Here is a 60,948-nt window from a genome sequence, read left to right on the forward strand (position 1 = left end):
CCTGAGTGTTACTATTTTTTTATGAAGTGACTTGGATGAGGGTAGATGGAGATAAGGGTGGCCAACTACCCTGCAGCTATCTATTAGAAACTGGATAGGCAGCTTCTCCTTCGAAATCATGCTCTAGAGAAGGGGTGGCACAGAAGTGTTTGGTCCTATCAGGACCTTTGGGAGGAGACATGGTGCAGGCTGCAAGGAGAATGAGCTGCTGTTGGTCTGCAGGTTCTAGGGATGGTTGGTTTCCTGGAGCCACAGGGGTGAAGGAGCCTGTGTCTACTGAATTCTAGTAGGACATTGGCTGTCAGGTCTCCTCTGAATTGATCACTTCACTGAGCTCAGTCATGTACTAAGCATTGAGGATACTTATATAATAAAGATACAGCTCCTTATTGGAGGAATGAACAATGGAGAAAAACAATTATAGCAGCCAACACTTAATTAAACTTTTGCTTGTGTTCTAGTCACTAAGTTAAAGTTAGGGCTTTACACGTCTCACTGCATGCCTTAAAATTCCCCATGATGCAGAGGGATTTAGAGAGGTTAACTAATTTGCTTGTGTCCTCTAGCTAATAAGGGCTGAGTCAGAACTTAAATCTGGGCAGGCTGACTCCAGAGGGCATATCTTTAACCATTCTTTGGACAGGATAAAGACTGACGCTGTGTGGAGTCCAGTACTGAGAAAGAATACCTAACCCAGCCTGGAGGGTTCAAGAGGTGGCATCTTTAAGAGTAGAGACTGCCACTTGCACCTTTAGATTTTCTAGCACATCCACAGGTATATAGAATGTTAGAGCCAGAAAAATCTTTAAAGATCTGCTAGTCTCACAGCCTAATTCTATAGGAAAGATTTTGACAGGAGAAATGATTTGTCCGTTTCTTCAAGAAATCCTAATTTGAGGATTAGAAATCTAATGCTTTTTTTCTTTTTCTTTTAAAATTTTTATTTAAATTCTAGTTTGTTAACCTACAGTGCAATATTGGTTTCAGGTGTAGAATTCAGTGATTCATCACTTACATATAATACCCAGTGTTCATCACAAGTGCCCTCTTTTGTACCCATCACCCATTTAGCCCATCCCGCCCCCCAACCTCCCTCCATCAAACCTCAGTTTGTTCTCTATAGTTAAGAGTCTCTTATGGTTTGTTTCTCTTTTTTTCCCCCTTCCCATATGTTCATGTTTTGTTTCTTAAATTCCACATATGACTGAAATGATACGGTGTTTGTCTTTCTCTGAGTGACTTATTTTGCTTAGCATAATACATGTTAGCTCTATCCACATCATTGCAAATGGCAAGACTTCATTCCTTTTTATGGCTGACTAATATTCATATATATATATATATGTGTACATATATATATATACACACACACACATACATACGTACTTACATACAGACATACACATACACACCCCATGTCTTCTTTATCCATTCATCAGTTGATGGATGCATGGACATTTGGACTCTTTCCATAATTTGGCTATTGTTGATAATGCTACTACAAACATTGAGGTGCATGTACCCCATCAAATCTGTATTTTTGTATCCTTTGGGTTACCTAGTAGTGCAATTACTGAATCATAGGGTAATTCTGTTCTTAACTTTTTGAGGAACCTCCATACTGTTTTCCAGAGTGGCTGCATCAGTTTGCATTTCCACCAACAGTGTTAAGGGGGCTCCCCTTACTTTCTCCACATCCTTGCCAATACTTGTTTCTTTTGTTGTTAATTTTAGCCATTCTGATAGGTGTGAGGATTTCTTCTTTGGAAAATGTCTATTCATGTCTTCTGCCCAGTTCTTCACTGGATCATTTGGTTTTTTAGGTATGGAGTTTGATAAGGTCTTTATATATTTTGGATACTAACCCTTTATCAGATATGTCATTTGCAAATATCTTCTTCCATTCTGTAGGCTGCCTTTTATTTTTGTTGATTGTTTTCTTCACTTTGCAGAAGTTTTTTATCTTGATGAGGTCCCAATAGTTCATTTTACTTTTGTTTCCCTTGCCTTCAGAGACGTGTCTAGTGAGAAGCTGCTCCAGCTGAGGTCAAAGAGGTTGCTGCCTGAGTTCTCCTGTAGTCTTTTGATGGTTTCCTGTCTCACATTTAGGTCTGTCATCCATTTTGAATGGTGTAAGAAAGTGGTCCAGTTTCATTCTTTTCCATGTTGCTATCCAGTTTTCCCAACATTTTATTTGTTGAAGAGACTGTCTTTTTTTTCATTGGATATTCTTTCCTACTCTGTTGAAGATTAGTTGGCCATATAGTTGTGTATCCAGTTCTGGGTTTTCTATTCTGTTCCATTGATCCATGTGTCTGTTTTTTTGCCAGACAATATGGTACTGGCACAAAAACAGGAGGCTAGGTTTTGATTAAGAACACTGGCTCTGATTGTCCATGTCACCTGTTTGTGATGAAAAATGAGACTTGGGATAATTGAAACAGTTGCTCACCAACCTACTATTTGTACTTCATACAAACAGAAGACTTGATAAGGTATATTAATAAGGATGTATTTGGAGGAATCAGGCAGATGTTTGGAGCATTTCCTGTATAAAGCAAATATTCGCAGATTTGTCTCTTGTGGCTGTGAGAGTGAAGATGTTAGGTTCAAACCCAATGCCTTCTGTATTGTTCTTGCTGGATTCCCACAGGAAGGTATCCCTGACAGGCACCAGCTTGCCCACCAACACCCAATAGCCCTCCTTTCCTTCTGATAGAACCCCAATTTGTACAGGAGGTTGCTGGAATTCCCTTTTTCTCAGGCAAGGTGTACATGATCCCAGCTCCAGGGAATGAATTGGGGATTGTTCTAAGTGTGGACATGGGACCCAGTTCTGTGCATAAGACATAAGGAGGATCTGCAGGGGAGGGCTTCCTTTCCCAAATAAAAAGGAATTTCCCAAGGAGAAATCCTTTCTGTTCCTTCCCCCTTTTGCTTTCTTCTTTTCCTCTGACCAATAACATGGATATGAGGCCTAGAAATGGAATGAAGATAAAACAATTTGCCAAAAATAGTGGAGCGGAAAAGCAGAATGAACTTGGGTCTAGGATCACTTCATGTCCTGACCTGCCAACCTCAGACTTCTTTTATACGATAAAGTCCTAGTTGTTAAGCTAATGCTAGATTTTCAGTTTTGCAGGTTTTTTTTTTTTTTACAGTTGAATGCACTCTTAATTGATACCATGTCTTTTTATTAAGAGAAGTCATATCCTAAAGTACACCTGTCCTTCAGGTTTTAATTTTATTCATAGGATCCAAAATAAAGGTAGTAAATGCTTGTGAATGAGCAAAACTGCCCCATCTGTTAAATTTCTTTTCCAGGGAATGTATAGAATTGCATACATTTGGTTTTTACAAGGTATCACTGTTGATAGTGCTGTGGTGAGTTGTGTCGAAGTTTCTGATATCATTACAGATTTATTTATTTGTTAAATTTGTTTATTTATTTGTAAGTAAGTAACCTCTCCATCCAACGTGGGGCTCAAACTCACAACCCTGAGATCTAGAGTCCATGCTTTTCTGACTGAGCCAGCCAGGCGCCCTATCATTTTGCATTTAAAAAAACTGAGAATATGGGGCGCCTGGGTGGCGCAGTCGGTTAAGCGTCCGACTTCAGCCAGGTCACGATCTCGCGGTCTGCGAGTTCGAACCCCGCGTCGGGCTCTGGGCTGATGGCTCAGAGCCTGGAGCCTGTTTCTGATTCTGTGTCTCCCTCTCTCTCTGCCCCTCCCCCGTTCATGCTCTGTCTCTCTCTGTCCCAAAAATAAATAAACTTTGAAAAAAAAAATTAAAAATAAAAAAAAAAATAAAAAAACTGAGAATAGGCTAATTAGAGTCCCAAAGGCCTACATGATTAGTTAAGATTCCTCCAGGAAAAGCTCTGTAGCTAGTCATATGCAAACTACTTACATCAAAGTGTAGATTCTGTCTTAACTTTCACTTTAATTGAGCTATTAATATGCACTGTTGAGATCTTAAATTGAGCTTTAATAAGGTTTTCATGTTTCAAAACCTAGAAGATGTCAAAAAGGAGGTGGTACTTCTAAATTTTCTACACTTTGGGCTTCTGTTACTTACTGCATTAGAATCATCAGCTATATGCTTGTTTATTTAGTGACAAGGACCTTGGCTTACTCATTCCAGCGTCACCTGCAGTACGTGGCACAACAGCCTCATTGAGGCAGGAATGAATAAGTATTCACTGAGTCACAGTAGCGACAATAGCCACTAACAATAATAATTGCTAATATTTCCTTATGCTCACCGTGCGCCAAGATTAGTGTGGGTGCCTTCAGTGCATGGTTTTATTTCACCCCCACCAAATCTTGTGAAACAGGTAATTTCCTTCATTCAAATGAGGAAGGGAAGGCTTAGAGAGGTTAAGTTACTTGCTCAAACTTATTCAGCACGGTCTTGAGTCCAGAGTCTTGGATTCCTTATGAAGAAGTATCTATATTTTACAGTCGAGGAAACAGCAGCTCAGAGAAGTTAAGTAGCTTGGTCAGGATCACACAGCTCATAAGTGGTAGAGCCTGGATTTGAACCCAGTCTTGTTCTAGCATCTGTTCTCTTAACTATGCACTACACTGGCATGCCTCAGATTTTTGATGCAATTATATAAAGTTGGTTATGTGAAATTGAAGGCTAGTTGATCAGTAATTAAAGGTCAGCATTCAAGCCTTTTTTTTTTTTTTTTTTTTTTTTGTAGTAGTAGTAAGATATCTTTCCAAGACAGAACTTCTTTCAAATCCATAGTGATAACTTTTTTGTCACTCTGGTACAGAAACTACACATTAACTTCTAACTTACAAAGAATTTACATCTAGGCCTTAGGTTTCCTAACTCCTCTCTTTCCCACACTCTTCCTGTGTCCCACCTGGGTACCAAATTTCACTCTTTCTGGAGGGAGTCAGTGGCCCTTCTCACCACTGCATTTGAAGGCTCCTTTCCTTCCTGGGTAATACCTCCAACACAGCCCATGCCCTCCCCCCGCCTTTTTTTTTTTTTTTTTTTTTTAATTTTTTTTTTTCAACGTTTATTTTTTTTGGGACAGAGAGAGACAGAGCATGAATGGGGGAGGGGCAGAGAGAGAGGGAGACACAGAATCAGAAACAGGCTCCAGGCTCTGAGCCATCAGCCCAGAGCCTGACGCGGGGCTCGAACTCCCGGACCGCGAGATCGTGACCTGGCTGAAGTCGGACGCTTAACCGACTGCGCCACCCAGGCGCCCCCCCCGCCCCCCGCCTTTTTTTTGAGCAAAGTAATAGAATTTATTGAGAGAAAGTGTAAAGCTCTCAAGAGTGAGAGGGCTCCCAACTGGGTTGCCGCTGGGGATTTCTGTCCCTGGCTTTTTATTGGGACCTTATCAGAAAGTCTGTGAGAATCCACACATGGCACCTAGCCCAGTCAGGTCTGGAACACGTTTATCTTATCCTCTTTATTCCCCAAACTCCACTGCCACTGCCTCTTCTTCAGTCGTGCACTTGTAGCTGCATCCTGCCTCCCTGAAGTTCCCTTATCTCCTTTTCTAATGTAACCCTTTCCCTACTCATTCCTCCCCCTGGAATAGGGCCTCTAACTGCTGTTAGGCAACAGGGACGATGACCAGCTGGCTTCTTCAAGCTGACAAGGGATGGTGTAGGGGTATGGCAGTCTAAGTTTAAGGGTTGGTCAGTCGAGTGGCCCAAGGTATGGTTCCACAGGAAGCCTGACAGGCAGCAGGTGACACAAACATCAGCAGACACAAAGACTTATTCTGTTTACTGGGAGATTTAGGGATATTTTTCACCTTAATTCTTCTCTTCCTTTCAATCTAGGAAGCCCTGATTCAGACCAGGATCTAAGGTTGGAAACAGAAGGTGTTTTATTTTTTTAAATTTTTTTTTTAACGTTTATTTATTTTTGAGACAGAGAGAGACAGAGCATGAACAGGGGAGGGGCAGAGAGAGAGGGAGACACAGAATCTGAAACAGGCTGCAGGCTCTGAGCGGTCAGCACAGAGCCCGACGTGGGGCTCGAACTCACGGACCGTGAGATCATGACCTGAGCCGAAGTCGGACGCTTAACCAACCAAGCCACCCAAGCACCCCCAGAAGGTGTTTTAGATACTAATCTTAAGGTAGTTTCCAAAACAGTGGTCCTTAGCCTTGCCTGTGCATTGGAATTGCTTGAGGAGTTTAAAAAAAAATTCTCATTTGGGGGTAAGAATATACAATGGGAAAAAGACAATCCCTTCAACAAATGGTGCTGGACATTGTCAACAAATTGGACATGCCAAAGAATGAAACTGGACCACTTTCTTATACCATGCACAAATATAAACTCAAAATGGATTAAGGACCTAAATGTGAGACCTGAAACCATAAAAATCCTAGAAGAGAGCACAGGCGGTAATTTCTTTGACATCAGCTATAGCACCATTTTTCTAGAAATGCCTCCTGAGGCAAGGGAAACAAAAGCAAAAATGAACTATTGAAACTACATCAAAATAAAAAATCTTCTGCACAGCAAAGGAAACAACCAACAAAATTAAGACAACCTACGGAGGGATGTTTAGGTGGCTCAGCTGACTCTTGATTTTGGCTCAGGTCATTTTCTCATGGTTTGTGGGATCGAACCCCATGTCAGGATCTGTGCTGACAGCACAGAGCCTGCTGGGGATTCTCCTCTCACTCTATCTCTCAAAAAGAAATAAATAAACAACAACAAAAAAAATCACTTAAAAAAAAAAGACAACCTATGGAATGGGAGAAGATATTTGCAAATGTCTTATCTGATAAAAGGTTAGTATCCAAAATATATAAAGAACCGATACAGGTCAACACCCAAAAAACAAATAATCCAATTTAGAAATGGACAGAAGACATGAACAGTCATCTCTCCAAATAAGATATCCAGATAGCCAATAGACACATGAAAAGATGCTCAACATCACTTATCATCAGGGAAATACAAATTTGAGATATCACCTCACACCTGTCAGAATGGCTAAAATCAACAACACAAGAAACAAGTGTTGGTGAGGCTGTAGAGAAAAAGGAACCCTGGTACACTGTTGGTGAGAATGTAAACTGGTACAACCAGTGTGGAAAACAATATGTAGGCTCCTCAAAAAGTTAGAAATAGAACTACCCTACGATCCAGTAATTGCACTACTAGGTATTTACCTAAAAAATAAGAAAACACTAATTTGAAAGGATATATGCACCCCTATGTTTATTGCAGCATTATTTACAATAGCCAAGATATAGAAGCAGTCCTAGTGTCCAATGATAGATGAATGGATAAAGAAGATGTAGTGTATATACAAAATGAAATATTATTCAGCCATAAAAAGGAATGAAGTCTTCCCATTTGCAATGACATGGAGGGAGCTAGAGAGTATAATTCTAAGTGAAGTAAGTCAGTCAGAGAAAGGCAAAGCCCATAAGATTTCACTCCTATGTGGAATTTAAGAAACCAAACAAATGAACAAATAAAAAAATTAAAAAGACAAATTCAAAAACAGGCTCTTAACTATAGAGAACAAACTGATGGTTACCAGGGGGAAGGAGGTGAAATAGGTGATGGGGTGGGGGGAGTAAGAGCACATTTATCATGATGAGCACTGAGTAATGTATAGAATTGTTGAATCACTTTGTCATATACCTGAAACTAATATAACACTGTATGTTAACTTTATTGGAATGAAAATAAAAAACTTAAAACAAAAAATAACTTAACAAAATTCATTGGCGCTCTATCCTCACTATTCCCAACTTAGTTGATCTGCAGTATACTCCAGGCACTTGGAGTTTTGGAAGCTGCCAGGAGATCCAGTATACAGCTGAAGTTGAGGAACACTGTGGCTACAGCAGGATTTCTCTACCTTGGCACCATTGACATTCAGCCCTGGCTAATTCTTTGTTCTGGGAGCCTGTCATGTGCACTACAGAATGTTTAGCAATGTCCCTAACCTTTATCTGCTAGATGCCAGTAGCACTTTCCTTAGTTGTGACAATCAAAAATGTCTCTAGACTTTGTCAGATGTCTTGGAGGAGACAAAACCCTACTGAGAATCACTGGTCTCGAGCCATTGCTGTTGTCCAAGCTACTGTGGAGACTTCTGTGAGAGAAGTTTCTCCAAAAGAAAAAAAAAAAAAGGGAAGGTTGGCTTCTATTTCACCCTCTCAGACAGGAAAATATATAATGATGCCAAGGGGATCAGTCAGAAAACCCTCCTGCGATTTGAGGAGAACTAATCAGGGTGCTTTTTTTTTTTTTAAAGAATTTTTATTTCTCAGTAAAGAGATGGTATATTTCTTCAGGAGTGTGGTAGAGGAAGGTGTTTTTGAGAATAGGGAGTTAAGGAAAGGATACAGATCTTTCTAGCTGATCTGAAGCACAACAGAAGGAAACTAAATCTTTTTTTAATTAGCATGAACAGCCTGGCCTGGGGGAAATATTGTCTCTTGCTGAGGAGTTGCTGCCAACAAGATAAAGTGGAGGAGATAAAGCACAAGGGCTCGGACTGGATGGATGTAAATGCTGAACGTTTCTTCAGCTCTAGGGAGGCTTGGCCACCAAACTGGTGATGGAGTGAACAGAAATAGATGAGAGTCTGGGTTCATGGTTAAAAGCAGAGTTAGAAGAGCTCGTTCTGGAAAGACTGGAGTTTGGGAATAAACTATTTGAGTGGTTGTCTTAGTTTGGGTCATCTGAGAGAAGAGCTCAGGAAGCACCACAGGACAGTGGGGAAAGGAGGGGAGGGAAGCTAATAAGAAGTACATTATTGGGCTTTGCCACCATGGGCAGTGGAGCTTAATTCTTCTGGAAGTTGCAAGGGCCAGGGCTGAGCACAAGCCTCAGAGGTATGGGCCAAGAGAGCTGGTGTGTTTATCCATGAATTCCCATTTGTCACTGGTTGATGGCTGTGCTTAGGGCCACACAATTCCAGCAGTTTTTTTGGGTTTTGGTTTGGTCCTCGGGCAGAGTTGCCAATGTGGTGCAGGCAACTAGAAGCGGCTGGTCAGCACTGGATGGTTCTTGCAGGTGGGATATAAATGGGCCACTAGCAACTTCTGCCATAGTGGTCAGTTTCAAAAAATTTATTTAAAGCTATTAACTGCTTTGCTAATTAACAATGTTTAATTTTTTTTTTAATCTTTTTTTTTTTTTTTAACGTTATTTATTTTTGAGACAGAGAGAGACAGAGCATGAACAGGGGAGGAGCAGAGAGAGAGGGAGACACAGAATCTGAAACAGGCTCCAGGCTCCAGGCTCCGAGCTGTCAGCACAGAGCCCGATGCAGGGCTCGAACTCACGGACCGTGAGATCATGACCTGAGCCGAAGTCGGACGCTTAACCGACCAAGCCACCCAGGTGCCCCAACAATGTTTAATTTTTAATAAAAATGTCTAATATAAAGACAAGGAACATCAGGAAGGCACACTGACCTCTGTCACCCTCAAAGATACCCACCTTACTGTTTGAGACCATGAGATATCACTGCCAGAAGCCTACCCATCATCTTGGCCCTGTCCTCAACTCCTCCTTCCCTCACCCCTTGCATACAGATCCCTAGCACCGTCTTTCAGGTCTACTCCAAAGCACTCAGGAATTTATCCACTTCTGTCTCTGCTGCCACCTCATTAGTCCAGGACAGTGCTGTCTTTTGCCTGGACTATTGCAATGGCCTGCTCGCTCCTGGGCTCCCCACACTAGCTTTTCTTTTAGTTCCTTGAACCCACCAGGCTTTTATTTCGGAATGCTCCTCCCCTCTACCACACCCCAGCCCAACCCTACCCTTCCAATGATTTGCTTCTTCCTATCTTTTAGGTTTGGCTGTCATTTCTTCATTGAAGATCTCTTTTAAAGAATGATCTCCCCTCCCCATCTGCTATTCCTATCTCAGTTCCTGTTTGTTTTGTTTTGGCATGTTTCACAATTTATAATTATTTTGTTTGTTTATTTCATCAGTCTCCCTCTTAGAATGTAACCTCTGTTAGGGCAAGAACCATATGTATCTCCTGGACCACCATATCCCTCATAGAGTTGCCAGATTTATCAAATAAAAATACAGGTTTCTGGGGCACCTGGGTGGCTCAGTCAGTTAAGCATCCAACTCTTGATTTCAGCTCAAGTCATGATCTTATGATTTGTGGGATTGAGCCCTGCATTGGGCTCCGCACTGAGAGCCTGGAGCCTCCTTGAGATTCTCTCTCTTTGTCTCTCTCTGCCCTTCCCAGGCTCATTCTCTCTCTTTCTCTCTCTCTCAATAAATAAATAAACTTAAAAAAAAGACAGGTTTCCATGTCCACTCTTGTACTAAAAATTATTCAGGGTTTATCTGAAATTCAAATTTACCTGGGCATCTTTTGTTTTATTTGGCAGCCCTGGTTCCTAGGCCCTGGTACGTAGCTGACTCTCACTACCTGTTGTTAAACAAAAACTTAGTAGCAGCATATCAAAATTGATACTTGGGCAACACAGAGGAGAGAATGTGCTAAAACTATAGAACTAGAGTGGTGAAAAATACACTTGCCATTCTTTTCTGTTCTGATTTGCCTGTTTTCTCTCTCCAAGAGAACCTAATCAGCTCACCCCAGAGCCTTGGACAGCCCAGTCCTTGGGAGGGATGCCGGCCACAGGAAGGGAGCTGTTGGGCATGGTGTTTGTATACCTCACTGCCTCATTTTTGCTGTGGTTCTGTGCTGGGACCTTGATCTTCTTTGGTTCTGGTGTCCCCAGACTGTGAGCTCGCTAAGGGGAGAGATGACTTCTTCCTTCTCAATCACTCACCCCCAGGGACTCACTCTGTAGATGACACATAGCAAGGACTCATTGAATGGCTCTCAAGTGGTATGATCAATGAATGAATAGTAGGGGGGCTAACCACTCTGGTTTGACCGGGCCTGAGGGTTTCATGAGATATGGGGTTTTCAGTGGAAAAAACAGGACTGCTGGTCTCCTCACTGAATGATGCTCATTCTTGGTGGCTGGGCTTCTTGTCCACAACCAACTATACTGGCTGCTACATGACTATCATAATTAGCCTGCTGTTCTGGCTGCCCATCTGTTTTAGGAAGACACTGGATGTTTGGAGCTCTGCTGACCCCCTGTGCTTCCCTATGCCTGGCACCTTGGCCTTGGCTTCAACCTCAGTTCATGGTCCCTATGTTGGCCTGTCCTTCCTTGTGGTCTGTGGTAAACACCCTGGATCTGCGCTCCTGGAATAAGGGTATCTAGGCAAACTCATGTGAAAAGACTCTTGATCTTAAGCCAATCTCATAGACTGCCCCCAGTCCTGGCCACTATAGGTATGTCTCATCACGACCTGATTATGACCAATTGCTACTTCCACAGAATACCAGTCAAGTATTTATTGAGGAATTAAGCTGACATAGAACTTTCCAAAAACATTTCTACAAATGTCTGAGTTATTTGCCTGTGAAAAAGTGAGTTCTCATTTTAACCGACCCCCTCCCCCATACTGCCAGAAGGCATGATATTCTAAACAAAACCACACAAAGCCATTCTCAATTATGATAGCACTGCTTCAGTCTCAGTTAGGTCCTGCTGGGTTCCTGGAATTGGGAGTGAAGTGGCTCTTGAGAGGTTCCCAGCACTTGTAGTAATTCTCATCCAAACAATTAGAGGTCTTGAGCCCCCACTCGGTGACGGCCATACTTAGAGAAGACTCAAACATAAATGCCTGTAGGAAATGGGGGAGGGGACAAAAAAGAAGTGAGGTGGATAATAAAATACATTTGATTAGATGTCAAGAGAAAAGATGTAGGTAGGCAGAATCTTTGAATAATGAATCATGTGTGCTAGCAGGGTGAGGACAACAGGCTCACACCTTGGGTTCTGGCTCCAGCCCTACCACTTCTAGGTGAGTGATACCTGGTGCAAGACCCTTACCTTCTCCGAGCTCCAAGTTTCATTCTATACGATGGAATTGGGCATGTAAGCATCACATTGTCCTTGCAGCATTATGGAGCTAAATATGCTAGATCCAAGGGCAGAGGTGGAAGAGTTTTAGGAATATTCATCTTCTTAGGAGCCATCACTTACTGTGGCTAAGTCCCTGTGGGGAGGCCATAACCCCCATTTTTGCAGAGGAGGAAACTGGCTCAAAGCTGGAAGTGGCTTGTCTTAAGCGATAGTAACAAGAGGTGGCAGAGCTGAGATTTGAGTTTTGTTCTTAAGGACTCTGACCAGGAGATGGCCTGGGAAAAGGAGAAGGAGGTAAAGAGAGAGTGAGGAGGAAGAGGTGGAGGAGGAAGAAGAGGTTGAGGAAGAGGAGGAGGAGGGAAGGAGGAGGTAGGACTGGCTGTAGTACTTTTAAAAAACCTATCCCAGAAGACTGAATGGTTGATGTCCCTCTGTGTTCAGGAGGTTTTTGTCCCCAACAGAAAGAATATGCAAGTGCTCTGTGCAGCTTAGACATTCTAGCTTCACCAATTGCTGATTTTCCTACCATTGTGGCTTTAAAAAATAAAACAAAAACAAAATAAAACCCTATAATTCTTATGTGTTCACATTATTGGAAATTTTAAAAATATAGATGGACGAAAGGAAGATAAAAGTTGGGTCACAACCCAGAGAACCCATGTTAATGTTTGGTATCTAATATACATTAGCTTCAGGGAGATGATTGTCCCTGCCTGTCTTCTCACCACAGGCTTGATATGAGGACCGTATCAGATTGTGTGGAACCACCGTGCACATTATAAAGCCCTATTCAGATATAAGGGTTGTTATTACGGTCATTCTTGTCTGTTGTTGCCTCTTTGCTGCCTGCTTCTTAAGAAGCTTGCTGTCTGAACAGAGTAACAAAACCCCATCCCAGCTGAGTTATGAAGATGGTATTATACAAAGTTCATTTATTCCAAACTGGAATAAGGATGAGGTGTATAGATAGGCCTGGGTCCCAATTATATAATGGAAAATGGTGATGGAGACCCAAAGTTAGGTCTAAGTAAAGTGCTGGACCCTCCCCTGCCAGGTAGTCTGGGCTGTCTGGCTACTCAAGGCCTCCCCTGCCCTTAATCCCTTACATAGGAGAGTTCTTTCTGGCTAGTGCTCCAGGCCCTATGCATTTCCCAGAGTCTTTTTCCTCATAAAAACAGCTCTGTCCTTGCCTCACTGATGTAGAACAGTGCTCCCTGATAACACTGACATCCAAAGCCAAGTTGGGCACCAAAGGTTACTGAGTGGCAAGTGTGGGGTAGCCCATGTACCTCAAAGAGCCCTTGGCTTATTTTTTTATTTTTTATTTTATTTTTATTTTTTGAGAGATCAGGGAGGGGAAGAGGGAGAGAGAAAGAATCTTAAGCAGGCTCCACACTCAGTGCATAGCCCAAGATGGGGCTCAATCTCACAACCCTGAGATCATGACCTGAGCTGAAATCAAGAGTCAGAGACACCCAACTGACTGAGCCACCCAGGCACCCCTGGAAGCAATATCTTAATTGAGATTGTCAAACCACATCTCAAAGAGATGTAGAGTTCCATAGAAATTTTGCAAAGGCCCTTGGAAAGGGAAAGAGAGCCAAGGTCAAGCAGATGGGACTCTGCACCCTCCCCTTGCAGATCAGCTCTATCAGCTCTGGTCCTGGAACTGTTCAATGCAAACTGCATTGGACAGAGAGACAGATAATGCTGTCTGTTTGCAAGCTGGGCATGGAGTCAGGAAGGCCTGTGCTATTGATTTTAAAGTCAGGTAGTATTGAAGGCATTTGTTTAAAAATGTAAAGCAAATTTGCATATGACTTAACATAAAATTACTCCTTGTGGTCCATAAACTCTACCTCCAAGAATGCAAAAATAAAGTAAAACTAAGTACTGCAGTCAACTGCAATTGTGTTCAGCCTCAATGTTTATAGCTTGACACAGGAAGAACGCAAAACAGATTTTAAATCCCATCAATTTCATCCCATGCCAAAGGAGAGCAAAAGAAAATGAGAAAACAGCTGAGAACTGCTTCTCACAAGCCCTGACTATAGTGAGGCAAAGGCTTTCTGATCCTTCTTGGCTTGAGAATTCCACTGAAGGTGACATCCTGCATCCCTGGGTACTGTGGCCCTAGAGGATTACCTCAAAAAGCAGGAGATGATTCTGAGACACAGCATATATACTCTGGGCTGCATACAGATAAGAGAAGACCTATTACATAGTATTAATAATATTCCTTTATATTTGAACAGTGCTGGACAGTCCACAAGGTTAAATACAGCCACCTGCTGGGATGAATACCACACCCATTCTACAGATGGGGGGAAATGAAGCACAGAGAAGTTAAGTAACTTATTCAGGGTTTGTAGGAACTAAGAGCTAGGATTTTTTTAAAGCTTATTTTTATTTATTTTGAGAGAGAGATAGAGAGCAATCAGGGGAGGGGCAGAGAGAGAGGGAGACTGAATCCCAAGCAGGCTCTGCACTGTCAGTGCAGAGCCCAGTGTGGGACTTGAATTCATGAACTGTGAGATTGTGACCTGAGCCAAAATCAAGATTTGGACATTTAACCTACTAAGCCACTCGGGTGTCCCCAGAGAGCTAGGATTTGATCCCAGGTCTGACGCAAGTCCGAATATCTTTCTACCCTACCACATCAGAAGTCTAGTATACATTTAGGGGTGTGTACATACACACACGGGCATATACACACAGAGAGACACACACTCTCCTCTCCTGACTCCTTCTCTCTGACGTTGGAGAAATACAAAAGCAGCTACTCCTCTCAACAAGGTTGGGGACCCCCAAGGCTGCCAGAGCCTGGCATTTAGCTTGCTTACCATGGTGCCATCAGCAATCCTCTCGGGTGCCAGCTTGGCTTTGCTGGCCTTCTCAAAGCAGTCAGCATCAGGCCCGTGGGGGGTCATTGAGCTGTGCAGGCTGCCTCCCCCTGGCAGGAATCCACCTTGCTTTGCCTCATAGTGACCTTTGATAAGTCCCATGAATTCACTCATGCAGTTCCCTAGGAGGGTTGAAATAGTATTATTTTAATGTTTATTCATTTTTGAGAGATGGAGAGAGACAGAGCATGGGCAAGGGAGACACAGAATCTGAAGCAGGCTCCAGGTTCTGAGCTGTCAGCACAGAGCCTGATGCAGGGCTTGAACCTATGGACCATGGGATCGTAACCTGAGCTGAAGTTGGACGCTTAACCAACTGAGCCACCCAGGCACCCCTGAAATAATATTATTTTAATTATCTAAGGCAAAACCTGTAAAATACCAAGACCTCCCAAGCATTTTTTCTGTGCACTTCCAAGAAGATAGGAGAATATGATACATTTTTAGGATTACTGAAGAATACAGAGGTGGGAGGAACCCACAAAACATTCATTAATGTGGAACCCTTGGTAGGCAAAACTCTACTTGATGGCCATGTGGATTGTCAGAGGTCTTAAGTTCCATTGCCTGAAACAAATGATGTTGAATCTAAAGAAAATCATAGCCAGACGATTTTAATAATAATTAAAATGAAAGTAATAATAAAGAATAGATGTACTCTGTCATCTAGGCTTATAAGCCCCATATTAAAATGATCTTTTTTCCCACATCTTATCTAATCCTCCTCCAAATAGCCCCACAGTAGTACATGGTATCACCATATTTCTGATTCCCAATCCAGAAAACTGAGATGGAGTGTGTGTGTGTGTGTGTGTGTGTGTGTGTGTGTGTGTGTGTTGATGGAAGGGTCATATAATGGAAAGAACGCTGGACTTGGAGTCTATTATCAAATGATAATCCATGTGAAAGGATCTTAGTATCTGTAAAAAACAGTCCATAAATGCTATATAGTCTAACAAATACTATCTTCTGTAGCTGAATCTACCATCTTATTTTCCACTCTCCAAAATGCCTCTGAGATTCATTCTTTTCTTTCTATTTCCATTGATATTCTCTTTATAGAATCCTAAAATTTTTAAATTGGAAAGGATCACTACTTCTACTCAGTACAGAAGAATATTCTATGTCATTCCTGGCATTACTTCTTGGGTCTGCCTGCATGCCTCCTGTGAATGGAAGCTTTCTACTCAACAAAGCAGTCTACCATATTATTGAAAAGCTCTGGGTGTTAGAAAGTTCTCTCACATTAAATGGAAATTTGCTTTAATATAAGTATGTTGGTTTTGTGCTTTCTGGAGTCAAAAAATTTGACAAAAAAAATCACCGTGTGCCTACTATTTCAATCATGTTTCTATTGAAATAAACCTCTTTATTGGAACAGCAACATATTTAGAGCAAGAATTAAAGAAATACAACACCTGAGCAAATTTAAGTGTCTTTCTATCCATTCACCCATCTACCCATCCATCTGTCCATTCTCCACCCCATCTGTCTACCGATCCATCTATCCCACAGATGTAATTGAACACTCTGCTAAGTTCTGTGATTGAGTAAGAAATAGCCCCTTTAAAGTTACTTTCATAGTCCCTTCTGTGACAGTGCCGAGAGTGAAAATCATGAGCAGAGCAGAGAGCTATGACATTGGCAACCCTTGCAAAGCTGGACATTGGCATGATAAGTTCCTTACATGTGAAGTATAATCAAGTGCCAAAATATTTCTGTCATTGACTAGGCAGTCATTTTTATCCTGCCTAGGAAACAAAATTCTGCTGCAGGCACACGTAGAAAAGGTAAGACCCGAATCATAGCTCTACTCATTATTCTATGAAGCAGAAATAGAGGAAAAGAAGCAACTGTAAGCATAAAGTGTCTATATTTTAAAAGCAGGTCTGCTCATGACTTAAATGTGCTGTCACACTCCTCAATCTAGTATGTGTCCTCAGAGTCACCTTCATGGCTTAATTTTAAGAAGAGAGCAATACAGAATTCAGCTTTGATCTGAATATGAATTTAGGTAGCAATGACTTTGGTGATGACATTTCTATATCATTTTCTATATTTCAAAGGGCAGGGGGAGGGTAGACCTTGCCTCTCTGATTAATGCTGAATCCAGTTGACTAAAGTACATTAAGATGACTGGAGGCAATATGTCTACAGAAATAATTCTTCACTTCTCCTATAAAGTCACATCAAAGCAGAAAAGATTTTGATAACATTGCTAAAGCAATAGTTTTAATATATCTGGAAAAAATAATTTCTAACTTGGGGTTCTGTATTTTTTCCAACTAAGTCAGGCAAACATACCTTTCTGTTATCTATCCTGGCCAAATGTACTTGAGAGACTTTTAAAAAATTATAAGAGGCATTTCACAAGGTCATTTGTTTCAGGCAGGCTGAACTACAAGCTCAAGTCTAGGAGTGGCTGGAGAGCTGTAGCACAACAGCAAACTTGTCTAAGTTAGACAGTTCTATTATCCTTCTCTCTGGGTAGGGAGGTAAGCCACAGGCCAGTGTTTCTCAACATGTGGCCTGTAGACCTTCCGCACCAGAAGGTCTTGCTGCCTTGCTAATTCAAAATGCAGATTCTGAGGTTCTACCTCAGAACCAACTAATTATACTCTCCAAGAGTGGGTGCTGGGGATACATTTTTTTTAAGAGTCATTCTAAGTGATTTTTATCTCCCTAATATTCTCAAAGTGTGGTTCCTGGAACAGCAGCATGAGCATCACATGGGGACCTGTTACAAAGGCAAATTCTCAGGCCCCACCCTGGACCTTGCTAAAACAGAAATTCTGAAGGTGGGGCCCAAGAGTCTGTTTTAACAAGCCTTCCAGGTGACACTGACATATATGAAAATTTGAAAACTACCATATCAGGTACATAGAGGTACATAGCAGCCTCAAAACAAGAACTCTGTGAAATAGTGAATTATCAAGGGCTAGCATGTGAGGTACAGGCTAAGCTAAAGCAGTTCTCCTGGACAGCAGGTCTTCTAGGGGATTGATTTCCAGAACAGTCAGGGCCTATGATGGGCTTGATACTCTTCAGAAAAGATGATAGTTTATTTTGACTCTATTGACAAAGTAGTATCTTTGTGGTGGTAACTGATTGTATCCTTTTCTCCACCATAATGATGTCACCTGAAAGATGTGGTGCTGGAATTAGACCATAAAATGGCTTTCTTCCATCCTTAGGGCCCTACTTCTCCACCTTTTATAAATGCCTAAATTACCCATTCAGTGCACTGTTATATCTTGTTGAGCTGGGGCACCTGGGAGCTGGTACATATAGGGAGGAACCTTATATAGACAGAAAGCCCTGAGGTTGACTAAGGAAAGGGATTTGTTTTTAAGAATGTTCCAGCTGTGGAGTGCCTGGATGGCTGTCGGTCAGGCACCTGATTCTTGACTTCAACTCAGGTCATGATCTCATGGTTTGTGGGTTAGAGCTCCATATAGGGCTCTGTTCTGAGGGTGCAGAGCCTGTTTGGGATTCACTCTCTCTGTGTTCGTTCCTCCCCCACTTGCTCTCTCTCTCTCAAAAATAAATAAACTTGAAAAAAAAAATTCTAGCTGAAATGTACCTCAGAGTCTTTTCAGAACTCTATGTACAGAAATGCAATCTCCAAGAAGTGGAATTGTACATTGACCTTTAGGTTGGATTTACAGCTAGCTATTGCACAACTAAAAATGCCAACTTCATTAAATATAGCCATGAAATACCTTATTCATTCTTGGTGATGCATTTACTAATTAAGTAAATGTTTATTAGATGCATATTGTATGTTGGGCACTGGGCTAGGCACATCAGTTACTGGTAACGAGTGTATGTGTGTTCTGGCACACATTTAATTCAATTAAACCCTGACTCGACCACTTAACTAAATGTGGGGCCTTGAGCAAGTTACTCAATCTTTCCAAATTACTTAATCCTTTATGCCTCAATTTCACTTTCTGAAAAAAAAGGGAATAATGATATTACCTCCCTCTTACAACTGTTTTGAGGATTAAGTGGGTTAATTCTTATAAGGAACATATAGCCATGGAAAATGGTTAATAATTGTTAGCTGCTAGTAATAATATTAATAAAATAAAAATAATAGATTTAGTAAGTTCTGTTCTAGGTAACTAATACTCCACAGAAACTGCTTCCAGAATGGAGTCCATTCCCTAGTGTGAACGGCAGTCTGTTTCATCCCACCAAAATAATTGGAGAAGGCACATTTCCTGGCTCTCGAACCAGACTTAGATCAAGAGCTTTCCAAAAACAACTAAGTTACCAACCACATCCCACCATTCTCTCTCCCCTAAAAAGAAGGGTCTGACATGTAAAGAAACGTCTTGCTTCACACTTTATCAGCCTTTCTGCCTCTCCTCAGGGCCAGGGAAACTGGGCTGTAGGCATTAATTACTTCCTTCTCAGAGTCAACACATCACTGCCATCTCCATCTGTGGTGTTTCAGCCGCTACAAGTCTGAGGAGCAGCACTGGGTCTCAGGAGGCAGGATCCTGAAAGCCAGCCAGAGCATGGTGTCTGGAAACTCCTTGGTGGTATTCCCAATGGGTAATAAGGTTCACCGCTTTGCTATCTCTTTGGTTTCCAATGTGGCTTGGGAAAAGAGAGACTTACTGTGGTAATAAGGAGGCCTGAAGGTCTTATCGGCAACCCCCCATCGAGGTGGGAAGATGACAAAATCAGCAACAGCCACCCCAGGGCGGACAGACTTGGCGGTCAATACTGTGAAGATGGATGGGTCCTGTGAAAGCACAAGGAGACACTGAGCTCACGATGGAAAGGAGGCGGCTGGACAATGGCACATGTGTCCCCACACTGGAAGGGGTTTCCAAGTTGATGCTCTAAATTCTGATCAAACCACACAGGCCAGGCTAAGTGTTCTGGGCTTATCGATGAGGTGCAGTAATCATTCATCTGACTTTCCCCTCTTGCTGTGCACGAAGCAAAATGAATTAATACCAGCTAAGAAGACTTGGAACTGCTTTCTCATCCTGCTGAGCCCCGATTTCATGCAAATATTACCATGCGGGTCTGAGAACCAGTCGTGTCTGCCTCTCAACCTCAGGTCAGGGTGAAGAGCTGGGATGTGCTTCAGGGAGTTCTTGGCAGAATAGATGCTCAGAGTGAGGTTGAAATGGCAATAAAATAGTATCTAGCTTTTGGTATAAATGTAGAATGTGCTTCTCTTTGGGGGCCTCGCAGAGATTCCAGATGCCATCCTCATTGCTTTCTTACCCCTGTTTGATTCTCAGGTCTAAAATCCACCACTTACATCACTAGTTTGGATGGTGGTAGTGTCGAGGGAAACAATATTGTGATTTTAAAAGAACTTTAGAATCTTTCAGTGGAAAGATTGAGATTCAATTTAATTGAAATCAATGATCATGTTTGCTTTCACATGCCATTCTAGGGTCTGGGATTTAAAGATGGTTGAGATCTATCTATTCCTTGCCCCTTTAGCATTACTAGTGGTGGTAGTGGTGGCGGGGGGGGGGGTGCTGAAGGAGTCATAAAACAGGTGCATGAACAACTAATCCTAGCAAGGTGCCAAGGATAATCTCACTTTATAAGTAGAAATCCAAGGGAGTATAGAGAGTGCCTGCCTACCTGAGAGGATCAGAGGAGGCTTCGAAGAGGAGGTGATATTTGAGGAAGGTCCTGAGGAATGAAAGGAGAAAGAAAGAAAAAGGAGGATGGCAGGAAAGAGAGGAAAAGGCATTCGAAGCATAGAAAACAAGAAATACATCAAAGTGCACAGAGATTTTGTCAAGAGGCAAGAAAGCATTGCCAGGGTGCACTGGCAAAGGGAAGAGGGGCTAAGAGTTAATACTGGAAAAAGGAGTCCAGGGCCAGATGGTGGAGAACATCAGATACCATGCTTCAGAGCTCAGATGATCCTAAACCACAGGGAGGCTGAAAAGGTTTTCTAATGCAGTGGTAGAATGACCAGACCTGAATTTTGGCTTATGGATAAGGTGCAGTAATCACTCATCTGACTTTCCCCTCTTGCTGTGGATGAAACAAAATGAATTAACACCAGCTAATTTTGGAAAAAATCGATGATCATGTTTGCTTTCACATGCCCTTCTAGGGTCTGGGATTCAAAGATGGTTGAGATCTGTCTATTCCTTACCCCTTTAGCATTGCTAGTGGTGGTAGTGGTGGTGGGGGGTGCTGAAGGAGTCATAAAATAGGATTTTGGAAAAATTTTGGAAAAATAACTGTGGCAGCAGCACAGAGATTGAAACTATGCAAAGGCAAGCCAAAAACCCAACCCTATTGCCATGAGACTTTAAACCTCTTCATCCGTCATGAGAAATGATCTGAAACTGTTAAAGAAAAGGTAGTGAGGCTCAAATAAAGCTCTATCAGTGTCTCAGGGTCCTTTTTCATGCTGTTTTGGTCTTGATGCCTCATTTTCTTTTCCCTTTTGGTTTTGTTACGAGTTGTTGCTCTTCAGAAAGGTAGTTTTGTCCCCCTAGAGATAAACTGAACTGGCTCAGAGTAATCTTCCTGTCTCTGGTTCTCTGGCTTCTGCTCTAATTATCCCGTCAGCTTGTGGGTTAAGTTAATCTATTATGAACCAGGCTGCAAAATGAACTTTCCCCCAGGATCTCAGAGCTAGCACTTTATCATGAATGTGGGGGCCTTGGGAGCTTGCCCTGTAGACCAGGGACCTATTTGTGGGCCTCTAATTGAGTGAAAAATATGACCAAGTTCACTTTCTTTGGTTTAAATTCAAGCACTGAACATTCTGAGGAACTTTAGAAGAGGGCTGTCTGCTCCATCACTGCTGAAAACAGCTAGGAGTAGAGGCACTGGAATAGGCAGCTAGACCAAGCAGCATTTGTAAGCAGGACAGAGAACTTTCCAAATCCAGAGATTTTCCTTTCTTATCACTTTATCACTAATATTAGCCTTTTCCAAGAAGAAACTAAGTTTTTAGCCATCTATTGGGGGTTGCTGTGATCCTCTGTGTGAGAACCGGGCTGTGTTCAAGGGTGAGTGTTACATGGAAGGCTTGGCTCTCCCACTAGCTTGTTATTTACTCCTTCACCAAAGCCTTGCTGTAGATGATTCAAATTCCTGTCAGCATAATGATGAATGACTATATCGTGGCCTTCCAAGGGTGACACTGGAAACGTTAAATCTGTGAACGTCAGGGGACTACTATGGACCCCTCCCATCCAAGGGCTACCCTATCTCCAGGCCCCTCCATGGTTCAGACTTACTGCGTGGTCAAAGGCCACTGAATTAATGACCATGAAGTCCTCCAGGTTGTACTTGTAGGGGGTGTAGTTCCCGTGCCAGGCCACAACGTTAAATGGGGAGACATCCTGATCACACAAACACAAAAAAAGCAGGAAAGGGTGATCTTAGTACTTAATACTTTTGTAGCTGTGATTCCACAGTTTGTATTTGGCATCACTGTCTCTCCTGATTTGATTTTGTTCACATAATCTAATAATACCATCCTTTGGGAGAAGTATAACCCTGAATCATGTTGTGGTTGTTTCACGTGCCTACAGACTGTCCCTTGCTAAGCCACTAACCCTATTTTTCCAGTTCATAAGCTGCAGCTGCCTCAGATCACATGTACAGCAGAAGCACAATGCATTCTCCAAGTAGTGCCTTTTCAACAATTTTTAACACAGTTGTGAGAATCTGCGAATGTCAGCAATTCTCAGACAATCTGGGCCACCGTCTGGGTTTCCCAGTGCACTTGCTATGACTGCTCTCCAGGTAATTGCTGTCTAGAGGAGCTTCTGGTACATGCAGTGCCTGGGTTGGTAAGTGCAGGAGGGTGAGAAGGGATCTAAGAGTTCCCTTAGGACTCAAGGACTTGAGTTTCCAGAACAATCCTAAGGTGATGCTTCCTGGGCCTGCCCTGGGGTAGGAGAGGATCAGTGCTCTGTTACAGGAAGGTAGTCCCCATTGTAGTTATGCATCTGTTCTGGAAACGGAACCCAATTGAGAATGTTCTAAAGACTTTACTGAAGGGACTACTCAGACAGATATGATTAGAGTTAAGTGAACTGACTAGAGATGGTGAGGTTTCTGAGTCTAGCAACAGTGGGAAGACATTGCCATTCCTAGGCCTGAGGGATATGGGAAGAAAATGCTGTTATAGGATTCAAGCAAGAGCTAGAACCATGAAGAAGGGGCTGTTCAGTGGTGTGGTGGTATATATTTAACAACTGCCTCTCTGGAAAAAATTAAAAAGCTCTGTTTTATAGCATTTGCTAATTTCTGGGGTATAAATACTCTCACCATGATCATTTTTTCATCTACTAAGGTGATGTTGCTGAACAAACACAAAGCTGGGAAGAATGTGTATATTAGCTCTTTCATGCCAGTATGAACTGGTTTCAGCACACCACCGAGGCTACCCAACAGGAGCTGAGATCATGGAGGGATGAAGTCCCAACTAGAGAAGAAGCAGGGGAAGAAAAACCCCAACTTGTCTTTCCTCCTGCCCTCCAATTTCCTGTGAGTACCTCTCACAGGTTGAACCTAACCAAAAGCCTAGGGAGCCCATATAGGTCAAGCTCTCAGGTGACAGATCGTGGAAGAGAAGGGATAATGGATCAATGTAGGAGGTCACACAAGGAATAACCAGCACAGAGTTCACTTGGGAAGTGGAAACCCATGGAGCTGCTGGCTGCCTCTAGAATGATGTCTCTCTCTCAACTATATGTCAAAAATAATATGGGGAGCATGCTTAAAATGACTGAAGGTTTCCACACTCCGTTCCCAGAAGTTATCATTTTTGCTAGGCTGGAGTAACATCAAAGAACCTGCATTTTAAACAAGCCTCCCTCAGAATTTCTGATGCAAATGATCTCTGAACCACATTCTGAGAAATCCTGGCCCAGACAATATGAAGGTGACAATGTGTCCATAAGGCAGGCAATTAACTCTCAGGGGTTAATTTTAAGTGCCAAACTATTTGGCCTCTGCTGGTTAGCATACCCTCTAGATGCTGTCCAAGAAAAATAATATGCCTGGAAAAATATAAGCAATATGTCAAATGGGCAAAAATAATGCTAATAGATAATGGTAAACAGAAGAAATCTTTGGATTGCTTTGTTTATATGATTACTTTCTGCTAATATATATTCCATATATTAAGTAATAATATAATATATCTGATATATTATAGATTACATATTGTTATTATTTGTTAATATATCCCTAATAAGGGATAAGCCTTTGCTTGTCTTTGAGTTTGCAAGGCTGTTGGTATAAACTAAGTCAAGCTAATGAACTGAGTTCTACTTGTTTTGTATCAGTCATGGCTTGTATTTGAAATATGGTGGCCATTGATAATATAAATATTGGGTGACCTGCTTGTTTACTCATTTCCCTTTTCAGAACAAACTATCTTGCCTGTATATTATATTTTATACACCATTTATAGATATCTACTATATTGCCAGGATTTTTATTGCTTGGTGAGTAGAAAGAGCATGACCTTTGGAGTCAAAGAGATATAGGTACTAATGCTTGTTCTGCCATTTACTATGGCATTTGGCAAATTATTTGTAATTCCCTTTTCATGACTATAAATGAGACAAATAGTACCTTATTTGTAATTATTTAGTGGTATGGTAAAGATTAAAGAATATAATATATGTCAAGTACTTATAAAGATTAAAGAATATATGTCGAGTACTTAACACTGGCCTTAGCAATCAGTAGGTGCTTAATATTCCCTTCCTGTCTTCCAATCATCCTCTTACTTTACCTGTTTGGCAGCAAATAGCTTGCCCTGGTATTTATTAATCACAGTGTAGCCACCTGGCACTTGGCGATCTTCATACCAGGCAACGGGTATCAAAAAATCACGAGGATTGGCCAGGCCATTAGCTCCTAGAACACAGCAACCCAAAAGTCTTTTATACACTTGTGAAATCATATAGGAAAGATGCCTACAGTTGCACAAAGAGAAAGGGCTCTCTTCCATGTCAAAAGCCATTCCATAATTTGTTTTCATTGTCCAAATGCTCATTGGAATCCTTTTTACCTTTTACCTCCTAAAAGGAAGGTAAAGGATTAGGAAAAAGATTAGGAAACATGATTAGTAAAAAGAATCATGAAAATCATCATCATCATCATCATCATCATCATCACCAGCATCACCTCCTAAAGTTGTAGAGTAAGTATGGCTTATCAACCATGTTACAGGCATTACTGCATCACTGCAGGTGAGGGGAGAGGATGAGGCTAGAAAAGAGGCAAAGGGAAGGTCTGGTAGAATACTAGAACTTCTCTGTTAAGAAAACCATGATGATTCTAGAACTCATCTACAGTCCTTGATCTCAAAAAGGAAGGGTTACATACTGTTGCCCCAGGCATGCCTCTGCTCCTCAGCCAGAACTCAGAATCAATCTGCAGAATTGCTCTCCAGCCTGACAAATCTGTCTGCCACTCAGGAAAAAAGTATTCAGGACTTGCCTGCTTACCTTTGTTTAGGAGGGAGTGTTCCCTCCAGAGAAGGAAAATAAATCAAAAGACCAAAAATAAAAAGTATAAGTGCAAAAACATAATTTAACTCTGAGAGGAGAGACCTGGGGAGTGTTTTATCATTTCCAGCTCCTGGGGTTAAAAAATATAAGCCCCCAGCTGGTTAGTAAATTATATATATTTTCCAGAGGGTACGTGTTCCATGGAACCTGGAGGCTATGCTGGCTGTAGAGCAGCAGGAAGCCAGACTGAAGTGGGAAGAGCGGGTGGTGAGCAGGATGACAGACGGCCCACCGTGGCTCCAGCTGCCTCTCTGCTGCCTCCCACCTTCCTCTGACTATTTGGATCTCCCCAGGGGAGTGACCAGAAGGCACATGCTGGCCTGGCCTGTTTTGCTCTAAAAAAGCTGTTGACAAGGAAAGGAAGAACTGGGAGGTGTGGCCACCACCTTCAGCAAACATGCCAAAGATGAAACCAAGGGCCCATTTTCCAAGCCACTCCTTTCACTCCAAGAGATGTTTTGAGAACAACTCCTACCACCTTCACTTCTCTCCTGCATCTTCTGCCTCCAGTTTGCCAGAAGAATCGGGGGTGGGGACCTTGATTCACTTTTGAAAGTTTTAATCTGCCTCATAGGCTGTGGTTTCTAGCTCCTTCATAGCTCTGAGTTAACTGTGTAGATTTTGTGGAATGTGATGAGTAGGAATGTGAAGTTTGTAGACTATCTGCACTTCAGCCTGTGTCCCCTTTCCGTAGGAGTATAGCCCTTGTTATAGCTTTTCTCTACTTTATCGTCTACACACACCCTATTGACTTAAGAAGATGATCTCCCTCCTATTCACAAAGCTCATTCCCACATGTATGTTTTTGCTTAAGCTGTTCCCTTTCCTTTTATTTTTCCTCAACTCTTCATCAAGGATTAATCAAATCTCATGTCTTCTGTAAAGCTGTTCCTGGTGACTTGGCCCCCCAGTAACCCAAACTTCTACATCCTTCAGGATATACACTGTATAACCAGAAATCTATTTTACATTGTCTGCTCTTCAACGGTCTATATACTACTCTAGAGAGAGAGATTTAGAACATGTTGGCTTTGGTTGTTCACTTTTATGTATGTATTTTATGGGAAAAGGCTTGTGTTACCCTTGATGAGATTCCTGTCAGTACCCTCAGCACAACACAAGAGCCAAGACTAGCTGATGGATTGATATACCGATGAACTAATTAATGATTTTATTTCATCAGTTGGGTCGGCCATGACACTGAATCCCTGAACTTAGAGGTCTGAAAAAAATATTTGGGGTTGCTTAGGGAGTTCTAATAGGTTTCTGAACTTCTCAACTACACTTGGTCTAGAGAAGTTGTCTGGAGAGGAAAGTTGAAATTTGAGTGAGATAATGAGGGGAGAAGGGTGTGTCACTCTCATGAGATTATCTGTCCTATCTCTCAAGGGAGCCTAAAAGCTTATAGTGAAGATTTACCAATTGGTCCCAGGTCAGGCAACTCAAAGTGGACGCCGTAGACCTCCAGGATGTAGCCCCTGGTCTCCTCGAAGACATCTATGCTGAACCGCATTCCTCTCTGGAATGGGAAGCAGACACTGGTGAGCACTCCCAAATCATACCTGTAGCTATAAAGAAGACGCCCCAGAGCCACAGCCAGCCCCACATGCAAAAAGTACAGCTATAGTCTGTTGAGGTATGTTTGAGAGGTGACCAGCTCAAAGATGAGTTAAAACGAAAAATTTAGGGCGTCTGGGTGGCTCAGTCAGTTAAGCATCTACCTTCGGCTCAGACCATGACCTCATGGTTCCTGAGTATGAGCCCGGCATCGGACTCTGCTGTCCACGTGAAGCTTGCTTTAGATGCTTTAGATCCTTTCTCTCTGCCCCTCCCCCCACTTGCGCATGCTCTTTTCTCTCTCAAAAATAAATAAAAACTTTTAAAAAATTAAAAATAAATAAATAATTACTTAAAACAAAACAGACAAACAAAAAAGGAAAAGTATAACTCCTAATCACATCTATGACCCAAACCAATTCTAATCTAATCTCTCATTGGACTCAGAGATCCCAGTGCTCTGATATAGCCACATTTTTAAGAAATTAATCTTCACTGCACCCCCTCCCCCAATCCATGTGAACAGACCCTGTCTAAAGTATATATAAGTATTTCGGAAAGCAAATTGACAATGCTCTTTGCTTTGTGATGGTGTCTTATTTTAAAACAAACCAGGCACCCAAGCCTGCTTATCCTTCGGCACAAGAGCCTTCTGCATGACTAAAACTCCCTCTCCTTGCTTAGACACGATCCACCAAGAAATTTTAGAGTTGGAAATAACAGCAGCTGCAACATCTGATTGCTCCCAAATTAGGGAGAGGCAAGGGAGAGGGGACACATCACCAACCTGAATGACGCAGATCTCATTGGGCTGCACAAGCATCTTGCCAAACTCAGTATAAATGAGAAGTTTCCCTTTCTGGGGAACTAACAAAAAAGACAGGGCAGCAGTGAGCAATTCTTCCCATGTGAGGACCACTTCATGAAGAGCAAAAGGCTTAAGGGCTGCATTTGATTTTTCATTCCAAAAGAAAAGAGATTTATTGAGTCTCATGGAGGGAAATGGATATTCTGACAACTTAGGTTAGGAATTTTACTACCTAGAAGAAAGTGAAAGAAAAAAGTTGACTCTGTTTACTCTTGGTTGCCAGGAAAAGAGTTTGTATACGCACAGTTTTGTGGATTGACCAAAAAGGGCAGCAGAAATAGGGTGGAAAACCACTCATTTCTGGTAGTTCCAGCAAGAGTCTGGCTTTTGCATATCTAATGTCTACACCGAAATGTTGACTTCAAAATATCAATACTGAAACCATCAAATAGAATAGGCAGACCAAAGAAATCTCTAACAGACATTCTGTTTTAGATGGCATCATGAAAATTTCTATTTAAACTGCAGATATCGATAACAGATGGTATATTATTGAGTGGGTTTGAAGGCAAATAGAGTTATCTTAGTAAATTAATCACAGGTTGGTATTACTCTTTATTTCCTTTCAGTTGCCAGATCTCCCATGTTATAAAGGCCCAGCAGAGATAGGCAAAGGCAGAGAGACTATGGAATAGAGTAGGGGCTTTGAGGTACACCAGGAATCTGTTCCAGACCACCAATGACTTCTAGACCTTCTAGACCTTCTAGACCTGCAAATTGGACTACATAAGACAGACTGAAGGATAAAGGAAAATAATATGTATAAAATAGAAAAGTAGCTTGTGATTGGGGACCAGTTCACAGTGAAATCTTCAGAACTTACCAATCAAGAAGTCCCCATCTGAATTGTAAAAACATCTGAAACATAAAGAATAATTCCTGTGATTTTTCAGTTTTAACAATGTTCAGACAAATTAACTCACACCACAAAATTGTTTACTACCCACCATGTGCCAGGCTCAGTACTGGGTATAAACTGGTGAGTAAAATGACCCAATCTCTGCACTCATGCAGCTTACAGTCAGGAAGTTTACAGTAGGAAGTCAGATAGCAAATAATTATAGAATATCATCATAAACTGTCATGGCACTATGAAAGTCAAGTTCAGGAGAATGGAAGAAAAATGAACCTATTCTAATGAGAGGGGTCAGCAAAAGCTTCCCTGAAGAAGAGATATTTGACCTGAGATTTGGAGGAATTATCTAGGCAAGAGTTTGGGGAGTGGGGAGAACATTCCAGACAGAAACAACAGCACATGCAAATAAATGCTGTGAGGCAAGAGAACACATGGCAGGTTGAAAGAACTGTATGAAGACTACTGTGGCTCAAGTGAAAAGAGAGAAGGTGGAATGATGTGAGGCTGGACCCAAAGGTACATCTTCAGTGCTTTGTCATGGCTCAGAGAATTTAAATGACTTGCCCAAGATTACTCAGCTAGGAAGAGTGGAATTGGGTTTGGATGTAACATTCTGGTTCCAGAGGTAGAGTGCAAAACTGCCATGAGATTCTGCTTCCCCAAGAAAAGGCAGAATGCCATTTATATATTTTTCTGGTTCAAAAATTTAAGCTCCTCTATTGAGGAATGTTAAGTTTGCACAATTATTACCTGAAGCCAAAGTCTGTCAGCCTGACCTACCACCAACTTGTGGCCCTTAATGGCTTCTCATGCAGTATGACTTTGGCCTCAAAAAACAGTCCTGGGGAACTTTAAGAAATTAGAGATATTCTGACCCAAACCTGGTTAAAGTCAAATGCCTCTTGGACTACTCCACCTTCCCAATGCCCATCGTCTGTTTTCTATTTACATTGTTATGTGACATTTTTGTTTATGTTACAGGAGTCAATCAAGTTTGAAGCCCTCACTTATTTTTATTAATTAATGTATATCAATGTTGCTCTGGGGAAAAAACAATAACATAAAACAACAACCTGGCTTTCACCCTCTCACCAATAGCTCTTAGGGAATGGGGATGTTCTGCCCCAGTACTGAGCCACTTACCTGTTCCCCATGGAGGTGTTACACAGGAAAATATGGACGGCAAGCCCATTGTTAGACTTTATGTCTCCAGCTCCACACAAGGTGTGCAGGCCCTGGGAGAGACCGCAGGAGAAGGAGAGGTGAATGTGAGTATTGTCCAAGACGCCAGCCCTCCTCCTGGTCCCTGAGAGCCATGTGGCAAGGTTTTACCAGGGTCTGCCCTGTGGGACAAGTGAGACATTTGGGGTCCAGCCTGCCTCTGGGGAGCCTCAGATTTACTGTTTATGTTTAGTAGGTGGTGGCTCACCCTATTTGCCAGCCATGGCCCTAGATTTGGACTGTCTCAGTGGTTAAGATCACTTTACTTGGCATTTTATCAGTTTTGTGCTTAAGATCAACCTAGAGGAGAGTTTCTTTTGGAGGTAAAACTAGGCACCTAGGAGGCCTAGGGAGGAAGGTTGCCACATCAGTGTTCCCCAAATACACCTTACCATGTAGGCAGCCCCGTGCTTATACATAGGGTCAGCCCTATTTTTTCCAGAACAGGGAAGTGGAAGCATTCTGACCAACTGTAATCCTCTCTGCTGATAATCCACAGTCCAAGAAACCTTAACACCTGGGTCTTCTCAAAACTCTCAGCCCCAACCTGCAGATGAGAAGCCTGAAAGGAGGGAGCTCTGCTCCTTCAGATATCCACAATTCACCCACAGTGGGGGATTTATTTTTGTATTTTAACTCAGTTTGCCAGTTTGGGGTCTATTTAGATGAGTCTACACAGAGCTTGGAGCATTGAATATAGACAAGGAATTTGCATGATCCAGAAAATTTGGCTTATGGCTGGGCACCTGGACTCTCCCTAAGTAAGCCATTGGCTGAGGTTGGTCTGCAAAGGCCTCCACTGGCTTCTTTGAGCCCCTCCTTATTGTAGCTCCCTTCCTTCTCCCCTACAATGTTTGCTCTGAGCACAAGTGTTCCAATACTCCCAGCCCTTATAACTACCAAGCAGAACTTGTGACCAGCATTGCATTAACTAGAGTTGTCGACCTGAGTTGATGCTATTATAGCCCAAGGGTCCATTTCAGAAAGTTCATGAACTTGGATGGGGACAAAATTATATATTTATTTTGACTAATCTCTGAAATGTATCATTTGCTTCAATTAATATGAATGTAAGCAAAAACCCACAGAAATATTAGAAGTGCCTGTAACCTTTCCACTGATAGAAATCATGGGTTCTTTATATCACATTATAGTTATTATGGCTATTCCAGAGTATCATTTATGTTCATACTTCTAATAACCATAGTTATTAGATATTTTCATAGATCTTGTGATGTAGTGCATTAATAAGGAAGCATATATGTTACTATAAACCAAACCAAATTTGTTATTTTAATATGTTGATCATTGTATTTCAATATAATCAGCTTCTTTGTAATTTTATGGAATTTATTTTATGCATTTAAAAATACAAGATTTGCCAGACTATTAAAGGAGTCCATGGGGGGGAAAAGGCTAAGAACCCTTTTCTAGCCAAAAACAAAAAACCTCAGGTAGGTCAATGCTCAATTTCCACTGGCCATTCAGAGATGTTGTAAATAGCTTACCAGTGCCCTTTGGTGTCAGGGGCCATATGGTGCCTAAGTAAGACATCGCTCGGCCAGCCCTGAAAACAGAGGCAGGTGGTTCTGTCTCTGCTGCCTGCCTCTAAGTCTGCTTCCGCTTGGCATTCAGCCTGAAGATGGCTGGATCACTCACTGGGGAAGAAAGAGCAGAGGGCAGGTGTGGATGCTGTTGACTTACACTCACAAAGTCCACTTTCTTCTGAGACGTTTTTGGAATCTCAAATGGTTTCCATCGAAGCTGGAAAAAAGATACACATAACAGGAAAATTATTTTAGAAGGGGAAACCATAGACTTTCTAAACAAATAGCATTGACTACACAGAGAAAGGACAGCTGTTTCTTCTGTGTGGCTCTGACTACTTGTAATTTTGTTCTTTTACAATTAATAATTACCCATTATTTCCTAAAGGGTCTCAGTTGGGTTCTCTGTGTGTATGCAGTATGTGTGTGTATGTGTGTTTAACCTATATGTATATATATTGTTTTCATTCTTTAGCACTTTAAATTTAAAAAAAAAAATAAAAAAAGATCATTGCTTCTTATTTCAGAAGCTGTTTGTTTCCCTTAACATTTTTCTCAGGCACATCAGTGAGTTTTGACTGATGCTGCTTTTTCTGCTATTTATAATCGGCTTCCTTTCCTGGCATGCCAGCCTCTCTGTGTGGGCTCCTGACACTGCAGGGGAAGGTTCTGCTTCTACTTCCAGCCCTGGGAGGTTTGAATTACTTCTTTAAGAGAAAGAGAAAGCACCCAACTGTGGCTGGATTTAGTAAATGCAGCACCAAGGTTCAATTTCTTCACCAAACCTGCCACGTTTGTCTCCAGGATGCCTGACAGTTCAGTTTAAATCACAACAATCTTTAATTTAATAATGAAATGATCTAAGGAAGTTGGGGAGAAAAATCGGCAGGTCTAGGACCTACTAGAAGTGTTGGCCCAGCACTTATTAATCAATTTGGCAGCAAGCCTGACCTAGCCAGGCTGGCAGCGGATAAACTGAGGAGCCTCAGGACATTGCATGGGGTGACCTGTGTCCCGATGGCTGGCTCCACTGGCTGTGGCACCTGGTCAATGCAGGTGAGGCAGGGCCTCTGCTTGGTCATGAGGCTCAGCTCATTTTGTATTTCAGAAAGGCAGCCAAGTGGGAAAGGAAGCAGCAAGTGGAAAAGTTGGCACTGGGATTATTCTGTCTCTCTGACATACACAGTTGGGCAGGAGTCTTTATTTTTTAAAAGCAAAGCAGAATTATCTCATCTGGGGACTACTTAAAAAGGTTGTAAAATGTTGATTTGAAAGACATTGTTGAAATCATGTCTCAGAAAGAAGGAAAAGGTTTAGGACGAATTCCTTTAAAGATGATGTTTTCTGGGGCAGGAGGGAGAACCTGAGAGCAAGGGTCTAGGAAAGGGTTTCTCAACCTTGGCACTACTGACACTTTGTATTGGATAATTCCTTGCTGTGGGAGGCTGTCCTATGTAGTGTGGGATGTGTGGCCGCATCCCTGACTGCTACTCACTAGATGCCAGTAGCAGTCCCCCAAGTTGTAGCAACCAAAAATGTCTCCGTATGTTGTCACATGTCATCTGGGGGACAAATTTCCCCTGGTTGAAAACCACTGACCTGGGAGGATAGTCCCCTGACATTAGGAAGGGCCACAGCTAAGCACTGCTAGTTTTTTGAGAGGAGGTTCTGATCTACTACTAACCACTACATGCTGCTTCCCTCTATAGTAGCAGTGTGCAGAGTTTCTAAACCCAGGAAGATTGCCTGGAAGATTAGACTACTGAGCATCTTTGTCTCAAGAAGAGTTATTATTTCAGATTTTCCAATGGAAGGGATTTAACCATCAGATCAATGATTGCCTGGGTAACCTTTAGACCTATCCAGAGATTCTAAACCTGCTTACCCATAAGTCACCCAGAAGGTCTTTGAGACCCAAGACCAAATTAGATCAGAATCTGTTCAGTATTTTATAAAAGCTCTTCTAATGGGGCAGCTACAGTTTAAGAATTGGCACACCCAGCCAGAGATTCTGTGATTCTCATATTGCTGAACCAAGCATCATGTTCAGAAAAGTCCACTAAGTCAATCAATCAACCAATTAATCAGTCAACTAAATTGTGGTACTTTGGCCAGATGTGGCAGTAACATGCCAGCTACCAAAGAGCAAGAATGTTTAAATAATATAAGGATTTATACACCTAAGAAAAAAGAGCAAGAACAGAGAACTCCCTTCAGACGTAACTTGAATCGATCTTCTGCACGACATATCATAGTGAAACTGGCAAAATACAAGGATAAAGAGAAAATTCTGAAAGCAGCAAGGGGTAAACGTGTCCTAACATATAGAGGGAGACCTATAAGACTCATGACGGATCTCTCTTTTGAAACTTGGCAGGCCAGAAAGGATTGGCACGAGATCGTTAATGTGCTGAACAGAAAAAATATGCAGCCGAGAATCCTTTATCCAGCAAGTCTGTCATTTAGAATAGAAGGAGAGATAAAGGTCTTCCCAAACAAACAAAAACTGAAGGAATTTGTCACCACTAAACCAGCCCTACAAGAGATCCTAAGGGGGATCCTGTGAGACAAAGTACCAGAGACATCGCTACAAGCATAAAACATACAGACATCACAATGACTCTAAACCCGTATCTTTCTATAATAACACTGAATGTAAATGGATTAAATGTGCCAACCAAAAGACATAGGGTATCAGAATGGATAAAAAAACAAGACCCATCTATTTGCTGTCTACAAGAGACTCATTTTAGATCCGAGGACACCTTTAGATTGAGAGTGAGGGGATGGAGAACTATTTATCATGCTACTGGAAGCCAAAAGAAAGCTGGAGTAGCCATACTTATATCAGACAAACTAGACTTTAAATTAAAGGCTGTAACAAGAGATGAAGAAGGGCATTATATAATAATTACAGGGTCTATCCATCAGGAAGAGCTAACAATTATAAATGTCTATGTGCCGAATACTGGAGCCCCCAAATATATAAAACAATTACTCATAAACATAAGCAACCTTATTGATAAGAATGTGGTAATTGCAGGGGACTTTAACACCCCACTTACAGAAATGGATAGATCATCTAGACACATGGTCAATAAAGAAACAAGGGCCCTGAATGACACATTGGATCAGATGGACTTGACAGATATACTGAGAACTCTGAATCCCAAAGCAACAGAATATACTTTCTTCTCGAGTGCACATGGAACATTCTCCAAGATAGATCATATACTGGGTCACAAAACACCCCTTCATAAGTATACAAGAATTGAAATTATACCATGCATACTTTCAGATCACAATGCAATGAAGCTTGAAATCAACCACAGGAAAAAGTCTGGAAAACCTCCAAAAGCATGGAGGTTAAAGAACACCCCACTAAAGAATGAGTGGGTCAACCAGGCAATTAGAGAAGAAATTAAAAAATATATGGAAACAAACGAAAATGAAAATACAACAATCCAAACGCTTTGGGACGCAGCAAAGGCAGTCCTGAGAGGAAAATACATTGCAGTCCAGGCCTATCTCAAGAAACAAGAAAAATCCCAAATACAAAATCTAACAGCACACCTAAAGGAACTAGAAGCAGAACAGCAAAGGCAGCCTAAACCCAGCAGAAGAAGAGAAATAATAAAGATCAGAGCAGAAATAAACAATATAGAATCTAAAAAAAACTGTAGAGCAGATCAACGAAACCAAGAGTTGGTTTTTTGAAAAAATAAACAAGATTGGCAAACCTCTAGTCAGGCTTCTCAAAAAGAAAAGGGAGATGACTCAAATAGATAAAATCATGAATGAAAATGGAATTATTACAACCAATCCCTCAGAGATACAAACAGTTATCAGGGAATACTATGAAAAATTATATGCCAACAAATTGGACAACCTGGAAGAAATGGACAAATTCCTAAACACCCACACTCTTCCAAAACTCAATCAGGAGGAAATAGAAAGCTTGACCAGACCCATAACCAGGGAAGAAATTGAATCAGTTATCAAAAATCTCCCAACAAATAAGAGTCCAGGACCAGATGGCTTCCCAGGGGAGTTCTACCAGATGTTTAAAGCAGAGATAATACCTATCCTTCTCAAGCTGTTCCAAGAAATACAAAGGGAAGGAAAACTTCCAGACTCATTCTATGAAGCCAGTATTACTTTGATTCCTAAACCAGACAGAGACCCAGTAAAAAAAGAGAACTACAGGCCAATATCCCTGATGAATATGGATGCAAAAATTCTCAATAAGATACTAGCAAATCGAATTCAACAGCATATAAAAAGAATTATTCACCATGATCAAGTGGGATTCACTCCTGGGATGCAAGGCTGGTTCAACATTCACATATCAATCAACGTGATACATCACATTAATAAAAGAAAAGAGAAGAACCATATGATCCTGTCAATTGATGCAGAAAAGGCTTTGGACAAAATTCAGCACCCTTTCTTAATAAAAACCCTTGAGAAAGTCGGGATAGAAGGAACATACTTAAAGATCATAAAAGCCATTTATGAAAAGCCCACAGCTAACATCATCCTCAATGGGAAAAAACTGAGAGCTTTTTCCCTGAGATCAGGAACACGACAGGGATGCCCACTCTCACCGCTGTTGTTTAACATAGTGTTGGAAGTGCTAGCATCAGCAATCAGACAACAAAAGGAAATCAAAGGCATCAAAATTGGCAAAGATGAAGTCAAGCTTTCGCTTTTTGCAGATGACATGATATTATACATGGAAAATCCGATAGACTCCACCAAAAGTCTGCTAGAACTGATACATGAATTTAGCAAAGTCACAGGATACAAAATCAATGTACAGAAATCAGTTGCATTCTTATACACTAACAATGAAGCAACAGAAAGACAAATAAAGAAACTGATCCCATTCACAATTGCACCAAGAAGCATAAAATACCTAGGAATAAACCTAACCAAAGATGTAAAAGATCTGTATGCTGAAAACTATAGAAAGCTTATGAAGGTAATTGAAGAAGATATAAAGAAATGGAAAGACATTCCCTGCTCATGGATTGGAAGAATAAATATTGTCAAAATGTCAATACTACCCAAAGCTATCTACACATTCAATGCAATCCCGATAAAAATTGCACCAGCATTCTTCTCGAAACTAGAACAAGCAATTCTAAAATTCATATGGAACCACAAAAGGCCCCGAATAGCCAAAGTAATTTTGAAGAAGAAGACCAAAGCAGGAGGCATCACAATCCCAGACTTTAGCCTCTACTACAAAGCTGTCATCATCAATACAGCATGGTATTGGCACAAAAACAGACACAAAGACCAATGGAATAGAATAGAAACCCCAGAATTAGACCCACAAACGTATGGCCAACTAATCTTTGACAAAGCAGGAAAGAACATCCAATGGAAAAAAGACAGTCTCTTTAACAAATGGTGCTGGGAGAACTGGACAGCAACATGCAGAAGGTTGAAACTAGACCACTTTCTCACACCATTCACAAAAATAAACTCAAAATGGATAAAGGACCTGAATGTGAGACAGGAAACCATCAAAACCCTAGAGGAGAAAGCAGGAAAAGACCTCTCTGACCTCAGCCGTAGCAATCTCTTACTCGACACATCCCCAAAGGCAAGGGAATTAAAAGCAAAAATGAACTAGTGGGATCTCATGAAGATAAAAAGCTTCTGCACAGCAAAGGAAACAACCAACAAAACTAAAAGGCAACCAACGGAATGGGAAAAGATATTTGCAAATGACATATCAGACAAAGGGCTAATATCCAAAATCTATAAAGAGCTCACCAAACTCCACACCCGAAAAACAAATAACCCAATGAAGAAATGGGCAGAAAACATGAATAGACACTCCTCTACAGAAGACATCCGGATGGCCAACAGGCGCATGAAAAGATGCTCAACGTCGCTCCTTATCAGGGAAATACAAATCAAAACCACACTCAGATAACACCTCACGCCAGTCAGAGTGGCCAAAATGAACAACTCAGGAGACTATAGATGCTGGCGAGGATGTGGAGAAACGGGAACCCTCTTGCACTGTTGGTGGGAATGCAAACTGGTGCAGCCACTCTGGAAAACAGTGTGGAGGTTCCTCAGAAAATTAAAAATAGACCTACCCTATGACCCAGCAATAGCACTGCTAGGAATTTACCCAAGGGATACAGGAGTACTGATGCATAGGGGCACTTGTACCCCAATGTTTATAGCAGCACTCTCAACAATAGCCAAATTACGGAAAGAGCCTAAATGTCCATCAACTGATGAGTGGATAAAGAAATTGTGGTTTATATACACAATGGAGTACTACATGGCAATGATAAAGAACGAACTATGGCCCTTTGTAACAACGTGGATGGAACTGGAGAGTGTGATGCTAAGTGAAATAAGCCATACAGAGAAAGACAGATACCATATGGTTTCACTCTTATGTGGATCCTGAGAAACTTAACAGAAACCCATGGGGGAGGGAAAGGGGAAAAAAAAAAGAGGTTAGAGTGGGAGAGAGCCAAAGCATAAGAGACTCTTAAAAACTGAGAACAAACTGAGGGTTGATGGGGGGTGGGAGGGAGGGGAGGGTGGGGGATGGGTATTTAGGAGGACACCTTTTGGGATGACCACTGGGTGTTGTATGGAAACCAATTTAACAATAAATTTCATATATTGAAAAATAAATAAATAAATAAATAAACATTAAAAAAAAGAAAAAAGAGCAAGAGAAACAAATAAGAGAAAAAAGGAGAAAGAAAGAAAGAAAGAAAGAAAGAAAGAAAGAAAGAAAGAAAGAAAGAAAGAAAGAAAAAAGAAGGGAAGAGAAAGGAGAGAGAGAAGAAATTCCAGTAATAGGAGAACTGTCTGATTCGTTGCACTGAAACAACACCTTTGTAGATCTTACTGAAATTGAAATACCTGTTGTGGGTAGAAATAAAATCCTGACCCCTATATTAGAGGTTTGTCTTTTGTGAGTGGGAAAAACTGAACCAGAGAGGTTGAGAAGTTGGTTGGGTGGTTTGTGCTGGTCAGTTTTTCAGTGTTCTGTAGCATATTAGCTCTCAAGTCATGAGGAGAGAGCTGGGGGAGGCAGGTGTAAAGGCACCTGTATGATGATGTGTGGAGCATGGCTTCAACAGGACCCACATACTGGATGAGGAACTACTTCCTTCATACTACCTTGAAGAACCTTCTCTAATGCACAAAATAATACCCTTCAAATGATAGAGATGGTATGGGAAAGAAGTAATTTATCTGCTGAGTCTAATGGCAGTAGATTGCACAGGGTCTATATTCAATGTATTATGAAGGATAATAAAAGCTCAAGCTGGTTCTGATAAACCCAGTGCCAACAAGAAGAAGCTTTTGATCTTCAGGCTAGAGATTTGTGTCAGGAGCTTCAGTATAATATGTTGTTGAATGCGAGGAGGGAGATTTGGGGAGAGGATAAACGGGAAGAACCCATGAAGTGGAGGGTAGAAATATCTCTTGCTAAAGCTAGATGTTGAGCTTAATTTCATGGTGTGGAAAAATAACCCACTGATCCAAGGCCAGCCCAAGGGGGCTGTGCATTGGGCTGAGCCAGGGAGGAGACCTGGATCCTGCTACTGCCTGTTTCCATTTATTCTGTGGCCTCAGTCAAGTAATTTTCTCTTTCTGGATTTTCTATCTCTTCTTGCATATAACAGTGGCGTGCTAGAGGAAACTATAATTCCAGAATTCTCTTCAGAGAGGAGCTTCTGAAAGTGATAAAGAGTGCTTGTTAATTGATTTAGTCCCATAAATTTTTAACAATTTTATTCTACTATATATTATTGCTAAATAACCCCCCCCAGAATTTAATTATTAAACTTTTCAAAAACAGTGAAAATCAATTATAGTACCCAATGCAATGCCTTGACTATAGAAGATATTAATAAATTTCTGTTGAATGATTGAATCTATGAATAAATAAATATGAGGCACTAAGAACATTGCCAAAATGTCAAAGAATAAGACTAAAGCAAATTTGTAAGATTACTTGGGTCAAATGACATTCAGGCAATAGTTAGTAAGTTGGCAAACATTTCTAAAAGTCCAAAGATGTTTTTCTAGAATGTAAGTCAATTTTTATATGTGTGAGAAATCCTCAGTTCTTCCATATCCTTTCTGATTTTCTGTCTAGTTGTTCTGTCAATTGTTGAGAAAGAGATGTAGAAGCTTATAACTATAATTGTGAATTTATCCATTTCTCCTTTCAGTTCTAACATTGCTCCACATATTTTGTACTGTATTCTCCAAATTCCATTGGAAAATAAACTTTTACTTACTAGAAATGAGATGGTTAGAAATAATTTGAAAAGCATCTTCAAGGGAATTAAAAATTTAGAATTAGACATTAAAAAATGGATGCCTTTTAAGTTTATTTATTTTGAGAAAGAGAGAGAGAGAAACAGAAAGAGAGAGAGCATGAGCGAGGGAGGGGTAGAGAGAGAGAATCCCAAGCAGTCTCAGCACTATGAGCACAGAGCCTGATGTGGTGCTTGATCTCACGACTGTGAGATCATGACCTGAACTGAAATCAAGAGTCAGATACTTAACCGACTGAGTGACTAAGCACCCCAGAATTAAATATTTTTTAAGGTCACCAAAGGAGAAAAACAGGGAATTAGTGGCAACATTTAGTGATCAAAATTTGAAATGCATACTCAAGAATGAAAAGAAAATTAGAGAATTGGCCTCAATGTTTCCAGAGTCAGAAGATCAGGAGTTGGACTGGATTAGAATGTCTGAATATCACTTTCAACACTAAGATTCTTTTATTTACTGAAATTTCCTCCAAAATTGCCTGGGACTCAATTAGATTGGATGAGTTAGATACTCTCAACAACAATGGCTGACTAGAGGTAGACATATCTTTAGAAGTCTATACCGTCTATCTAAGAATTTTGGAGTAACTTGTAGATACAGAGTGATCACAGTGTATAAGCAAATTATTACGAGTAGGTATGGGCTAGGAGAGGCCCGGGCTATTACTCTACAGTGAGTTTTAGCCCAGACTAGGGAAGGTGTGTGTATTTGTGTGTGGGGTAAATAAAATAAAACAGTGGCTCACTGAATTCTTCAGCAAATCTAGTAATTTAAGAGAAAAGCCAACATGATTTATGTGGAGAAAAATCAGGCTTTGAATGGCCCACTGGAGTTCTCTGAGATAATAGGCAAGAGTTCAGGTAAGGAGGATTCAAGTCACTATACTTTATTTAGACTTTCCAAAGTCTTTCGTGAAGCCACAAAAATGATGAGACTTCATGAGATTTGACTGACATTTTTTTCATAAATAGAAACCTGGATTCCCATTTGACCTTGCCCTTGAGTGTAAAACTAAGAGCATTATATCCATTACTCAGCACCTCATGTAGAGCAGGAAACATAGTAGTCACTCAATTAATATTTGTTGGATGACATTTAATTCTCACAACAACCTTCTGAGACACCTATGATTGTCATCTCTATTTTAGAAATGAAAGAATTGGTGGTTTAGAGAAGTTTTCTCTGCTAAGAATGGATACCAACATTCTCTCAGTCTCTCTTAGTAACCTATACCCTGAGCCCTTTAATCTCAGCCTATCTTGATTTGCTTCCCAAACTATTCGTGCTCTGCTTGGCTCCTGAACTCAGGGTTTGCCTTCCTTTAATGGTCTTAGACTTGGTCTTCCAATCTCACCCTTATTTACTGCTCCTTCAGTGCTAAGTTGCCCTGGGCCAATCTGACTCTTGGGACCCAAAACTTGCTAAGGTCCTGTGGTGTCAGTATTATTGTTCAAGTCCCTTATATTAATTCAATCAAATGACTGATTGGACCTCTCTGTGTGTCAGGTTTTATGCTAGGTGCTGGAGATAAACATGGCAGTCTCTGCCCTTAGGGAATCTATTACAGAAGACCCTAGAAGTGTGGGCACTTTCTGATAGGAAAATAAGGAAATAGGTAAGTAGAAATGACTTTGGAAGAGAAATATAAACAGGAATGTTCACTCAAAGATGTTTCCTGACACAGAGTCTATTTAACATTCTTATACATGGGAAATAAAAGATATGCACAATGAAATAATCTGGCTTTCAGAAAGCTCCAACATCTTTCCAAGGAGTGAAATGTAAGCTGATGCAGATGTACTCTAAAAAGAGCCAGCAAGCTGTCCCAAAGGGCTGAAGGGAGCAAAGTGCACTGTAATATTGGTAAACACAAGTAAGTGAATTTAGGAAAATGCAATCTAGTCTGTTTATAGGATGATGGGATCTGAACTATCAGGGAGTCAAGTCAATAAATGCTTGTGATTCTACTCTTTGGAATAAGGCATGTGCTGAACACTTCAGGTCATATGAAGATGATGGAGACATAGATCCTATTCTCAAATACTCTGGGAAATATTGAAAGGGATAAATGAAGGAAGTGGTATTTAAGATGAGTCTTAAATTATGAGTGGGATTTGGATGAGTGAATATTTGTGAGGGAAAAAGAAAATTCCAGGTAGATGAAAGAGCATAAAGCACTATGGAAGAAAAACTTAGGGTATTGCCCTGAAATGGCAGACATTCCAATATGGCTGGTATGTAGGGGATATTAAAGAAAGTGGAGGATTTGAAAGATATGATAGTAAATTAGGGCTCTTAACTGCCTATCTTGGAAGCCTGTACAGGAAGAAAAGAGGGAAGACAACTGTTTTCGGCTCGGGACATTGAGGAGATGAGGATTGTACTTAGCCATAATGATTATAATAGAAAAATTGGAAACACTCTATCTGACAATAGAGGAATTATCTTATAAACATACATTGGATTATGATGCCACATTAAAAATTATCTAGGGGTACCTGGGTGGCTCAGTCAGCTAAGCGTCCGACTAAGGTCAGTTAAGTTCAGGTCATGATCTCATGGTTTGTGAGTTCGAGCCCCGCGTCGGGCTCTGTGCTGACAGCTCAGAGCCTGCAGCCTGCTTCAGATTCTGTGTCTCTCTCTGTCTCTGCCCCTCCCTGGCTCGTGCTCTCTCGTCTTTCTCTCAAAGATAAATAAATATTAAAAAACAAAATTAAAAAAATTATCTATACTTGGGGCAGCTCAGTTGGTTGAGCTTCTGACTTGGGCTCAGGTCATGATCTCATAGTTCATGGGTTTGAGCCCTGCCTACATCAGGCTCTCTGGACGCAGCACGAAGCCTTCTTTGGATCCTCTGTGCCCCTCTCTCTTTGCACCTCCCATGCTCACACTCTCTTTCTCTCTCTCTCTCTCTCTCTCTCTCTCTCTCTCAATAAATAAATAAATAAATAAATAATTTCAAAAAATTATCTATACTCAAGGAGTTTAAAAAGACATGGGAAAAGGCACAAAATATGTTTAAATTAAAAAAACACAATGTTAAACTGTATTACAGCATGATTTCATTATAGTTAATATATATGTAGCTGATTTTTTTCAATTGAGGTGTAGTTGACACACGTTACATTAGTTTCAGGTGTAAAACCTAGTGGTTTGTCAAGTCTATGTGTTATGCTATGCTCGCTGCAAGTGTAGCTACCATCTGTCACCATACAACACTATTACAATACCATTGACTATGTTCCCCATGCTGTGCCTTTTATCCCTGTGAGTTACTCATTTCATAATTAGGAGCCTATATCTGCTCCTCCCTTTCCCATTTTGCCCATTCCCCCACCTCTTTCCCCTCTGGCAACCATCAGTTTGTTCTCTGTATTTATGGGTCTGTTTCTGCTTTTTGTTTGTTTGTATAACTGATTTCTTAAACAGCATTGATACAAGATTATTTACAGCCCTTCCTCTGCCCTTCCCTGCTCCTTTGGAAAATTGATTTGCCCATCCCCACTCCTCTCGGGTCTGGTGAACTGGAGCCTCATCATACAGATCCATCTTTCCTGGGAGTTTCCTAGGAAAGGGGGTGGAGACCTACACTGTCCGTTCTTGCTCCAGAGGCAAAAGGGAGGGGAGGAAGACCAGAGTTGTGAACCAGCGGTGGGTGGGGCTGAGGAGCTTGGGGAGCGGTAGCTGAGAGAGGACTCTGGATGGAGGGGGCTGGAGTCTGGGGAAATTGGGGAAAGGGGAGTTTACCAAGTGTTCTTGTAGGTCACATATTGGGTATTCTTTAATGCTCTCCAGAAAAGCAAATGAATATTGGAATTATTTTCAATTACTTTTGGTTTCTGGCTGCATAGGACTCAGATCTTATTTACATATATGCACCAAAACCAAGGCAAACCAAACCAAAACAAAACAAAACCAAAACCAAACCAAAACCAAAACCAAAAAACTGAAAAGAAAGAAACCAAAACATTAGAAGTGGTTAACTCTGCATTGATGCGATTATTGGGCATTAACACTTTTATGTAGGTTTTGAATATATTAATGGGGGTGCATTATTGTTTAAAATATATAATATAACATGTATGATATAAGTAGTTTCAATCGAGTGGTCTGGGCAGGCTGAACTGCAAAGGGTTAAGGAGTGAGTGGGGGTGATAAAGTGCAAGAAATATGGTGTGAATAGGAGAGACTTGGTCAAAAACTTAAAGAGGTGGGAAACCCAAGACATTTTTGCAGAGAGGGGGCTTTTAGGATGGTGAGATCTGAATAGTTTAACAAATTAAACAGCAAATACCCTGGGAGGGTATAGGTTTTGGAAACATTTTTGGTAATTTGCATGTCTTGGAGGCAAAGGAAATTTTATGGTTTGGTCTTCAATTAGCTATGAGGTGTTTATCATTTGGTCCAAATTATACTGGATGAGAACTAAGAGTTATTCCTTCAGCTGAGGCTTAACTGGCTCCAGTCTGGCTTTCCAAAAGTCCAAAGGTTAGTGCTGCAGTATTAAGAAAGATAAACTTTAAAGGACTCTGATTTTTAAAGGGGAATGTTGATTCAGGAATGTGAATTGAAATCTGCAAAATCATAGTTAAATTGGATGCAGATTTCTTTGTTAAATTCTGATATTCTCAAAGTTAGAGGAAGGTACATGATGAACAAAATTAGGTATATTTCTTATGAGAGATATTAATGGATTGGATGTGTTATGTCCACAGGTTGAATCTAAGTACACTCAAAAAAAGTTTGCAATAATTCTTAGACAATTGATTAAATAGATGCTAAGGGAAAATAAAGGTTTGAGGAACATCGTCCTCAATCTTCCTGGGTAGGTATCAAAAATGACAGTGATGATAGCATATCCCACGATGCTCTCTTGGAGGAAACATTAGGTAATTCTTAAGTCTTCAAATTCCCAGAGATGACTAATGTGGGGAGTTGGTGAAGCTGATGAATTATTTATTTTGGTCTGTGACAGGTGAAGACATACCTACAATACAGACTTAAATGGGAAAGGACTGTCAGATGGGTACCTAATTATAATTGTCTCAGACTTTCTTTATGAGTCTAGTGTCCATATTTGGAAGAGGTTATAAGACGGGAAAAGTGATGAATGCAGATTGCTGTGGTTATTAATGAAGCGTAATTGGAAAGAGATATTAACTTGTCAAGAAGGTGTAAATGAAAAGACAAAAAGATCAATGCAGCATGAACAGCTAGGATGTGTGTATCAGGGCAAAGGAAGTAGGATGGCAGGGGAGGTAAGTCATGAACAAGAGGATGATAAACCACTACCTTGATGGAGCTGGTGCTCAGAGAGGCACTGGTGAGTTCTGGGGCACAGCTGTCCCACCGTGTGTGAGCACAGGTCATAAATGGGAAAAGAGGAAATACTGGAGAAGAAAGTCATTCAGTGGCCACCATACAGAATGTGTTTGAAGGAATTCAAAACAGGGAAAAAGTATCAAGTTCAAGAAGAAGTTCAAAGGGATGCTAGAATGAGAAACACAGAGAAGGGAGAGGAAACAAATACATATTGAGTGTCTACTACAAAGCAAGCAGAAACTGTTGATGCCTCTACATTAACTCAGACTTTTTAATGTAGTTGCCTCCAACTTCCCTTTCAAAGTGCTAACTAGTTATAAAACAATAAAATAATATACACAGATGGCATACTTGATGCTCACCTATGACGAGAGACTTCCATTTTTACTTTGTTAATTTCTACGTCATTTGAAGTTTTGTAAGTATATATTATGTTTTTAACAAGACAAAACCAGAAAAATTCTATCAGAATGCGGTTAGCTTCCATAGATAAGCCACCTGTGCCACAAAATAATCACTATAATCACTATAATGGGGTGTATTCATGTTAAATAAAATGTATCAATAATTGGGGCTCCTGAGTCGCTCAGTCAGTTAAGTGTCTGACTTTGGCTCAGGTCATGAGCTCACGGGTTCATGAGTTTGAGCCCCACATTGGGCTCTGTGCTGACAGCTTGGAGCCTGCTTGGGTTTCTCTGCCTCGCTCTGTCCCTGACCCTCCTCCTCCCTCACTCTCTATCCCTCTCCCTTGAAATAAACTTAAAGAAAAAGAAAATGTATCATTAATAGTTATAGAAATAATAATGTCTAATAAAAGGATATTACTGAGAATGTTACATATCATAGTCACATTTTCCTTAGGTTAGCTTAAAACCTAACCCCCAACCCCTAATAAACTATATAAAATAACCATAAACCAATCTATAAAGACATATTAAGGTTTTAGAGGTTTTGATGACTGGTGTGGATGATATGAGCAGGCAGGGGCACTGAAACTTCCTACTCCTCCTTATTTACCACTAATTATTTGACAGTTACCATAAAGGCCCCATGATTTGAATTCCCAAACATTTACCTATGGCCTTTTTCTATAGTCCTTCTTTTAGTTTACTCAATTTAGTGTAGTTTGTTCTCAAATTTAGTGTACATAACAATGACCATATGGGGTGGCATACAGGAAACCATGTATCCTTTAATTTATGGGTAATTCAAGGATTTTGCCCTTAATTTTTGTCTTACTTGCTGATTCTACAACCACCCTGTTCCTTTGTATGATATGAAAGTTGGCTTTACTTGAGAGAACTGTCAGAAACTTAATTGGCTATTCCCTATGTTGCCTGAAGAAAAGAATAGGGAAACTCTTGTGGCCCAAATACCCTTTCAACTTTCCCAAACTAGTGTATATTAAATGCTTAATTTATTTAGCCTGACCAGGAATCCTACCAAAGTACAGGTATCTGTCCTTTATATTTTCTTTTTTTTTTAAATTTTTTTTTAACATTTATTTATTTTTGAGACACAGAGAGACAGAGAATGAACAGGGGAGGGGCAGAGAGAAAGGGAGACACAGAATCTGAAACAGGCTCCAGGCTCTGAGCTGTCAGCACAGAGCCCGATGCGGGGCTCAAACTCACGGACCGTGAGATCATGACCTGAGCTGAAGTCGGATGCTTACCCAACCAAGCCACCCAGGCGCCCCTGTCCTTTATATTTTCTAACAGAAGATAGAGTTCCATTATTAAGTAATCAGGTCTATTTATTGGTCAAAAACAAACAAGCATGACCATTGTAACTCTAAGAGAGAAATTAGAGAATTTGAGATGTAACCCATTGAGGAATCAAGTAGATTCCCAGAAAATGAGCGGTGACTTTCGCTAGAATGATTTCTGGCCCTTTCTGAGATGAGTGGGTGAACTAAATCATTAAATGTGTGAGGTAAATGGTTAAATGAGGATGATCTGCCAGATGCATTCCTAACTTGAGGATGGGAGAGAAAGTGGTCAAATGGGATTGGATTAGGAGGCCAGGTGAGACTCAACGACGAGGCGGAGACGGAGACAGGGACCCCACGTTGGTTGTGCAAATTGTGTTCTGCACAAGAGCCCTGGCTGGAGGAAGGGGGCAGGGGCAGGAGAGGAAAATCTGGCTTTGGGTCTTGGCAGGGGACTGTGTCTGCAGGGTTGGGGGTTGGAGCAGGGGCTGACCTTTCCCATATGCTGAGAGGCAAAAATAGGGCCATGGTGAATGGGGAGGATATTTGCTACATGCATTAAACTTCACACAAGTTTAAGGGTCAATTATTTAGATAACATATCCTGGTTGCAAAATGGCTGTGAGATGGCTAAACTTTTGTTAACTTACATTTTGTTTTCCACTCCGAATGCCTCCCTTCCTGTCCCTGTTGGAGAAGGGTGAGTAGCATTCAAGCAGGTACTTAGTTCCCTGAGATTTCCATAATGAGGGAAAAGCTGGAGCAGAGCAGGAAACCAAAAGTAACTATGGCTATTCTGGCTTTTTTTCTACAAAAAATATAAGCACTTAGGGGAAGGTGATTTGTAGGTACAGACATAATGTCTTGGTAACCCAAGAGGAGGTCACAGATTTCCTAGGGCTGTGGAAAGGAGAGAAAGAGAGAGAGACAGAGAGACAGAGAGACAGAGAGACAGGGGCAGTGAAAGAGGGAGGGAGAGAATCCCAAGCAGGCTCTGCACTGTCAGGGCAGAGCCCCATGTGGGGCTCAATCTCATGAACTGAACCAAACTGTGAGATTATGACCTGAGCCGAAATCAAGTCAGACACTTAACTGACTGAGACATCCAGGCACCCCTAAAATAACATAAAATGAAAAAACAAATTTACCTGAATATAAAACCCGAGATTTATATGTACCACTGGTGCCTTTAAGTGAATATATCAAAATGGCTATATCAGAGTCATGGGTCTTGCCTCCTGTGTGCCAGGCATGTACTGTGTGAAGCATGTTCATACCTGTTCTTTCATGTAATCGTCACAACAGCACTGCATGGCAGATGTTGTGATCACCCCAGTTTACAGGTGAGATACCATGGCTCAAAGACCCAGCAAGTAAGTAGAGGAGCAGGAATGCAAACCCAGGTACGTTTTACTTCCTGCATTATATACCTGGTATCAGTGACATGTACCCAAGCTCAGAGACAATGGGAATATACTAGAGTTCTCAAAGGTAAAAAAACAAAAACAGAGCTCAGTCTGCTATAGCACTGGGTCCATCTCATTACTGAAAACTGGGTATATAAACACACACACACACACTCATTCATGCATGTGAATTCCAGTTTTCCCAGCAAACAATTCCAAAATTCCCAGCCAAGTATGAGCAAAAGAACAGACAACCAATGAGACAACCAATTTCTCAAAGACCAAGGTTTGACCTAAATATTTATATTCAAGGCTTTGGATACCTGGTATGCACCAATTCACAGGACCATTTTACCTGGTTAGGGTCAGGATCAACTTCATCCCAGTTGTGAGTGACATGGCCTTGGTCAATGGACTCAAAGGGCTTGTGGGAAACTGAAGGTAGAATCCGATACAGCCAGCTGGGGGGGAAACAAGGACACATAAGCCTTAGGGTGGTGTTATTAGGGATACGCAGACTGGCTCAGGAAGTACCATCAGGAAGATGCTCAAGTCAACAACGATCTGTGGGCTTTAATGTGAGAAGCAATGACACAGCATCACTTCTTAATAGCCACTACTGCCCATAGCCCTGGCCTCTTCCCACCTTTCCACTCTGCCCATTACTCTTCAAATTGAGCCTCTGGCTCTTGGTTGTTCCCATACTGACAAAAAAATAAAGAATTGTCTTTTCCAATGACAACTATTAAGGAAGGGGAAGTATCTTGAGGGATATCTGTACAGGAAAATCCATAGAAAAGCATTAGTGTGTATACGTCATTGGACACTATTTCTTATTCTGGAAGGTGAGGACAATGAATCCTACATAGACTGAGAGAATATAGGGTGTTTCTTTGTTATTTTTGAAATATAAATTTTTTCTTTAAAATTATAAAAGCAATACATGACTATGGTAGAAATAATTCAAGAAATTCAAAAGTCCCTAAGGGTAAATGGTTCTTCCAATTTCTCCTCCAATTTCTTCAGGGCCAATTATCAGAAGCATCAGAGCCTAACAATGTTCTTATATATTCTCTCAGATATTACCAGTGCATATATAAACAAAATTGCCAAATCACTGTACCACTTTATTCTCACAACAATACTGTGTGAGTGACTGATGGCTCGTGTCTTCACAAATAGGAGGCATTATTAAAAATGATTTTGGCCCTATAGGCAAAAAATAGTATTTCATTTTTATTTTGTATTTCCTTTATTATGAGTAAGGTCAAGAATCTGTATGTTTATTGGTTCTTTGTAATTTTTCTATGAATTACTTGTACAAGTCATTTACCATTTTTTTTATTGGGTTATGTATCTTTTTGATACTAATTTGTAAGAGGTTTAGGACATTAACACTCTGTACTCCAAAATTATAAGATGATCTGTCCATATAGTCTTACAGTTAGTAATTTCTTTCTTTCTTTCTTTCTTTCTTTCTTTCTTTCTTTCTTTCTTTCTTTCTCCTTTTCAAGTTTTGTTATCTGTGTATGTCAAGGTCTGAGCCAAAGATCTCCCTGCCAGGACCCAGATCTCAGGCTTCAGGAAGAGAAGATGCAGGAATCCTGAAGAGCACCAGGAGAAGAACCGTCCAGAAGTTGTGAGGGACACTGGAACTTGCTAAGTGGGACCCAAGTCCTTTCAGAGACTATTACTCTGGCAGTGTACAGAACAAAAAGGAATACTACTTCTGACAATGGGAGACTAGACCTGCTTAAACAGCCTCTGGCCCCTTAAACCCTAGGACAGTCTACTTCAAGGGGTGGAGTTTGCCTGGCCCTACACTGAACCATTTGGGAGATAAAAGGGCTAGATTGTCCAGGTTCCATTTGATTCCTCCAGTTCTAAATGATGTGACCTCTGACCTTGGACTTTATGCTTATGAATAAACCAAGCCTCTGTAGTTTCTAGTAGTTAAGGGCATGCATACATATCTAAGAAACAACTGTGTGACCCTGGGCAAGTTATGTTTCTCATCCTTATCTCCTAGGATTATTGTGAGGATTCAGAGTTTATGTATTTAGAGTGCCTGGAACATAGTAAGTTCTCACTTACTAGATATGTGTTGAATTGTCTGCCTACCCCTAATCATCTGGGTTTTTAAGATGGTCCAAATTTTCCACATTCTCTGGCCTGACTCTCCCCTCTTCAGTACCTGAGGGATCAGCTAACAATCTGATAAAAAGTAACCCTTGATAGGTATAATCTCTGAGAGTTTTGTGAGGCCCTCTACTCTGTGATTTAAATGAGAAGTGACTCACTGTAAGAATAACAGGCTTACCTGGTTCTATCTTTCCACTGGGATTTTGAGCATTTTCACAAAAATTATTGTGGATACCTTTGGAGAGTTCTAAACAGATGGGTAGGCCATGCCTAGTGTCCCTTGTTTTTTAGCTGTTTATAAAACTCCCCAGGCAGCACTACATTACCCTGGACAGAGATTTAATTCTGATTCAAGGAATGGTGCCAGCTTCTTAATGAAATGCCAACAGCTCCTTTTCAGCCTCCTGGAACAGAGCTAAGCTCCTGCTGGCTGAAGATATCACTGAATAATGGGGGTAGGCAGCAGAATCTGGAGTCCAGGTGTCCCATTATTGAATGGCCATAAAGTCAAGAACATAGTCATGGAGGCTAGGTTGTCATAAATTAAAATGAACAGGAATTGTCAGTGTTCCTTCCTTACCTTGACTGGAATTGCAGAGAGAGAGAGAGAGAGAGAGAGAGGTGATTAAACGATAATAGAATTAACCCCTGAGTTTTGACAAGTATGGGAAATGATCTCTTCTTCCCTCCATGCACATATCTGTCAAGAGAGAAGCAGTATTGTTATGGATAGACATAGTAGCATAGCACTTGCCATAGCTCACACTCAGTTCTCTGACAGCCTCCTAGGGGTACCCTGTATTGGAGGGAGAAATACTACTATGCTGACAGTAATGGTGATTGGAATAATTAATGTTAATTGAGCACTCACCATGTGCCAGGCAATGTGCTAAGTACTTTATATGCACTCTTTCCTTTAATCCTCACGACAACTATGAAATAGGTACTATCGTCATCTCTTTGACAAATGAGGAACCATAGGCTCTGAGGGGGTAGATGACTTGCTCAAGGTCACACAGCTTAAAGGAGAAGGAGGCATGATTTAAACTCAGGGGACCTGACTTCCGAGTGGGCATAATTAACCACTAAAGACAACAACCTATCGTTTGTGTGGTCCATTGTGCTGTCGTAGTCACTACTTCATTTGCTCCCTAGGAGGAGACTGTGGAGGTAAAGCCAATCCCATCCACTAAGCAGTACCAGACCAACTGCCCTCCTCCCCAAGTCTCCAAAATTAGGAGCACTCCTCTCCACAGATGCCCTAGCCTGACATTCCTATAGTTCGACACTACTTGTTTAAGTACGACACTTACTGCCTCCCCAAACCACAACATCTATTGTGTTCAACCTGCCCCATGGGAGTAAATCAAGGGAATGAGTTCATTGACCTGGCTTGTGGGATTAGAGGAAGCATGCAACGTGACACATTTTGCTAATGAATGTGCTGGTTTCCAGCAAAGGCAAATTCCAAAGAGTAAAAACCTTATTAATTCAAACCACAAGAGGCCATAATAGATGACCTTTCAACTGCCCGAGGTTAGTTATCCAATATTTTCATGCAAAGAAATAATATTTCTAGTCAGCTGAAGAAGATATTACACTGAATCATCTGTAATTTTGAGTTACTCATTATTTAAAAACAAACAAACAAACAAATCAAAATTGAAAATTCAACTGGACAACCCTTTGGGGAAGGCCAGTTTACTGGGGACATTTTCTTTTCTTTTCTTTAAAAAAATTTTTTTTTAGTTTACTTATTTTTGAGACAGAGAGAGCGCGCGCGCATGAGTGGGGGAGGGGCACAAAAAGAAGGAGACACAGAGTCTGAAGCAGGCTCCAGGCTCTGAACTGTCAGCACAGAGCCTGACGCGGGGTTTGAACCCGTGAACCGCGAGATCATGACCTGAACCAAAGTCGTATGCTCAACTAACTTAGCCACCCATGCACCTACCGGGGACATTTTCCTTTGGAGACAAGTGATAATTTGTAAATGGAGTTGGACATGTGTGTTTTCCAAGACTCTGTGCAGCTGCTTCCTTACTTTTTTCCACCAGTGACTTGATCCTAGCTGGAGACAAGCCCTCCCCTCACAATTACCCAGAGTACAGCCTGTGAAAAGCAGAATCTTCGGCAGCCCTGGGAAGCAATGGCCCAGATGTAGGAGCCAGCACTAAGTACTAGTCATAAATCCCACAGCCTTCAGGTCAGAATTAATCTAATCCTGTACCTTCTCTTATTTGTGCTCCGTGGACAAGTGAAAGCCGATCCTGAGAGCTGCTCAGCATACAGGTTATAAGGGCAGACTTGAGGATTGTTCTAAAACAAAGGAGGCAATAAACAACATCACTCCAATCAGAAAAGCATCTCACCTTCCTGCAAACAATTCAGTGGGGGAATTCTGTCCTGGATGAGGATGCTCTGGTCCATTGCACAAGACCATCTTCAACCCATATATATACTTTTTGTAACAACTGTTTAGGTGACTTTCCTCGTGTTTAGAAAAGCAATACATGTGTAATACAGAACATTTATAAAATGTAACCCATGATCTCACCATCCAGAAATAACCCAATGTTGTCACACTGGTACATTTCCTTCCATTCTTATCCTCCAAAATAAGGATCCAATGATGGATGATGTGTGTAGTCCTATAATGATCACAAAATTTTTTTTGGTGGAAGAAACACTATATCATGAGCAATTTTTTCATGCCATAAAATATTCTTTAAAATTTTTGAAAATATTTTGTATGCCATACTTTTGTTATTGTAACCAACACTAGTGTAAACATCTTTGTGGATCCATTTTTAGGACTGATTATTTTCTCATCATTGTCATAACTCATGCCATTTAAGAGAACTATAAGGAAGTCCTCTTAACCTTGAGCCTAGGGGATCCTCCTGAAAGTCTTACAGTTAGTCTTGCTATTTCAGATTGCGTGCTTTGCCATAGGTAACCACCATCCCACTTTAATCTTTGTATTGGCATTGTTGTGTATCCCAAGTATCTTAATGAGTTGTGAAACTCCTAGACAGTTCCCAGGAACAATGGTGAGTAGATGCACTTTGGCCTGAGGGCTGGTTATTCATTCCTACAAATCAGAGCTCTCTAAGCTGATATTGTATTCATCCATACCTGTCCTTCTGGCAGAGCACCTGGGCAGCGAGGGTCCTCTGAGGCACATTCATTCCCGAATCCAGAAATGTACTGCATATGACAAAGATACGAAGGCTGTCATTAAAGTATTTAAAGAGCATTTCACAACATTGATAGTCTAATGAAGGTAAGAATTTCTATAAGGACATGTGTTTGTGTATGATGTTCCATATGTAATATGTTTGCTATGTCTTGGCATGTGGACCATCTAGGAAAGAAAATATGCTCTGTGTGAATTTTAAAGACCACCAATTAGGGGCGTCTGGGTGGCTCAGTTGGCTAAGCGTCCGACTTTGGCTCAGGTCATGGTCTCAAGGTCTGTGAGTTTGAGCTCCGCGTCAGGCTCTGTGCTGACAGCTCAGAGCCTGGAGCCTATTTCAGATTCTGTGTGTCCCTCTCTCTCTGCCCCTCCCCCCACTCATGCTCTGTCTCTCTGTCTCTCTGTCTCTCTGTCAAAAATAAAATAAACATTAAAAAATTTTTTTAATTAAAAAAAAAGACCAATTAATTGGGAGAAGACTCCTGAATATTGCATAGACTTTCCACCCTTAGCTATACTTAGTTGATTTGTGGGTTTGTTCTTAATTATTCCACCCCAAGAACAGGTTCTTTAATTATCTTTCCGCCAGGGAGTTCTGGAGAAAGGAGATAACTAGGCATCACCTCAACTCCAGATTAGTAGGATCTTGCTGCGCCTAGACTGCAACCTCCCTGTGTGTGGCGCTCCATTCCCCTCCATGCTCTGAAACAAGCAACTAAAAATAGGCATGTGGATCCAGTTTACAGCAGAACACTTGAGGGAAAGATCTCCAAACTAGCCTTGCTGAGAGGCAGAAGCCTATATTTTCTGATTCATCTATGGAACACTTGTGTACATATTTGTATTTTTTGTGGCTACATGGAAACAAAATCTGGAGATATGGGTGGCTTTCACAAATGCCAGACCAGAGTCTGTCCACAGTGGTACAATGGAGTCTATTTGATTGCCGTTTCCTTTATACCTAGAGGGGAAAAAAGTTAAAGACTTTCTCAACAAAGTAAAGTATGGGAGCCCCTGAAATTTATTCTTACAGCACTTAGCATACCTGTGAGCTCTTGTTCACTGTCTGGCTTCTCTGCAAGTTGGCAAGCCCCAAGAAATCTGTAGCAGTCTTGTTCGCCTGGATGTGCCCTGTGCCTGATTTACCAGAGGGTACTCAATAGATACCTATTGTTTGATTTAGCCTTTCACCTAAAGCCTATTCTGAGTGTATGTATGCTGCTGTAGGTGGGGTTAGAACCCCCTTTTCTCTAACTCAAATATTTAAAAATGGCTATTTTCTGCCCATAGTTGTTCCTAATAAACGGACTTAATTTTAGCTCTGGATAATGAAAGTGCAGCCTTGCTCTCTGAGTGAAATGCCACCATCTGAGCACATGTCTTTAAAAGATATAAGAAGGATGCTAGTGGGTGGAGGGTGAGCCCTCCAGAGTTCTCAGCAGCATGGAGACGGATGAGCTGAATGCAATATGCCTGGATGTGTGAGCAACGATCAGGCCAATAACTGCTATATTTGGAAGGAATATCAAATGTGAAATGTTATGACCTAGAAAGCAATGGAAGTGAAATTATTCTTTTTGCCTCCAGAAACATTTTTTTTTTTTTGTACTTTGGAAAATCTATCAGCACTAAAAACACTGAGTTATATTATACACAGATAGGTTAACTGCAGCGACATGCAGTTTGGACTGATTTCTTTGGGGAAATGGTAGAGCATTGCGACTCTCCACTGAGTACAATTTTTTTCTCTCAGAATGGGCCTCACGCTCACTGTCAACAGGAATGAATTGGAGTTGCTGAGAAATGGTAATGACCCCAAATTATCTTCAATTCTGTGGAATGGAATTTTAGACCAATCTGTGACTGAAGCAAGCCATTGAGCATGACAGTGCCCTTACTTTCTTTGTTCAACTGCCACATTGTTTCTCTCTGCAAGAGAGGCCGGGGAGTCTTAAGTGTTGTGGCATACAGCTGAACCTTCTCCAGTCACGGGAGGGTTTACTTATTAACCTTCCCCATTCTTTGCAACTGCTGGTCTCAGAACAGAGTCCAGGGTTCTATGTATTTTTGGCACAAGGGAAAAGAGACTTAGTATATGTAGTTCTGAAGCATTTGCTTCTGACTGCTTTAAAAAATAGAAAAGAAAGTAGAAAGAACAGCTGGTGGTTTGGAAGGGAGCCACCCAGCTCTGAGAGAGGTGTGAGTTCTGAGCCTGTTTCTGCATCTTAGCTGTGGTGCATTGGCTGATGAGGAGGCGGAAAATGCTGACTCATTCTCCAGTCAGTCGGTTTTCCTAATCCTCGGAGAGAAGAATTTACAGATGAGTTTATTAGAGCTTTCAAATGCCATGTCCCTTACTGCCGAAGGTATCTGACTTTAGGAAGCAGTATTCAGCAGGTGCTTTCCCAAGCTGCTGAGATCAAGGGCAGAATCTGAACTCTGCTTATATCAGCTGTGAAAATCCAAGTGTGCAACTCCAGCTGGTTCAGTGACTATGTACAAATATTCCTTATGCAAGAAGAAAAGAAAATCTAACGTTAAGCAAGTGAGTTTGTATGTTTTCTTCAGTCCAGGTTTCTGAATAATGATCCACCATAAAAAAATAGTCTCACTTTTCTCCAAGAGAATGATATGAATCCTTTCTAAACAAAAGAAAAAATTAGCGAGCTCCGTATAACTTCAGTTGTCTGGCAGCTGCCTACCATACCGCTTTTTAATCCTCGCCTGGTCCCTGGGACGTACTCTGTGTCAGAGTAGGCTTATGAGGTGCTTTCTTCCAACTCTGATTCTGGGTAATGCCCTGATGGGACGGGCAGATGGTGCACCTCACTGCCTTTCACTGAGCATAAAGGAAGGAGAGAGAAGTCAGGGTGGAGATGGAACGATAGCTACCTTGTTCCTGTGGCAAGAGTCCAGTATTTCTAATGAACTGTGCTGGGAACAGAGAACAGAGATTGTTGGGAACTTGCAGGTTATTGTGGTAGAGCTGAATAATGACCTTCAATGATATCCATGTCTGAATCCCTGGGAACTTCCTACACTCAAAGAGACTTTGAGGATGTGAGTGAAGTACGAATCTTGAGATGAGTGATTATCCTGGATGATTTGGGTGCGCCCCAAATGTAATCACAAGTGCCTTAGTACAGGGAGGTGGAGGGATATACAGCTACAGAAGAGGAAAAGGCAGTGCAGTGACAGGCAGAGGCTGGAGTGATATGCTTTGAAGATGGAGACTCAATCACGGAATGCAGGCAGCTTGGGGAAGCTTGAGTTTAGCCCTGGGAAACTGATTTCACAGTTCTGACTTCCATAACTGTAGGAGAATAAATATGTGTGGTTTTAAGCCACTAAATTTGTGGTAATTTGTTACAACAGAAACAGGAAACAAATACAGTCGCAATATTAGTGGGACCCATCTCTGGCTAATCATTAGAATCACCTCCAGAAATTTATCAAACACACACCCAGACCTAGTGAATGAAAATATATGGTAGTGGGGCCCAAAATCTGGATATTGAACAGCTCTTCATTTTAGAAATGAGGAAATCAAGACTTGTAGAAGTGAAGGGACTTAAGAATGTGGAATAGTCTGTTTGAAATTTAACCTTATTATTTTCTCTTTTGAATTTTCTTCCCCCAGTTGTGCTGCTTTTACATAAATGTGATTTCTTTTAGGCTTTGTGTTGATATATCCGTTAAAATGAAGACATAAAAGCTGAGAAGTATATTTTTTAACTTATGTAATGTTTATTGATTAGAATGATGCAATCTGGTTTTCTGTGTTTGGATTCCTGATCTCTAGAGCTAACCTTTGCTCGTGCAGATTAGACAGCAGGCAGGGAAGAAAGCCTTTGAAATTGAGAACAAAGACCAGCATGCAATTTACATTGGTCTGCTGGTGCTGTGCATAATAAGTTGCTAAAAATTTCAGCAGGATAGGATTTTAGATATAATTTATTTATAAATGGTAAGGATGTTTCCAGCCCCTGCTGAACTCTCCCATAGGATTTTCATCAGGAAACAAAATTCTTATGCACTCTCCCTTTCCCAGAACTTCAGCTGCCACCATTGATAGGATGACCTCCTGTATCTATTAACCTGGTCCTACCCCCTCTCCTGAGATCCAGATCCATACATCCCACTGCCTCCTGGGTATGTCAACTTGGCTGTCCCTGCAGCAGCTCAAATTTAGCTGAAACTCTCTTGGCTCCCAGAATATGCTGGGCTGTCTGTGTATGCGGTGCCTTTGCACTTGTTTTTTCTCTGCCCCCCACCTCTTTTCATTTAGCCAATTTCTACTTCTCTCTTATGACTCAGCTGAGGAACAGCCTTCTTCAAGAAGTTTCTCTTGACCCCACCTAGCCCAGACTCGGTTCCTTTACAGTATCAACCTGTGGCATCAGTACTAACACATATTATTTGCTGAATGAAAGAGAGTTCTTTTTCAGCATTTCTGACTCTTGGTCACACATGAAGGTAAAGAAACAAACGTTTACTTCAGTATTGTGTGTTTTCAGGATCCCTATCAACTGGGGCGATGTTTGATTCTTCAAACTCAGCATCAGTTGAAGGGTATTAGGAAAGTGTTCAAATTCTGCATTCCTGAAAGAAGCCAGGAGTGTGGCTCACCTGACTTGAGTCAAGTTCTGGAAAGTTCTCCTCAGTTCCACATGCATGTGTTGGGCACTGATATAGCCCAGGCTGGACACTATGTGTGGTTTTAGACACTGGGAAAACAGTCCCCTTCCCTGGACTTAAGGCACACGGTCCAGTAGATGTCACTAAATATCCTTTTGGAACTTGGGATTTGGATTCTGACAAACCAGGTTCTGATCTAGTCTCTGTCACCTATAAGCAGTGACCTTGGGCAAGTCACTTAATCTCTCCAAACTTTCTTTTCCTTTTTGGTTAAATAGAAACAAGAGCGCCTACATCTCAGATCTATTTTGAGGATTACAATATGAGTTAATTCATTAATAGCACATAACCCACACATATTTTTCAATTGCACATTAAATAATAAAAAGGAATTACTTCCTAGAGGAATTGCTAGGGCTTCTATTGGCCAAGGGCCAATTGTGGATCCTCAAAATAACTGAATAGATACGGCAGATCTAATTGGTTGGCTGGAGGCAGTCCAGGAAGCTGTAGCAACAGGAAGATATCAGGGAGTAGGGGCTGGGAAGCAGGCAGTGAGATATATGTCTGCCCATGGTGGTTTGGGGGTGGAGGGTGGGGCGGGGAGCCCTTATGATGTCTACAGATTCCCAAGACAATATTTGAAATGAACAAAGGCAAAAGATGGACAATGAAGGCTTCATCTCTTTTCTTTACCACCTTTCCATCAACACCCCCAGCTCCAGCCATGCCTGTGGACACCATGGCAAAACCTCTGAACACAGGGGTTTAGAACATGGCCTTTCTAGGTCTTTCCTGACTCTGACACTCTGGGGTTCTCAGAAGCTTCCATAAATTCTGGCTGAAGAAGCCACAGCAAACTTGGCAGATAGTCTCTTACCTTCAACTCGGCCATTTTCCCTCTGCTGCAGGTGTGATGACTTCAGGAAACACAGGCCCAGAGAGGGTATGAAGCTAAAATGCTTCTGTTTCTCCTCCAATCCACCCTCTGAATGTTATTCTCACCACTTCACCGTGCTCACTGGTTAGCAGGCGGCTCAAACTAGCCACAAAAATTGCCTAACTGATCAACTAGGGAGAAAGTCCAGCATGCTTGTTTTCAAACTGCTTACACAATTGTCTTTGGTTTTCACTAAATCTAGGCTGTTTCTGGAAGAGTTTGCAGAGCCTATCTCCTCTCCAGCCGAGGTAAAGATTAGCCAATTATGTGTCCCAGTGAAAAGAAGGAAGCTTATTACTGAAGACAGAGAATGGAAAGCTCTCTGGGAAAGGAACCGTGGTAGTTAAGGCATGCTGTGTGCGGCAGAGGCTTCTCTCAGTCCTGACTCAGGCCTGGAAGGAACAGGGCAGGGTATTCATTCTCTGCTGGGCAGTGACAAAATGAATTGTGCTCTGGCACAGGTGTTTACACACAGCTGCTTGAAACAGGGACTGAGTCTGGACAGCTGTCCAGAGGTGCCTCCAAGGGATGAGCTGCGTGAACTGTCCAGAGTCTGAAGTGCTTCACTTAAAGCAAACGGAGATGTTTGCTATTGTTCCTTTCATTTCTTAAATATATTTAGTGGTTTTTTAAAATAAATTCTTTAAAAATCTTGTTTTCTAATACCTTTATCTTTCTAAAAGCGGACGAAGAAATTACTTTCCAGCCACCTTTTCCATGACTCCCTTGCCCTTCATCTTGGCTATTCTCCTTAGCCATGGTTAGATATCCACTTTGTGGCTAATTGTACTCAGGAAGAAAGAAACTATATATCGAGTGCCTGTTCATGCCTGGTTTTTCCATAGAAATTATCTCATTTAATTTCACAAGAACAGTCTTGTAAACTAGGCTTTATCATCACAAACTTAAGTGCAACAGACCAGGCAGGAAATGTAGGCTAGGTGGTATTTCAAGATAAGACTTCTAAATGAAGCTCCAATTTTTAAACACTGGAAACTAGAACAAACACGCGAATGAATGAATGAATGAATGACTAGATAAAACCATTGTGGTAGATTGCAAAAATGTCCATAATTTTCTCCCATCCTTGTATGCATGCTCTTTTGTAATGTTGGACTTTGCTACTCTTCACATAAAGAGATGTAGTCTTTTTCTTACCTCCTTGAATCTTACTTTGGTTAATAGCAAGCACAACACAAGCAGGGGCGTGAATAGTGCTTGTGCCTTAGGATTTGTCCATTTCTTACTACTTGAAATTACCATGCAGAGAAGCTGGGCCAATCTCCTTGAGAATGAGAAACAACATGAAGAGAGAAGTTAGTCCAGCACCAACTGCCGGACATGTTGAATGATGCAGTCTGGCTGTCATATAACTGGAGACACATGAATGATCCCAGGTAAAAATGGCAGAAGAACGCCCAGCAAGACCTAGTCCAAATTGCTGACTCACAGAATTGTGGGCAAATGGAATGGTGTATTTTATGGTATTTAATGGGGTGGTTTGGTGAGATAACTGATACACTGATATAAAAAACATACACGCAGATTTGAAAAGGTCATGGGCCATCAGCTTAGACCCTCTGCTCTATATTAAATGGGTCTAAGTTACTGCCAGAGGTCCCCAGGCTCCAACATACTGCAGTAGCAGCAGATGATTTGCCTGTGTATGAGGTGTTAGCATAGAGAGGGCCAGAAAAAAATGACAGGTTGGTAGCAAACCAACCTGTGTGGATTGATGCCTGAGTTCCAGACAGTTATAGGACATCTCAGCATATGTCAGCATAGACAGATGACACTGTGGTATTACGTAAACTTGCTTC

General features: G+C 41.2%; 1 protein-coding gene across 1 annotated transcript; it reads right to left on the bottom strand.

Moving 5' to 3' along the window:
* Positions 1-11,348: 11,348 nt before the first annotated feature.
* On the bottom strand, positions 11,349-59,310 carry HGD (homogentisate 1,2-dioxygenase). Its single transcript, XM_043594268.1, has 14 exons — positions 59,069-59,310; positions 53,490-53,561; positions 52,582-52,670; positions 48,568-48,673; positions 31,591-31,650; positions 29,809-29,900; positions 28,633-28,667; positions 27,729-27,808; positions 26,804-26,903; positions 24,604-24,728; positions 22,088-22,192; positions 19,470-19,596; positions 14,781-14,962; positions 11,349-11,695 (listed from the first exon to the last, which is right to left on the bottom strand). Exons 1-14 carry the CDS (start codon positions 59,081-59,083, stop codon positions 11,546-11,548), a joined length of 1,338 nt encoding a protein of 445 aa, XP_043450203.1. The 5' UTR covers positions 59,084-59,310; the 3' UTR covers positions 11,349-11,545.
* Between the last annotated feature and the right edge of the window lie 1,638 nt (positions 59,311-60,948).

This window comes from Prionailurus bengalensis, chromosome C2 (assembly GCF_016509475.1).
Source record: "Prionailurus bengalensis isolate Pbe53 chromosome C2, Fcat_Pben_1.1_paternal_pri, whole genome shotgun sequence".
NCBI classification, from domain to species: Eukaryota; Metazoa; Chordata; class Mammalia; order Carnivora; family Felidae; genus Prionailurus; species Prionailurus bengalensis.

Excerpts from the sequence above, each read along its gene's own strand:
- HGD (XM_043594268.1), bottom strand. Across the intron at positions 28,668-29,808 it reads AACACCTCCATGGGGAACAG|ATGTTTTTACAATTCAGATG; the intron begins GTAAGTGGCTCA and ends TTTATGTTTCAG. Across the intron at positions 26,904-27,728 it reads ATGAGATCTGCGTCATTCAG|AGAGGAATGCGGTTCAGCAT; the intron begins GTTGGTGATGTG and ends TTCCCATTCCAG.